General features: G+C 43.3%; 2 protein-coding genes across 10 annotated transcripts in view; both read left to right on the forward strand.

Moving 5' to 3' along the window:
- Nucleotides 1–1,707, forward strand: part of LOC308159418 (keratin, type I cytoskeletal 18-like) — a gene marked incomplete at its 5' end in the record, with an annotated part of 9,076 nt that extends 7,369 nt beyond the window's left edge. The window contains one exon of the mRNA XM_080533200.1: nt 1,506–1,707. Coding sequence (XP_080389326.1) covers nt 1,506–1,548 — 43 coding nt within the window. The 3' untranslated portion in view covers nt 1,549–1,707. The remainder of the gene's footprint in view (nt 1–1,505) is intronic.
- Nucleotides 1,708–12,186: 10,479 nt separating this feature from the next.
- Nucleotides 12,187–60,010, forward strand: eif4ba (eukaryotic translation initiation factor 4Ba). Of its 9 annotated transcripts, none has more exons than XM_080535113.1 (14): nt 12,187–12,213; nt 14,312–14,467; nt 15,829–16,034; nt 36,782–36,898; nt 37,320–37,374; nt 37,765–37,911; nt 48,114–48,272; nt 48,431–48,604; nt 52,009–52,318; nt 52,457–52,554; nt 52,911–53,172; nt 54,016–54,053; nt 58,552–58,624; nt 59,046–60,010. In XM_080535113.1, the coding sequence occupies exons 1-14, from the start codon at nt 12,201–12,203 to the stop codon at nt 59,080–59,082; spliced, it is 1,845 nt and encodes a 614-aa protein (XP_080391239.1). In that variant the 5' UTR covers nt 12,187–12,200; the 3' UTR covers nt 59,083–60,010. The 9 variants fall into 9 exon arrangements, with proteins under 9 accessions (XP_080391239.1, XP_080391241.1, XP_080391240.1 ...); XM_080535115.1 differs by having other exon boundaries at nt 52,457–52,545; XM_080535114.1 differs by having other exon boundaries at nt 48,431–48,598.
- The last annotated feature ends 9,927 nt before the right edge of the window (nt 60,011–69,937 follow it).

Consider the following 69,937-nt stretch of genomic DNA (forward strand, 5'->3'; position numbering starts at 1 on the left):
ATAAAACACTTAAACACTTTAATAACACAATAACACAACAGTGTTAATAATGCAAAGAATTTTTAAAAAAGTTCAGTGCATTCAGTTCTGTCTCTATTGCTCTCCTCTCCCGTTGTCTCTCTGTTGCTGTCCTGTTGTCTGTCTCTCTGTTGCTGTCCTGTTGTCCGTCTCTCTGTTGCTCCCCTCAGCTCTAAATGACAGAAATGAATTAGCTAATTAGTTGGCATGTAAACATATAGTTAGGGTTGGGTACAGTTTGGGTTTTATTCGATACCGGTGACAAATCGATACTTTAAAAACGGTACCGGTACCGAAACATCATCCTCATCCTCATCCTCCTCCTCAAATACCAACATATCCTGACGCTACAGCTGCAGGCTACTCATTTCACCACATCAACAGCCCCACATGAAACAACAGCTATAAAAGCGATAGTCACACATGTATCTCGGCCAATAATTGTGTTATTTTTGCTATACAGAAGGAGCGAAAAATACATGTACACTAGGTTAGTAAAAAGTAAAAGCCACCTTACCTTTACGGAGACAAGATAGACCTGTTTGGTCTGTTTTCAGTAGGCTGCGGTCGCGGTCCTGGAACCCATGATGCTGACGTCCGATGTTCTTTCTTTATCCAAGATTGGATGAACGGGAGAGGGTCAAAAAATTGCCTTTTTTTGGGCGGCATGGTAGCTACTGTATGTATATACTCCTGTATAGCTAATGAATGAATGTTTGCTTCTCAATAATAGGCTAGGTGCACGATCTCACTACTTCCTGAAAGGCAACTGGTATATGAACATATCCTGTCTCACTCTATTGGTTTAATTGATTAATCAGCTGTGCACTGTGTGTTCCAACGGTTTACCGCACAGCTGATTAATCAACCTTTTGCTGTTGCACAATATTCTACTGCGCCCCATGGTGTCTTGGTGGTGAAGTGCAGGCAGTCAAAGGCCTACTGTCATTCACAGGAGATTAATGGTGCGCGTAGCTCTTTTGGAAAACGTGTTTATTTTACAATATTTATAATATAAATTAAATAATATTCATTACATTGACATTTTGATCAAATAATAGTTGTGGTAATGTATTATTAGCGACCCCCACAGATTTTTGATTTTACTGCCTTCATGGGAGCTCAGAGTCTCAGACCATCTCTATGGGAGCTCAGCTCCCATTGGCTCCCACATAACTCGAACCCTGTTGATAAGTCTAAACTAAAGTGACTTCATCTTCTTTAACTGCAGACACAGGAAACAGCGTTCACATCATGTCCATTGGGAGTGTCAACCAAGAGAACATGACTCAGTAACTTCATATTTGTAAAAACTAAAAAAGTGACAAAGTGAGCATGAACATAAAACCATTCTGCGTCACCCACCGTACTGGATGGGAAGGATGTGACTTGCCTCTTAATGCCATCTACAGTATAAACAGGGTATTGCAATCATGTCCTAATGTATTTTATGGAAGCCTCATGTTTTGTTTTCTATGTGTGTTTAGGCTCATAGATGCCCTGGATGAACTGAAGGCTGCGAGGGAATGAGGGACATAGGTGATGACTAACTGTCAGCTTATGAAGAGAGCCTACCCACAACCGTCTAAAAGACAACAGTCAAACTGGTCCAATCTCCCATCGCTGGGTTTAACCATGACTTAAGAAATAATGACATAATGCCAAATATGCCAGAAATAACTCAATAAAAAATTATGATGCAATGAAGATGCATTGTTTGCCATTCACCATGTTGTCCTTTTTGATTCGTTCCATCACCATGAAACACTGAGTAAACCCTGTCAGTGTATATCATGAAAACAGTATTGCACTTTTAGGAAACATAAGCAATCGATGCATATTTACAATACAAAAGGCCACAAACAGCAATACAATATACAACATTATTGCTTTCATTGACACACAACTGAGGTTGATGGGATTTGTTTCCAGTATAGCATTGTGGGAAGATCTACATTCACCAACATATACAGTTGTACACAAAATTGTGCAGGTACAAAAATAAGTGAACCCCAAGTTGCCTTGGTTAAATCAAATAGGTTAGTAGAATCAGGTGGGTAAATAATTGGGTACCAAATGAACCAATCAAAGGAGAGATCTTTAGGAAAGAGTTTGGGTGGGACTCTGATCAATAGAGAAAAGAAACCTGGTCAGTTTTTCACCCATACAGGTGAATGCAAAACACACCATGCCAAGAGGAAAGGAGCTATTGAGAGCCTCTTCCTCAGTCTGTAAAATCATCTCAACAAGATTTGAGTTCCGTCAGTCCACTGTGAGGCAAATCATTTACAAATAGAGAGCATTTAACATGACAGCAACTCGGCCTAGAAGTGGACGCCCTTCCCCAATATCCCCAAAAGCTAACCCAAACATAACTTCTATAGATTTGCAGACCTCCCTTGCTGCATCTCAGGTAACTGCATGTGCATGCTTCACCAATAAGAAGAACACTGAATCGAAATGGCATTCATTGGAGGGTTGCTTGCAAGAAGCCTCTCCTGTCAAAAAATAACCAAACTGCCCAAACTGCCCAAACTTTGCCAGAGACCACCTGGACAAGCCTGAAGGTTTCTTGAAGTCCGTTCTCTGGACAGATGAGTCAGAAATGTACCTTTTTGGTCACAATCAAATCCACTATATTTGGTGAAAACCCAACACTGCCTACCACCAAAAGAACCTTATCCCAACAGTCAAGCCTGGTGGTGGAAATGTCAAGATCTGGGGCTGCTTTGCCTCCTCTGGACCTGGACAACTCTACATCATTAAGGGAACCATGAATTCTGAGATATACCAGGAGATTCTTGAACAGAATGTCAAGCCATCAGCCAAGGAGCTAAAGCTGGGCTGAAAACGGGTCTTCCAACAAGACAACGACCGAAAGCGTTCAAGCAAATCCACTAAAGAATGGCTCAGAAGAAAAGTGTGTTTTGAATTGGCCAAGTCAAAGTTCTGACCTAAATCCAATCGAGATGCTGTGGCAGGATATTAAGGTATTTTTGTCTGAGTGGTTCAGTCCCACTCATATTTGTCATTTTATTGGACATACAGTATATAGTGTAGACCAGACCTGGGCATTGTACTTGTATTGTACTTGTATTTGGCCCGCTGGCCGTACAACGATTCTGATTCTGGCCGACCCGCGAAAGATCGCATGATAATGAAACACATTTAAAAATAATAATAATATATTTTTAATAATTTTCTAATTATCTTATGGGTGGACTAAAACCGCATTGCTTTTATTTTGAAGCCCATTTATTCTCACAAATATTTTCAGTTGCTCATTTGGCCCCCTGGGAAAAAAAATATTGCCCACCCCTGGTGTAGACAGACAGGACAGTAAGGAGAAGAGAGGACATGTCAGCAGGGCATGGGCCAGATTCAAACCCATGCCAACACAGGCATATGTGTGCACTATAGGCTGCGGTGCTAGACCACTGGACCACCCCAGGACACTGTGGTAGGACATGAAGCTGGCAGTTCAAACACGACTTCATACGACTTCTGTAAGGAGGAGTGGGCAAAGATCCTTCAAAACAGATGGCTGTGGATAAGACATTTACTACTCTGATAGTGGCTATACAAGACATGTACTACTATGATAGTGGCTATACAAGAACACTACTATGATAGTGGCTATACAAGAACACTACTATGATAGTGGCTATACAAGAACACTAGTATGATAGTGGCTATACAAGAACACTACTATGATAGTGGCTATACAAGAACACTACTATGATAGTGGCTATACAAGAACACTACTATAATAGTGGCTATACAAGAACACTACTATGATAGTGGCTATACAAGAACACTACTATGATAGTGGCTATACAAGAACACTACTATGCTAGTGGCTATACAAGAACACTACTATGATAGTGGCTATACAACACTACTATGATAGTGGCTATACAAGAACACTACTATGATAGTGGCTATACAAGAACACAACTATGATAGTGGTATGCATATCTATACAAGATAGATGATGTTCACACATGAAATCTTTTTTTGTTAAATAAACCACTCATGTTAAATAAACAATGGAAATATATCTTTATTTTTTTGTGTGTCCTTTATTTGGAATGTGGAGTGGACACAAATCAGTACTTACATTATGTATCATACTGATCCTAGTGTTTCCCATTGAGCACATCAGTGTTCAATTGGTTCTTAGAAGTGTAACATTAAAAATGCAAAAGGCCTACTGATCATCTTATCATAGTAATGTTTTTTTCACTATGATACATTATGTATCATAGTACTATTTGTAGTGTTTTCCATTGAGCACATCAGTGTTCAATTGGTTATTAGAAGTGTCTATTCATTTGATGGTGTGTGTGTGTGTGTGTGTGTCCTTTGATGACCAAATTTCAGTTTATACAGTAGCTTGTTATAAACTGTTATGTTTTCACTCAAATATAAAACACACAAATACAAGAATAGAATGTTTTTATTCTGCAAAACTGTACACATCTCAGCAATGACAGTTGGATTTGTAAAGTGTTCCTCATACAGAACAAACAATACAAAATAAGAAAATAAGCCTTCTGCATATACTCTAAACACAAAGGCCACAGGACCTTGTCGACATCACAGGCAATGTTCTTCCTGGCCAAGCAGAGGGGAAAGTATCGCCTGGCATGACGAATCCAGCCCTGATGTACTTCAGATTATTTAAACACAGGAGAGCTCACCTTTGGCTCTTTTATTGCTAAAGCTATGATTGCGATTGTGTGATTGGTGGTTTGAGTTTAGCATTCTGAATGATAGTGTTTTCCATGTGAACCCAAGAGATTTTATCAATGAAGATTGTTCCAAATGTAGAGAATTTAAGTGTAGTGTTTTGCAGAAAGTGTGGTTTAGAACGGCAAAATTTGTGAAAAGCAGGAAATGTGTTTGTATTTGTGAAGAATTGGTGTGAGATAAGATAGACAAGTTTCAGGTTTTGGTCATTGTGTCTCAAGTTATCTACATCTTTCCTAGCAGGTGGACCTGGTTCAATCTCCTTAGAAACAAAACAAAACATTACAGATGTAGCTATACTCAACTCTAAAGTAACTGCACTGTTAAAAACATTAGTATTTTAAGACCTCACCTGTGTCCTGTATGTGTCTCTGCTGCCTTTATACCAAAAAAGGTCCTTATGTGGATTTTCCTTTTTCCCCCTGGCATATTTGTGTTACCAGGTCTGTAAAAGTGAGAAGATTGACAATATCATATAATATATATGTATATATATATATATATATATATATATATATATATATATATATATATATATATACATGCTTGCATGTATTAGTCACACACAAGTTCCATTTCCATTACATTCCATTACGCTTCGGCCTGCTTCTTTTCCCCTTTTCCATATGTCGTCCCAGGTCGGCTCGGCTCGCTTCTTTAGCTCCCCTTCGAGACCAGGGTCTACATTTTCAGATCCGGATCTTTTTGCCAGGCTGCGTGTGACGTGTGACGCTGCACACCGTTGATTGGTCAATGGAAATCGTCATCCCATGTCCATAGATTTCTTCACTAACCGCCATCTTGAAATACCACATTCACTCTTGGAAAATGTCACTACAGTTTCTGTAATAGCTTATTAATAAAGATTCGAAAAATTATGCTGACTATCGTATTATCTTAGTTTAATGTCATTTCAATGAATCATAGAACTTTTATTTACAACAAGCACAACACAAAAATCGCTATTATGCACCGTCTTTGCCCGTGAATAACACCGGCTGTGGAGGTGGTACAAACACAATACTCCTTTGCTAACTTCACCATCGGTCTACGGTCATTTTGAGCCCCTAACCACCGCGCTGACACCCCGAGAAGTTATGCTTTTAACCGTAAACTTGATGAACCGGGAGTTCACCCGCTGCTGCTGCTGTGCCGTCCAGCCATTTTCGCCGTTCACTCATGAGTCAAATGCCGGTAGATTCGCGTCTTGTCGGCGTTTCCCTGGTTGCGAGATCTAAACTACTAGAACTGAAATCGGCAGGTAACAGGCACGTAACATCCATATGCTGTATAAATACATATATTTGACTACCAGCAAGACAGCGCTGCACTCGTATCTATCAGCCTGTCTGTATAATGATGTCGTTGAATGCCGTATGCTGTGGTACTGTGCTGATGAACCATTCGCTGACTGTCTTAATAAATCAAGTACAGAGATTCCAACCCGTGTTGAACATCCTATTTCCTTGTCAAATCGTGTATGCTGTGCAGTGTGCACCTAATCTATCATGAGATGACACAACGCATTTAAGATCACAATCCTCAATAGATTGATTCCATCGTTTTACCGACAAGAAGATTCTACAATCTATCAGCCTTTCCGTAGAAATACATCGCTCCCTGTATAACGATATATATCTAACGTTACATGTTTTAAGGCTGATCTGTGCATGATGGTGCTGCATTTTGACATAATTCTTATCGCATTTCCCCCCGTTGTGTTGTGCTGCCGTTCCGTAGTCCAGAGCTTCATCATCCCCCTTCACCCCTTTCCATCCCTGGCAGGGACGCGGGAAGGGGGGTGCTGAGGGTGCTGCAGCACCCCCTAGCGGCAGGCAGAAGGAGCTCCTCCTGCCTGAATTAAAAAAATAAAAATATTATTCAAACAATAATTTAAAACAATATAATAACTATTGTTGCTTTTGGGAATAAAAATAAATGTGTTTTTTGTAATAAATGTAAAAATGTGATTGTTAGTTTTAATGTTAGTGATCACATGGTCATATCTTGCTAGGGACTTGACATCCGAGTTAGCTAACTATCAGGTGCAGGTGCAACTTGGAGCAAAAACGAATCTCTGAGTTCTTTAGCAAAAATGCTAAATCAGCCAGAACAATTGAAGTGGAGTTGGAAGAAGATGCTGATGCAGGGGCAGGGCCTTCTTCCACTTTGCCCACGGACCACCACCAGGCTGTTACCCCATCCAGTGTAGCAGCAGGACCTAGCAGGTCTGAGGCTTACGTTAGCCCTAGCCAACACAGACCAGGGGTCCCGCCACCCCCACCCCCACCCCCGTTTGACGAGCCGTGTCGACCAGACATACGTTTTCCTGGGAGGAAAATTGGAACAGAGACATTCGAGTTTCATTTCATTTAAAAAAAGCTGGTTTACCAGGTGGAAATGGTTGCATTATGTCACTGAAAGAGACCCTGTTCTTTGCTTATCTTGCAGTAAAGCTATATAGAGAAGGGGTTAAGGCACCACGACAGAAAGACAAGTGCATTTACAGTAGGAGGCTTTTGTAAGTTTAGCCAACACGAGATGTCTGACATACATTCAGAATTGGTGAGATTGCTTGCTTCGCTTAACAACACTCCCATTAATGCTCTACTGTCGGACGTTGTTGAGAAAGCGCAACAGACGGCCAGAAACTAGAACTGATATTCAGATCCATCCGATTCTTCGGCAGCGAAGGGCTTCCGTTAAGAGGCAATAACAATCGAGATGGAGTGCTGTCTGTAATAATGGTCAACATCATGTTTGTGGACATTGTGGGACACTGTGAGCTGAGTGGAAATTACTGTAAATTCCAACACATTGTTGGTAAAATATTTAACGTTACGTCTTTGTAGTGTGTGGGTGCGTGCGTGCTTAACTATTATTGCCCGTGCATTGGGGCCCGTCGTTATGCCACTGTGTGCGTGTGAGCGAACGAGCAATCAGCGAGAGGGAGGGAGGGAGAGAAATCGTTATAATTTTTTCCCTGGCAATTTTTTTCCCTGTAGCGTATATAGACAGCACCTCAGCACCCCCAGTCAAAACACCTTCCCGCGTGCCTGATCCCTGGCGTCATTTTATCAATGAACGTGGTATTATACATATTTACATATTACATATTTGTTGTTATTTATGGAAGTGTCCAGTTGCTGGAGGAACCAGGACGCCGGCTACACTGCACAGTTTAGCCCGAAATATATAGAGAGAGTGCAGCACCGCAACTCCCGTTAACAGAGAATCGTTCTAACAGGGAATTCGCTCCGCGCTGTGTCGACGGTGATAGGAGTGGAGGATCGACTCCATTCAAATAGTTTTGGATTCCCTGTCTTCTCCTCTATCCGGACACGTTTGAATTGTTATCCTAACCCCCGGTAAACCGAAGTTATTAACCCGCAAACGGCACCGTGTTTGTCCGTGAATAACACGGCACACAATGATACTACAGTTCATAAAGCAGACAAGTGAAGGCAGTGGTTTTAAGGGTTCAAAAACATGACTTTATTATGTGTAGAACAAAATCCAATAGAAATGATTCAAACATGCAGACAATCAGGCAGTAGCCATCTCCTGAACATAACAATGATGCTACAGTGAGGTACAGTACCCATCTCCTTACGATAGCCCACATAAGTTTCTTTCTCTTTTCAGCATTCATCTTTCGAGTATCCTTCCTTCTGTCTTCGCTCTTCTGTCTTCTCTCTTTTCTCTCCAAAAAACCACGGTTAATAATATACCACATGCCGAGGGAAAGGCATAGGATAGTTGCAAGTTCCTCCATTCTGCTATTGTTGCTGTGTTGTGTCTCGTGAAAATATACGTCACCACCATGGCGCGCTGTTATGACGCGTAACTCCGCCTACTATCGTCTACTCCTCCTACTAGTCCGGGTCGGTTGTGTATAATGGAAAACCAGAACTGTTCAAAAGCGGGCTAAAGTGACCCGACCCGACCTGGGCTGGGCTGCTGATGGAAAAACGCCATTAGTTGAACCAATGTACTACTACTACTAGCCAGAGTAGAAACCTCTATGACCCGCTCAACTACAGCGCCTATAGGCTGGCTGGTGGGGTGAGATGGAGGCGGGAGGATTTTGAGTTACTGTTACCTTACCTCTGTGGAGTGGATAAATCACGAACATTACAAAACGTGTTTCAGATAAAATTTTCTGGATTGGCCAGTATCATACCTTGCCATACCAAAATGACACCTATGGTTAATGGTGCTTTTAGTATAGAGACAATCAACAAAGACATGGCCAAGGCACTACAAAAGAACATTATTGGAGTCAAATTGTTTTGGGGTGAGAAAAAAACAAAAACTAATGTTGTTAACTGATACACCATTGCACATAAGGACTTGAATCTCCATGGGTTTTCTTGCAGTTGAAATAATAGGCTACAGTATAGTATGCAGCAAACATTGTGATGATTTGCAGCCTGTCTATCTGCTGGAAATTATAAGCCAGTTACAGTTTTTTACGGTCGCTATGTCACAGTGTTCAATACTGAAGTCACAGAGTCACAACTCTTCATACAGTCAGCAAAGCAGAAGCCCATGTGAACAAAACTGTGACTCTTACTCTGTGCTTTGTGCATTGCTTTCATCCAAAATGCATTCAATGACCACGTTCTCCAAAATCCATAACACTTCTCTCATTCAAACTCCCCCATCTGCAAAACCCTATGTAACACATTTTTTCATTGTTAACATACTGTGTTCAAAACTCTGAAGAACATGTTCAAAACAGAATGATTTGGTGCATTTGGTGCATTTTTGGTGCAATAGTGCATTTTTAATTTTGCACTTTTGATACTCTTCAGTTCCAGCACCTCAGCAAAGTCTGATAAAGGATGAGCGGTTTTCACTATTTGCAGTAATCATATTGAAATGTCTAGAAAATATTAGCAGAATATATACAATGAAATGAAATAGACTAGATGCATTGCCAGGGAAGACATAAAAAAGACAACTAAATTATTAATGATTAAATTATTATTAATTATTACATTAGATGTGACCAGATGCAGACCAGAGGGTGGACCAAAACCCTCAGGAGTGAGACATTTTTGGTGTGATTGCTATTGTATTGTAGCCCTGGAATTTCTGTTTTTCTTTTTTGTTTGAACTTTGCATCTTCCACTTTATTTTCCACTTTTCATTTTACACAAGTAAATGTAGTGTACTTTGAAGTAAATGTACCGTAACTTACTTTCTGCAAAGATACTGAAAAAGAAAAATACACTAAGGATAGAAGCAAATTGCGGCATTTCTGATTCATTCTTGTTGCCTAATACTTTACAGTTGTACAGTCAACTATTCTGTCTATGATTACTATAAATCAAACCATTTTTATAATGAAATATTCATACCAGGGTTTCCGTTAACCGGTAATTCCCGGACTTTGTCCGGTAAAAGTTGTTGAAGTCCGACAAATTGAAAACTCGTCGGACAAAATGTCCGGTGAAAATAATTCCCTCTAAGCACAATTTGAATACAATTCGCTAAAGTTCACATTTTGTATTCAAATTGGCTTCGGGCCACCATTATCAGCTGAGCACCAAACACACACACACAACACTGCCCGAGAGAGAAGGACCCGCCCCCTCCAGCCAGCCTATAGGCTAACCAAAGGGGGCGGGTCCTTCTCTCTCGGGCAGTGCCGCACGAGTGTGTGTGTGTCCGGTGCCCAGCTGAAAATGGTGGCCCGAAGCGGAAAGCCTTAACTTTATCGCACAATAACAAGGATAACAAACGAATCGGACAACATTTACACTAAGATGGAGACAAACTTCAGCGATATGATCTAACAGCCGGTCTTCAGGACGACATACAGACCCGTATGAGCTTACAGGGCTATCCCCTAAGTATGATTTGACAGGCAGCTAAACGAAATGCCTTCCCAACCAGCGAGACCTGGGGGGTGTTCCATCAACGTCGCCAAAGGAAAACCTAGGCCTACTTCGCCAAGTCCCGCGAGACTCTTAAAAAGATCCAGGCATATCTTGATAGATCTCGCGAGACTTGTCAAAACAAGCCCAGACTTTCCTCCAGCGACGTCGATGGAACACCCCCCTGGTTATAGAAATGACGTTGTTTTATTGATGAAAAAAAAAAAAGGGTAAAACTGGAAAGAGAAAATAGAAAACTCACATTAATCCCAAACAATTTAACAAACTTCAGTTAACGTAATGTGGAGTCCGTTCATTGATCGATGCTGTCTGTTCAGTTCCCAGTGAGGCGCCCATTCAGCGCTGGACCCGTTCAGCGCTGGATTTGACGCATGGCATAGCGCGCATGCGTCAAATCATGTTATATTATTATATAGCTCGCATCTAATCGTATCGGATGAGAAATAGACATTAAATGGCATATATAGGCCGCTACACAACAGTAATCACCGCGACAAACAGCTATATTAGATTTGAAAAAAGAAATATGATTTAGATTTTTTTTTTTTTTATTATATTTTAATATGATGACCGGAATATATCACGTTTGTCCGGTAAATCGAATTCTTCCCGGACACGATGTCCGACGGCACATTTTTCTAACGGAAACCCTGATTCATACATATATATATTCTTGTGAAAATCATTAAAACTATGTAATGCTCCCTGTTGTTAGTGTTTTGTAAGTCAGAATGTTATGAATGACTGTGTATGCTTCTGAGTGAACATTGTTGCCAGTGTATGGTTGAACGAGCTTCTTTTGAGACATGAATTAAGTCATTGGCCAACATGCGTGTTAGTAATGCAGACTGTATGAAGAGTTGTGACTCTGTGGCTTCAGTATTGAACACTGTGACGACCGTAAAAAACTGTAATATCGCTTGCCAAGACACAAGGGCTCTGCCCTGTGATGTAAGACACAGTGTCTGTGGAAAGAAACTCCAGGCCAGTTGGCCCTGCATGATGGAGTAGGATATGCTTAGATTGGATTATCGAAGCATTTGATGCCCGTTAGATTACATTATCATCATGCATGAACATATGCCATACAATGATATATTTATGAATTTGACACAATCATACATGTATTCACACATAGGGTGAAGTAGAACTAAATAAACACATACACAGTAAACAACTACACCAACATGTAAACGGTCAAAGGTGTTTTGGTGATAAGGCGACAATTGTAGCCTACTGAGAGGTCTCACACAAAAACAACAGATTGTATGGATACAATATACAAAAGAGACACAATTACATTGTCTTCTCTGTTTGTGAATCTGTTAGGACATTTGCTTCTTATGAGAACGCCATATTCAATCAAATAGGCTAGTTTACTGTACAGATGACCACATAGCACTAGAAAATAGGCTGCAAGGGCAAGACAGGAGGGAAGACAGGCTCGCGAGCAGAGATGCGCGTTCACGGTTATAAACTTCTGACGCCTTCATCCGGGACCCTGGTACGATCTCGCTCTCCAACATGGCGGCGTCAGGTGAGGTTTATGAGGGGGAAAGAGCTGGGTCGGTTGGGGGATTTCAGAGGGTATTAGCTCGCTTCAAATCAGTAAATATCGTGTGGGGAATGTCTATGTATTGTCGTGTCAATCGGTGCCGGTGTCCTATGTTTTTAAATGCATTACATTCATGTTTTCGAGATATAAAGACGCAGCGGCCGTGGGGAGGGATGCAGCTACGCGAGGCAGCGACTTACTCAATTGAATCATTTTCGCCCCGGTCTTGGCGTAATGGGTAGCACGTTGTCTTTAGAGGTCGTATTCAGGGATTATCATAAATGACAACGTGTGTTGTTTTGAGGCATGTTGTTACTGTGTTACTAACTGCGGGAAGAATTGGCACATTGTGTCCCTGTGTAGTTACAATTCACTGTGGCGCGCGGCTCAGACCCGCTAGCTAACGTTAGCAAGAGGCGCAAGCGCATTTCTTGGAGGAGGGGCTGGTTGAATGGTATGGGGTGCCCAAGGAATTCCCCACGTGCACATTTTGGGTCCCCATATTCGAGGTGTTCGGTAACCGATGGTGAAGCGAGACAGCTCGAGACTCGTCTTGACCATCAACTGGCATCTCCCCAACTTGAAACTGACTGGCTAGCCAACTCCGGGTCAAATGGCGCATTTGAGTCTGGCATCGCCACGAGCACTAGGCCCTAAACTCCAGCAGAGTCTTCCCCGTCAGCAGCCCTGTGCTGAGTAAGCCTATGGAATGACAATGGCTAGCTAAGTAGCTACCTGCTTCTACGTCTAAGAGAGTGACTGATTACTAGAAACTACCCCGGTTGTATGTCGAGCCGGGTAGCTAGCTAGTTAGCTAATCCGAGTTTGCTAGCGTCAATACATGACTCGCATTAAGAATGACCGGCTCCCCTTTTAGTTGAAGGTTCATGTTGAAGCAAGCCATCATTTAGGTTGTCCCATATGCTGCTAAGGCTAATCATAATGATGGCGGAACATTTAGCCAAGTATGTTTGTTATCAGCTACTACATGTTAAAGTCCATGAGTGCAACCCCCCACTCATTGTAAACAGGCTGTGTGCATGTGTGTGTGTGTGTGTGTGTGTGTGTGTGTGTGTGAAAAGAATGTCCTGACAGCTGAGGTTTTCACAATGAAGCTGCCAGCCCTCTTTGTTGTTCACTGCCCGCTTCAAACCAAAACAAACCAAACCTGCTCTATCAGAAGAGCTGGTCTCTGTTTGAAACCCTTGCGACCAGCATTAGCCGTTTTTGTGATATTGAGTCTTGCTTGCACATCAGACTTGGTGCTGTAGGTGTAGGTGCTGTTCTAGAAATGCCTCTGTTTCAACCAGATCTGCAGTAGAGTAACAGTTGTCTGTGATGCTCAATATGATTTTGGGGGGGTGAATAGCAGTATAGTGGCTGGTTATGCTGCACGACCACTCCCTTTTAGAGTGGGTCAGTGGGGGAAAGGCTCGACTGTCTTTTGCCACAAGCATTAGAAGACAGACACTGTTTCCTTATCAGGGCCTGCACATTGCAGGTCCCCTTATCTGACACACTGGACTGGGGGGGCACTCCACAACAGTGCAAATTGAGTATTTTGTTTGTGTGCAGCTGTCGACATAAAGGGTGGTGTGAGCCTGCCTTTTCATAACCATGCACTTGTGTTGTTTTTGTCAGAGAATAGGGCATGTTTTGGGGGGGGGGGGGGGGCGGGGTGGTGGTGTTTGTGGAAATGATGCACTGTCGTTTGTCAGGCAGATTCAAAGGCTTATTGTTTTATGTGTTTTATGTTATTCCTCTGTTTGAGTTATTAACTGTGTACATCAGTCAAAATGTGTCCCAAATGTCACCCTCTTTATCTCTTACTTAAGATTTCTCCATATCCACCTGCTTTCACTCCCAGGACCTTGATAAGCTCTCTTCCCTTAACCGAAAACAACTAGCAAGCTATTTTCCTGCTGTCCCACGGTATTCACCCCCCCAAAAAAACGGATACAATTTTGTATCGGGTAAGGGGCTAAGTGTTTCCGTGTCAGACAAGCCTAAGCTTCGCTCTGACTGCGTCCTCTAATACCGTTCTTCCCTTACTCTCTTCTGTTTGTTTTCGTTATCGCAGCTAAGAAGAAGAATAAGAAGGGCAAGACCCTGACTCTCACTGACTTCCTGGCCGAGGACAGCAGTGGCAGCGGGGGCAACGCGCCCCCCCCCAGAGACTACCCCCCCGCCAAGTCCACCAGCTGGGCGGACGAGACCGATGACCTGGATGGAGACGGTGAGTAACACAACCGTTTTACGCTTCCACTAAAATAACACCTCGCGTAAAGACTGTCCGAGTCTGGAGTTGCGGGTTTAAATAAATGTCTGAATCTGTGTATTGTACATGCCCCCTAAACCTAGATGTTTAAAGTATGAATCTGTGTATTATACATGCCCCCTAAACCTAGATGTTTAAAGTATGAATCTGTGTATTATACATGCCCCCTAAACCTAGATGTTTAAATAAATGTATGAATCTGTGTATTATACATGCCCCCTAAACCTAGATGTTTAAATAAATGTATGAATCTGTGTATTATACATGCCACCTAAACCTAGATGTTTAAAGCTGATGTTCATGGAATGGACAGTGTTACTGCAAATTGATTGTGATGTAGGAAGAAAAAGAAAACACTTCTGGAGCATCTTACTTTATTTTCATCCATAACTTCCCTCATGGAGATTTTGATTTGCTGTTCTGATCAGGGAATGCGTACATATCCATGTTGTGGCTGAAATGTTCCACTGTGAACGGAAGTAACATCAGAGGATTCACAGTGAATTCCTGTGATCGTAGGCAAGCTCTTAATCATGAGGGTTGGCCCAAGCAAGGAACTGCGCAGATCAAATTGTTTCAGTAAATCAATTATACTTCCTAACGGCCGGCAAGAGATCATTAGAATGAAAAGACTAGTGAATCTGCATGGTGCCTCGCTCAGGCCGACCTCTGATCAAGCAGATATGGGCAACACCTTTCTGCCAGAAGAATGGAACCCTTTTTCTGTGTATTTTTGAAGATGCAAGCTTCTCCCATATGTCAAACACTAACCCAGGGTTCCCACAGGTCTTTGAAATCCTTGAAAGTTTGTGAATTCGAGAAAAAGAAATCAAGGTCTTAAAAGTTTTTGAAAATAGACATGGGTCATTGAAAGTGCTTGAATTCCCCTCTCTCTCTCTCTCTCTCTCTCTCTCTCTCTCTCTCTCTCTCTCTCTCTCTCTCTCTCTCTCTCTCTCTCTCTCTCTCTCTCTCTCTCTCTCTCTTATTTAAGAAAATAAATAAAAATGTTTTACTTAGGTCGTCAACTAGTAAATAAGTCTCTGTATTGCACAATATATTGTTTTGCTGTTCTGTGGTAGAGAAAGCAAGAGACCATCTAGTGTTCAGACATTCAAGCCTCTCTTTTTAATTGTTGCCTGTGAGCGGATAGTTCCTATTATGAATTCTCATCTAGATCTGTCTCAAACTATTGGGTCCTTGAATTTGAGGGAATTAATTGAGTCTTGAAAGTCCTTGAAAGCTGCTTGAATGTGATGTTTCAGAAGGTGTGGGAACCCTGCTAACCGCGAGTCCTGACCATTCCTCTGTTGTCTCCACAGTGTCCACCTCCTGGCACACCAATGAGGATTCGTACCGGGAGCCGGCCATCGACCGCTCCATCCTGCCCACCGCGCCGCGGTCGGCCCGCGAGCCCAACGTGGACCGCTCACGCCTCCCCCGCAGCCCCCCCTACACCGCCTTTCTGGGCAACCTGCCCTACGAAGTCAGCGAGGAGTCAATCAAAGACTTCTTCAGGGGCCTAGCGGTATGTATCGATCCCCACCAATGGAAGTGGGGGGGGGGGAACGACGACTGTAAGCACATGTTGTCGCCTTAAGGCGCTCACATAGTCGGGTGTACTGTGAGCAGACCGGACTCTGCACGGCATGTCTGCAGTCGTTTGAGGTTTCATAGTCGAGCGTACCACCGCGTACTAATTTCCTACATTTCTCATGCCAGTTGACTACATTTCCCACAATCCTTGCACACTGTTGTCATTCCCTGCCTACTAAAGCCCAATTTATACTTCTGCGTAAAATCTACGGCGTAGCCTACGCCATAGGCTCACGCGCACCTCTCCAAAAATGTAACTACGCGGCAGTGCCTACGCAGACCGTAAGCACTGTGATTGGTCCGCTTGGTAACACATGATTCCGACTCTCTCGTAGGCCAAAATGCGGAAGCCATGACAGAAATGTCATTTACTTTTTCTGTAATTAGCCTACTATAATTAGATTTGAAAAATTATGATAACCATCTTATTATCTTAGTTTAATGTCATTTCAATGCATTATAGACATTTTCTTTACAACAAGCATAACAAAAAAACGCACACCGACCAACGCAGAAGTATAAATTGGGAGAGCCCTTGCGTAGGCTACAGTGTAGCCGCGCATAAATTCGATGCAGAAGTATAAATTGGGCTTTAGGGTACAAGTCGCTGCTTGCTAACCATCCTACCCGGTAGCTTAAGCAGGACATCCCCGGTTTGATTGTACACTTTTCTCATAAATGAAAAATAACAAACCGGCTAACCCTGGATTTAAACTGAAACAAAAACTTGACTTGATAAAACGTCAAACAATAGTCCCAACTTAAATAGCAAGATGGTAATGTGTATACGTCGTCGTTTAAACTTTGTCCACATGCTCTCCAAACACAGTCCCTCTGCCACAGGTGTCTGTGTTTTTTTTCCGCTGTCACATTATATGCATGTCAATGTGAAACAATTTCATGCCGAGCCATGTTTTGTGTGACACCGGTACGCGTCCGCCAGGTATGCACGGTCCCAAAATTTGAGCCTCTGCAGAGTCCGGTCCGTATATGCTACGTCTGACTGTTTAGGCCTTTAGGCTACAAGACTGTAGGCACACTTGGCTGTAGCCTTGAATAGTCCATTACAGACGATCTATAGACGCTTTTCTAACTAAGCAAAATCTGTCGTTTTCATGCATTCGTTTAGGGATTGACCAAAATCCAATCTATAATGAATCCAATTATTAAAATAGCATGGTTATTTCTGTTGAATGTCCGAGCCTGCAGGGGACAGGCCCAGTAATGTAGTAATGTAGTAATAATAATCCCACCTGAATATCTGGTGGATTCTCTTTCACTTCAAGCGAAAAACATTTGAGTCAACTTCACACTTCAACCAGTTCTCTTGCACATCAGAAGTAGGGACGTTAATGATAAGAGGTCAGATAGAGGCCATTTGCCTATATCTATACAAGGACATACGCCTATATCTATACAAGGAGCTTTCAGCATAGAACACCAACCTGCACTGCCTGTTTTGAGAGCTGAAGGGTTTTCCAGTTGATCCTCAGGCTGATCGTGTTTGTTAGTTTAGAGTTTTCCCACTGTTACTTTGTGCCTAGACTACATCAGTTGTATGGATATAGACAGTGTCAATATATGTATACTAGGGGTGGAACGGTTCACGTATTCGAAACCTAAAATCTGTATGGGTTGTTCCCGTGTGAACCGAACGAATGCAGCGTTGTACTGCACGTGCACAACTTTTTTGAAGTAATCTCAGGTGGTGTGTAAATTTGCTCAGAGTGCCGGAGCGCATACTGGGTTCAACGTCATAGAGCAAGTAATTTGATTGAACTAGAGACATTCCATGAGCGCTGATTTCCAGAGCGTATTTACGAACACACCCTCAACCACTACGCATGCACACACAGAGAGAGAGTCAGTAGTTTTACCAGTTAAGGCGAACACAGTCAAACTAGAGCTGGAAGCTCCTCCAGCATCCCTTAAATCTCCTGTTTGGGAACATTACGGTTTCTCAGCTACCTGCAATGACGATGGACAGACAGGTGGATCAGACCAAAGCTATATGCCGGCATCGTTCAACTGCCATCAGGTATGCGGCAATATGTCAAACTTGCTCACTCATTTCAGACGGCATCACCTGAATGTAAACATCACAGGTACAAAAAGAAAACAGTGTGAAATGCAAACCCAGCTCCCCATGGCACTTAAGCAACCACTACAGCAATTCAGACCGGGCCAAAGCCATAACAAATATATATAATATAGCAGTGGACCTACTCCGTTGTGGAGAACACAGGTTTTGAACACAGTAATTGAGCGTTGTTACGTAGTTCCCTCTCGTCCACATTTCTGCCAGAGAAAAGTCATACCAACCCGTTATAAACAAAAATATGATAATACAATGCAGTGTTTCCTCCAGGAATTTTGACATTGGTGGCGGGTAGCCCTGACCGCGCGCGTTTTTTTTTCCGCGTGCACGCGCGCTCAAAACAACGACGTAATTTCAGCCAAAACTAGAGGATGGCCAAAAAATAAATAATGGAAATACAGAATATAAACTTGTGACTGACAGTCACATACACACACACAAAGATCATCAGCTATAATATAATACGAATTACAATAATTACAGAAGTAAAATCACAGTCAGATGGAGCATTCGGTAAACAGCTGAGTATCAGCTGAGTTAAAGAAAACAAACTCTTACCTTTGATGACACCCACATCAGCCCTGTTTTCCCGTACTTCTCCCGTGTGTCTCTTATTGTCTGTGTCTGCATGTTTTTCCAGCATGTAATTCCGTTGTCAATAAAAAAATCGTCTCCCCTTCTTTTCCCCTTGACAATACTGTGTCGTTGCTAAAGTGACGGCACATAAGAATCGTTTTTTGACTTGCTAATGTCTGCTGATACACCACCACAGCTAGCCGATGCTGATGGCTCTCCCGCTGTAGCTTATTTGTGCACCTACAGTGTTTCCTCTATATGCATTTATTGGTGGCGGGCCGCCACGAATGAATTTCCTCCGCCACTAATTGATTCAGTCCACAAAAAATAATAATAATCCACCTCTGAACATTTTAGCTGATTAAAATATATCTGATCCTAGATCAGCGCTATAATGGATGTTGACTAAAAGTGCACCTAAATCCACGCCCATCTCTCTCTAACCGCTGATCCAAAATCAGATTAATGACATTCAGTTGACAACGTGACACAAGGGCTACTCCTGATTGGTCTAAATGTGAACCGGCATGAGAACCGTGCAGACTCAACCATCCCCGCTACCTTCCGAAATGAAATGAAATGAACCTTTATTTTACCAGGGAATTCCTTTGAGACGAGTCTCATTTTCGAAGGAGCCCTGGGAATGCTCACTCGCATTCACATTCACTCGCATTCTTACTCATTCATACTGCATGTTTCATTCATGTGGGAGGAATGCTCGGGCGCCTGTGTTTTCTCCTCGCAAATAACGGGCTAAAAGTCACCGGTAGTACCATCTAAAAGATACAAAAAGCTGATCTAGCTAGCTAGGTGCACAAATAAGATATCACGTTAAATAACTTCGAAAAATTAAACGAAAACAGCGACAGATGGATGGATTTTTCAAGAAAAAAGATGTCCCAGACACTTCAAACATTGCTGAAGCTAGCAGTGGCTATGAGCGATACAAAACTGCATGGCTGGGTGTCGTATTGCAGGATTTAAGTTTCTCTCTATATTTCGGGACGAGGAGCCGCATGGCATGGTCGGACCTTCCCAGCGGTGCCCTCGGGAACGAACGGTAAGCCTCGTTGATAGTAACGTAGCAGTGGTCTAGTATGTTAGCTCCTCCGCTGGGGCATGACACCTGTTGTTTGTAATTGGGAAGTTCTGTTGGTGTGATTAAAATCGCCGAGCACAATAACTGCTGCGTCGGGATTAGAGTTTTCCACAGAGGAGATGTAGGTAATACTTGGGACATTGCAATTGAAATTGCGTTCAAAGTAAAACACACACACACACACGCAAATATTGACAGTAGAGCTTGGCTTGATAGTGTATATCCCCACTGTGCTGGGTCGCCTCCACACCTGGCACCACAGGGGCCCGTTAATAAGACTGCTGTCTGTGGATTAGTTCGAAAAAAATGTGTCCAATACAACGTTGTAGTTGTTTAGTACAAATGGGTCTATAGCAGCTAGGTAACATTAGTCCTGTATCAGAGTTGTGTTGTTGGGTCTTGTAGCAGCGTTGGGTTAGCTATAGCAGCTAGGTAACATTTGTCCTGTATCAGAGTTGTGTTGTTGGGTCTTGTAGCAGGGTTAGCTATAGCAGCTAGGTAACATTTGTCCTGTATCAGAGTTGTGTTGTTGGGTCTTGTAGCAGGGTTAGCTATAGCAGCTAGGTAACATTAGTCCTGTATCAGAGGTGTGTTGTTGGGTCTTGTAGCAGGGTTGGGTTAGCTATAGCAGCTAGGTAACATTTGTCCTGTATCAGAGTTGTGTTGTTGGGTCTTGTAGCAGGGTTAGCTATAGCAGCTAGGTAACATTAGTCCTGTATCAGAGTTGTGTTGTTGGGTCTTGTAGCAGGGTTAGCTATAGCAGCTAGGTAACATTTGTCCTGTATCAGAGTTGTGTTGTTGGGTCTTGTAGCAGGGTTAGCTATAGCAGCTAGGCAACATTAGTCCTGTATCAGAGTTGTGTTGTGTTGTTGGGTCTTGTAGCAGGGTTGGGTTAGCTATAGCAGCTAGGTAACATTAGTCCTGTATCAGAGTTGTGTTGTTGGGTCTTGTAGCAGGGTTGGGTTAGCTATAGCAGCTAGGTAACATTAGTCCTGTATCAGAGTTGTGTTGTTGGGTCTTGTAGCAGGGTTGGGTTAGCTATAGCAGCTAGGTAACATTAGTCCTGTATCAGAGTTGTGTTGTTGGGTCTTGTACAGTTGCTCAAAATGCAGATAAGAGAAAGTATAGGCTAACAGTGTTTCCTCTACATGCATTTCATCGTGGCGCGCCGCCACGATGGAATTTCCTCCGCCACCATTCAGATTTCTCAACAAAAAAAAAAAAAAAAGATTTAGGCCGCTTTTCAGACCTTCACAGCGCTAGACACACCCACAAGCGCTGAAACTGGACCAGTCCGTGTGTGTCGCGAGTATTGAACTTGAGGCTGTGTTCGTAAATTCGCTCTGAGAGCCCCGGAGCGCACACTGGGTTCAACGTCATAAAGGGACCAAGTCATTTGATTGGACAAGAGGCATTCCGTGAGTGCTGATCAGATTTCCAGAGCGTATTTACGAACGCGCCCTGGCTGTCACCCGAACACCGCGAGCTAGCGTAGTGTAGTGTAGTGTAGTATGGAGAGAGAGAGGAGAAGCCTCTCTATGTGTTACCTATGTCCAGTGTACTAGAACCACTCTAACAGGAGTGTTTGTCCGTGAATAACACCGGCTATGCCCGGGGTAGAAACACAAGACTATAAGGTCATATAGGTTATATATAGGTCATAAGGTTATATATGACTATATAAGGTCTACAGGTCTACACGGTCATTTTAAGCCGTCGACCAGCCCTCTACGACCACGGGAAGTCATGTTAAAAGTGAAGATACTTCTGTTAAACTAAGCTAAGCTAAACATCGCTAATCGCTAACTCCCTCCTGGGCTTAAAGTGACAAGTAATAACGTTGTGAAAAAAACCGTCAGATCAGTGTTTTTGTTTTTATTGACAACGGAATTACATGCTGGAAAAACATGCAGACACAGACAATAAGAGACACACGGGAGAAGTACAGGAAAACATTTTATTTTTTTGGGCCATCCTCGAGTTTTGGCTGAAATTACGTCGTTGTTTTGAGCGCGCGTGCGCGTTTCATGCGCGTGCGCGCGGTCAGCACTACCCGCCACCATTGTAAAAATTCCTGGAGGAAACACTGGGCTAATATCAAACAACAATCCTAGAGATGACTAACTCAAACGTACGCATAACTAAATAAAAGCAGGCCAACTAACGACAGCTACACGCCCTCAACTGGGAACATAAAGGATAAATGAATTTTGCAATCGAACGTGTCCTACAGCGACAGCTGGTCGTGCAAATCAGGTTCTGGGAAGATTTTTGTAGCTTTTTTTTTTTTGCCATCCTCCCTCTAGTTTGAAATTAGGTCGTTGTTTTGAGCGCGCGTGCACGCGGAAAAAAAATCGCGCGCGCGCAAACCTACCCGCCACGAATGGAAATATTCCTGGAGGAAACACTGTACCTAGCTAGCTAGATCAGCTTTTTGTATCTTTTAGATGCTAGGCTGATCCGGAGGCTGGATGCTGAACGTAGCACTTGAAACTGGCGCCGCTCTCTGGGGGGTATTCCATCAACATCGCTAAAAGAAAATCCAGGTTTAGTCTGACAAGTCTCGCGAGAGTTCCTAAAAATATCCAGGCATATTCTGACAAGTCTCGCGAGAGTTATCCAAAATAAGCCAGGATTTTCCTTTAGCGAAGTTGATGGAATACCCCCCTGGACTGCAGCTGCTCCCGCGTTAGCATTAGCATCCATCTTTTCTTCTCCCTTCTCACCGTCACGAGCTCAAATTACACTTGTCGGCCGATCTAACTCTTAACACTCACTTACAGGACTTCTGACACCATGTCGTGTTATTCTATTAAACATACACGTGAGTCCTTCTGTATTTCAATGTAGTGTCTTTATTTTAACTCGCTCTGTAAGCTCTACAATACCGGTCTCTTGTTGTCTCGTCGTAACCTGCCCACCTGACCTGATGTCACTACGGTGGCCTGTACACAGAATACCACAGTTCACATTTAGACCAATCAGGAGCCCTTGTGCCACGTCGTCAACTGAATGTTTAATGTCATTAATCTGATTTTGGATCAGCGGTTAGAGAGAGATGGGCGTGGATTTAGGTGCACTTTTAGTCAACATCCATTATAGCGCTGATCTAGGATCATATATATTTTAATCAGCTAAAATGTTCAGATATATTTATTTATTTTTGAACTTTTTAAAATTATTTTTTGTGGACTGAATCAATTTGTGGCGGAGGAAATTCATTCGTGGCGGCCCGCCACCAATAAATGCATATAGAGGAAACACTGCACTGAATGTCAGTACAAGCTGGCAAGTCCTAATGAGAAGTTGAAAGCGGTGTATGTGAATACAAGTACACTTCAAGTACAGTTCATTTTCTAAATGCTGCACCTTAATGAATGTTTATTTTATTATATTTTGTATTTATTTGAGAGAATATTCATTTTGATTTACTTTTCAGTAAATGTAACTTTATTATAAGTAGGTTGCAGCTGGTTGCAGCAGTATTGACAGACTTTATTTTATTTAAGAAAGAAAGATCCACTGTTTGTTCAGTAAACCACTGTTTAATAATAATTAAAAACCAAAATGTATACCCTGCTATACCGAAAACGTACCGAACCGTAATGTGTCAACTGTTCCACCCCTAATGTAGATGCAGCCTACACTAAAGACAGGGCTCGACATTAAGGCTTGTCCGCTTGTCCGGGACAAGTACATTTTATGTTTGGACAAGTGGACTTCCTCCTGCAGTTGTCCGATGGACAAGTCAAAACAAAAAAACAAATCAATATGTATTAATATCTGCAAACATTAATTCCTCCTTCCGATCTGAATAGTAAAAAAAAATAGCAAGCAAAGCGATGCCGCGCCTCATTCTCGCTGTTTCAGTCTCTCGTAGTTCGTTATCATCATAGTTCGTAAATTCGCTCAGAGCGCACACTGCGTTCAACGTCATAAAGAGACCAAGTAATTTGATTGGACAAAAGGCATTCCATGAGTGCTGATCAGATTCCAGAGCGAGTTTACGAACGCAGCCATAGTGTTGTGGGTCTCCTGTCACTAGTGCCATTCACCTGAACATGCGCATATTCGCTTCTTCTCAATGCCGCTTATTTTCATGTAGTTCGATGCGATCGTATATTTTAGGTTTGAAGTTTTAAGACCAGCACATCGCAATACGAACTTCAGAATGACACTAATGATAGATTTCTCAATTTGAATATAGGATACTATCCAAAGGCTAGCAAATAAGATTGCTTCCATTGGGGAGGGACTGTAGTTACAAACATGTTTTGTAAATATTCCTAGATATTCATCCCTTTTGTGGCCAATCTTAATCTAAAAAGGGTTAGGGTTAGGGTAATCACTGATTACCCCTACGTTTTTAAATAATTACAAAATATTGTTTAATGAATACATTAGAAAATTAAGGATACATCATTATCAAATCAATAGTAGTCAAATGTGTTATTTGCATACACATACACTCACTGGCCACTTCATTAGGCACACCTTGGGGTTGGACCCCCTCTTTTGCCTTCAGAACTGCCTTAATTCTTCGTGGCATAGATTCAACAAGGTGCTGGAAACATTCCTCAGAGATTTTGGTCCATATTGACACTATAATATCACGCAACAGCCCGTCTGGCACCAACAACCATGCCAGGTTCAAAGTAACTTAAATCACCTTTATTTCCCATTCTGATGCTGGTTTGAACTTCAGCAGATCGTCTTGACCACAGTGGTGCAAACTTGTCACCTTTAGGTGAAATTCGCAGTTTTTACCTCAAAATAGGTGATCTACGTGAATTATGCAGATCTGCAAAAATTTTTTTATTTTTTGGGGGGGGGGTCTACATCTCATCTCATCCAAGTCACATGATGCCCAAGCTAACATCTTCCTGTCTGCTAAACTATGCTGCAGTTGAAATAAAACGTCTTAAAAAGGTCTTAAAATGGTAGTAGAAACATAAGAAGTAATAAAATAAAATAACAGAAGTTATTTCTATGTTGCGATAACTTCTCAACAGGATTTTACAGGGTTCGTTCAAACTATCGTAATTCTTGAATTATATGTGCAATCGGAAAAAATCCAACAGTTTCTGAAAGCACAGAAGTTGCACTCTCTAGCCATTTAGGGTTATTACGGTAGTTCACCAAAAAAACAAATGCACTGACCTCAAAGTGTCATGGAGTGATTTGAAGAGAAGCAGTATTTTAGCGGTGTTTTATACTTTAGTGAGTTTCTGTACATATATGTTTGTGATTGTGAAATGTCACAAAGACCATCTGTAGGCTAGGGTACCCAATCCACCTAAAAGTTTCATTGAGGACGACGATGTAAGTGACGAAGGACTGATTTCTTCTGAACCAGGGTATGGAGGTTAGTTCTAGCGAATTTACCTGACATGCTAGAAACACATAACTACACATAATTAGATGATCATTATAAGTATTTAGTGATCGTTAAACTGTTGTTTATTATATCGACTGGGTACTTTACAACTTCAAGTTTCGTGTTATGAAAAAAACGAGTCGGTGAGTGGTTTGCCCTAGGCTGCGTTCGTAAATTCGCTCTGGAAATCTGATCAGCAGTCATGGAATGCCTCTTGTCCAATCAAATTACTTGGTCCCTTTATGACGTTGAGCCCAGTGCGCAGAGCGAATTTACGAACGCTGCCCGAGACTGTCTCGCTTCCCCCTTTACCTCGCTTCTACCCTGCTGCGACGCTGCTTCTATAACATCAGGATCAGACACAGGGCGAGACTTTCAAAATAAACCTTTTTAATGGCTTCTGTGTGCTTTAGACTTGCGTAGAATCGATTTTATTTTTATTTAAAAAGTCAGTCCGGAAAATGTATTATTGTCGCCAGACCCACTGCGTGGGAATACGACGCGTGCGGATGAGAGACAACATATAAAACAAAACTTATCGCACACTTATTGCTCTTTTGACATTGGTTAAGCTGCGCCCAAAACCCAGATATTTTGCCACGTGAAATGATAAGACAAGAGGCCACGATACGATAATCGCCGTAGGAGGCGATTCGACTGTAGGCATGTGAAGTTAGAATTTCTTCAAACTTGCGGTGGTAGCAACGGTGTGTGTGGTTTAGTAAATATAGTGTGTGTGTGTGTGTGTGTGTGTGTGTGTGTGTGTGTGTGAACCTCCTGTGAGAGGTGTGTGTGTGTGCCATATCTCAGTATGTAGGCTATGCAGTGTAAGTGAGTGTAAGTAAGTGTGTGAGTTTATTCTGTTATGTACCGTATGTTATTATATCTAGTAATGTGTTGAGAAGCAATGGAGATAAATCAAGAAATTGATAGAGTAGGCTAACTTACATTATCATTGTTCTATATGTGTGGTGGCCTGGGAAAACCCTTCACATGGTGGCATTTTGACATTTTCATTTTTTAATATTTCCATAAATTAGAAGTTCTCAGCTATTCATAACTGGTTGAATGACTGAGATAGCCCTTTATTTTAAAAAGTTATGAGCATTTTAATGTATCATGTCCAAAAAAGTGAAAGGTCATTACTACCCCTTTCTCCTCCGGGTCGGGGGAGGAGCCTATGCAGATCGGCCGGTCTCGTTTGTCTGCTTGTGATGCGGTGTTAGTCTGCTCGCCTCGTCGGTATGCGAGGGACAGATCCATTTGTGTGTCTTCTAGTTAAGATGTTATTACTTTATGCTTATTGTGAGCATCAGTAAACTGGCAATAACACAGGTGGAAGTATCGTCTCTCCTTTCGCTCATGTGTGCGTGCGTTGCTTAACTGAGAATGAGACACGTTCAACATGACGTTGTTTCGCTAGCAAACTACCCACCACAAAAACACAAAAGTACTTTCTCTTTTGTTTTCTTAAAATGTTTATTCACCATAATGTAGTATGGAGTTCAAAGTACTAGAATACCACATAATATCAAAATCGCCAAAATCGCGATCTATTTTTGCTCTTTGCCACAAACGAACGCCAGCGACATCCGACGGGTTTTCCCAGGCCACCACACATATGCAACAGAACAGATCACCCAGCATTGCTAATGAAAAGAATCAACGAATGTGATTCTAATACCAATACTTGCTCAATAGGTCTTAAAATCTATTAAAAGTGGTCTTATATGTTAAATGTAACTTGTTGAAACCTGCAGGAACCCGCATAATTATTTTGAGAACAGGTTGCTTACATTAATTATTTGGGTGTTAAGGTCAGGGCCATCGCTACTTACACGCGCATCATTGTTAGACCACTGTTAATGCTAGAGCTAACCATCTACGGGCAACAAAATAAGTGTCACCTTTTTGGACCATCGCCAGTTTGCACCCCTGTGACCATGTCTACATGCCTAAATGCATTGAGTTGCTGCCACATGATTGGCTGATTAGGTATTTGCGTTAACAAGCAGTTGAAAAGGTGTACCTAATGAAGTGGCCGGTGAGAGTATAATATATTATTATTCATATTATTGCTTTTTCAAAATATTTGGATTTGGACAAGTAACTTGAGCTCTAGGACAAGTAAAAGATAAGTTCACTTGTCCGAAGGACAAGTACCTGAAAAAGCTTAATGTCAAGCCCTGCTAAAGACACCTTTGATGACTTTGCTTCAGATCAAATCCCACTTTATTTCCCCATGTCATACAGAGTAGATTGTGATGGTGTCCTATCATGGTCCTCTCCTCTCCCGCCTGGCCTCAGATCAGCGCTGCCCCCCTCAACACCCTGGCTGTGTTCGGAATAGCATACTAGCATACTACTCATACTAGATATGATGTAGATTTTGAGTATGTAGTGCTTTCACACTGTACAGTATGTGAGATTTGAGTATGCGAGAAATTTAGTATGCGAGCAATTTAGTATGCAAGCAATTATTTCCGGGATAATTTAAGTCTGTTACGATGGACACTTTTGGCATACTGCTTCCCCAAAATGCATTTCGCGTCCAGGGTTGCAGGGTTGCGTCCAGGGTTGCCAGATGGGGCGGGTTACCGCCGAATGGGCTACATGATTTTGAGGTTATAGAAAGTTTAGGCTGTAAATTGTCAATCCCATCTGGCAACCCTGTGCGCTTTCAGCTTCGTCAAACTGCGTCATACAAACTTGTCATACAGCAGTTGATTACATTGTCTGACAGCCTGGGAACCGAAAGCTTGCAATAAACATCGTTTTTTGCACATATTTGAGTGTGCAGATGCTGCTTTTTTGCACTCTATTTGCAGGGCTTAAAGTTCTCCGGCACGGTGCCGGATTTCCGGCGCGGGGGAATTTTGAGCAAACATTTAAGAAAAATCACATGCTATTTGTTTACATCGTAATTGAAAGTCATCTTCAGCAAAGAGACAGTTCCGCCTACCAATGGTATCACATTGCTCAAGCCAACCAACGACTTCTAGCCAATCGGAGGCAGAGTAGTGGGGCGGGCCTTAAGAAGTTTGAATGAGTGTAATTAGCGATGTTCCGATATTGATATCGTATATCGCCGCGATATCGGTCCTGAATGCTGGATCGCAGATCGCACCAGAAAAAAAATAGGCAGCGATCTGGGGCTCGCGATCCGGCGTGTCACTCACGTGATGACAACAGAGTTGGCTAGTAGCTACCTGTGTGTAATGAGTCTGACAATGTCATGATGCTAGCTGGTGAAATCATAAACCATTTGCTTACGTAATTTTCGTTTGTTTACATACCGTATTTTCCGCACTATGGCGCACTTAAAAGCCTTTAATTTTCAAAAAAACCGACAGTGCGCCTTATAATCCGGAGCGCCTTATATATGGATCAATTGGTTAATTGGTTGATCCATACTGGTTGTACACGGCGCTCAAGGCGCCCTGTCAAAATGTTTCAGTACGACTGGTAAACTACAAAGCCGCACCGCTTGCAGCATTACGGTAATCAGTAAACACCGGTACTGTGCTTACTCACAGTCCCACACCACTTGTGTGTGTATAAAGACCCCAAGTAAAGAAGACTAAACAGAGTTTCCGAGGGAACAAAGCGAGATGGCCACAGTTAGACACAGTTAGAGGACAAACTCGAACAGTGGGTTGTTGAACAGAGAGCAGCAAGTAGAAGCGTCTCTACAGTCACTATTCGAATGAAGGCAACAGCGCTAGCACGGGACATGAACATCGATGAATTTCGAGGCGGTCCTTCTCGGTGCTTTCAACTTGAAGTTTTAAAGTACCCACTTGATATAATAAACAACAGTTTAACGATCACTAAACACTTATCATTTGTGTATTGGATTCATTATTCTCGTTTGCCGGAGGCTGCCGGTAAGGGAGGGTTGACTTGTAAACATACTTTCGTTTTAGCTCGTGTTCAAAAGCAAGAACTGTGTGTTCATCTAGTTATGTGTAGTTATGTGTTTTTAGCATGTCGATGTTCTCCCAGCATGTTGTCATGTTATTAAAATACAGTTGAGACCTTCGTAGCGATGTGTTTTGTTAGCAGCGTTCGTAGCTGTCACTTTTCTCCCATTCAGTGTTTGAGGTGAACCAACATTCAAATACGCCTGTCGTGTTCAATCTTTCTCTGATTTGAATGTATGACACATCATTTGAAAGCTTACAATCTGTAGTTTAAGCATGTGTAAAAACAGAAAAATTACGTTGCACATTTCACCAGGAGCTGTCACATATTGGTTGTTGGTTATAATTGTATAGCCTATTGGCTGTTTTCTGGTGTTGTTTTCTTGTTTTGCTCTGTTTGACAACGCTCAGGTGGAGCTTGGACAACGGGAAGTTGACACAACACCGATGGAGAGGTGACGCAACGCAGTAGGTGGAGCTTGGGCGTAACGCAACCCCAGTCAAACGTTTGACTGCAGTATCTTCTATTCTATGCGCCTCATAATCCGGTGCGCCCTGTATATGAAAACAGTTCTAAAATAGGCCATTCATTGAAGGTGCGCCTTATAATCCGGTGCACCTTATAGTGCGGAAAATACGGTAGACTGAAACTACAGATGGTAAGCTTTCAAATGATGCGTCATACATTGAAATCGGAAAAAATTTCAAGACAACACGAGTATTTGAATATTTGTTTGTATCAATGTTTTGCTCAAGAATGGTGACTGCTAAAAACGCTGCTAGCGGCTAACGTTTCGTGCTAAAACGAAAGTATTGGAACGTCCCCACTTGGACAGTGGTTGAAATAATGACAGATAGCTTCTCTCATGTAATCTGTGCGTTTAATTGTAAACTATCTCATACACAACTTTCTTAGTTCACCGGAGCTCTCTCTCCCAACGGTCTCAACAACACACACAGCACCCGCCCCCCCCCCCGTGACCTCCACCAATCACAGGGGTGCATTGGCACACAACACAGTAACAGTGCGAACATGAACATGAACTCAAGCATTAATGAACATTAATGAACAGGGTTGCTACACTATGTTTACAAGCCAGGTATCACTTACCGGTAGCCTCTGGCAACAGTGAATCCAACCCATAGATTATAAGTATTTAGTGATCGTTAAACTGTTGTATATTATATCGAGTGGTACTTTAAAATTTCCAAGTTGCCTGTTATGAAAAAAACGAAAAGCAGATATTGTTGACACCCCTTTGATTCTGGGACTGGTTTCTGGTCTCACCAGCAGCGTCAGCTTTTAAAAAGGGTGCTATAATTGATTTGCCATTTGTAAGAGAAGATAAATAGAATAAAAACATGAAGGCACTAAAACTAGAAATCAGACAGTAACTCTTTTTTTTTTTTACAATGCTGAATGCAGTTTAAATTGTTTTAACTTTAAACTAGGGATGCACCGAACATTCGGCCACCGAATGTATTCGGCCGAATATCGCAAAATAAAGCACATTCGGTATTCGGCCGAATGTGTGAAAACACCAAATGTTTACCACCGAATAGTGGGCGTGTTTTGATGACGCAATCAAACAGTGTAAGCATCCCATGCTGCTCAGCGAATGAGACGAAGAGCCCAAATCGAACGTATAACGAGTTGTTTGTCCGTGAATAACACCGGCTATGCCCGGGGTAGAAACACAAGACTATGCTGGATAAGGTCCTTATGTCATCACGGTCATTTTAAGCCGTCAACCAGCCCTCTATGACCCCGGGAAGTGATGTTAAAAGTGAAGTTACTTCTGTTCAACTGGCTAAGCTAAACATCGCTAATCGCCATTACTTCTTAAAGTCACAAGCGCCCTTTTTTCATCTAGTATTCAATACTTTTTCCCTGTTTCATTCCACTTTATTACACATAACTTTATTTACATATGGACTTAAATATTTAGATTTTTTGTCTGGATTGTTTGAGTTAATACCAACATTAGATTTGCAGCCCGTTCCTTGGCCAGAGCCTTCAGCAGTTTGGGCATCGATGAACCTGCCACTTTTCCTGAATAAGTAGGCTTATATTGTTTTAAAGGGCAGCCAGTTATTCATTTGTTTTATTTATCCCTATGCACATTTTTGTTATATATTGTGTAACTGACATGCCATAGCTGACAAGCTACACATACATACGTTATACAGACAGATTTAATTTGAGCAGTCAGTCAAGTATAGGCATAATGTTGTTTGTTTGTTTTCTAATGTTTAAAACATTTTGTTAAAATGTTAAATATGGTCTTTTACGAAAAGAAGTAGCCTAGTAAAAAGTAGGCTCAAAGCACTTTTATCCCAATGCACTTTTTTGTTGTAGGCCTACAAAGATTTTCTTTCAGCAGCTATTCAGGGAAAACAAATACATTTAATTTGACTGATTTATTTTATTTATTGTGCTTTGTTGGTATAGACTGATGTCTGCTGGAATGTTCAATAAAAGTTATTTTTTTTAAATCTCAATTTCTTTCTTTGAGAAGCATGAATAAAAAGCTAAATGTATTTAGTTTATGCAATGCTAAAATTAAAAACTGCCGATACACATTCGGTATTCGGCCAAGTGTTTCCTTAAATTCGGCTTCGGCCTCGGCCAAGAATTTTCATTTCGGTGCATCCCTACTTTAAACCAGTTGGTCACTGAGTACTGCAGAGTACTGTTTTTGTTGCTTGAATAAAGGCTGGCAGTCTTTAATAGCCAACTGTTGTTGTGGACTATATACTGGGGAAGTATTTGTTATTATTCAGGAGTAAAACAATAAATACAAATATCGGATTGATATCGGTATCTCAGATACCTGAAGCCCAGGTATCGGTATCGGTAGTGAAAAAATGGGATCGGGACATCCCTAAGTGTAATGTTAGCTTGTAGAGACGTTCGCTTTTAGCAGCCCGCTATCTCGCTAACTTTAGTAAGAGTCTATTAAAATGGAAGCCAAGTTTCTTAAACCTGGCGAAGACACAGCTATACTAGAACGAGGAGTAAGGAATAAATGGCGCTGGGCATGGATAGAGGAGAGTAGCAGGGTTTTTCCTGCATAGAGAACTATGAGGCGGCCGCCTCCGTCATAGCTCCAGCTCTCGACAAAACTCTGACGGTCGTATTTTCTACAAGCGTTGCACTCGGTGGATTTCTGTCATTTCTAACTGCAATTGCGGCATTGCGCCGACGTGGTTGCGGGGGCGCTGTTTCACAAATAAGTTAGCTTTCGTGTTTGCTAGCGAAACAGCTGATGTTGACTGCTCAAGGAGAATACATATTTGAAAGTACAGAATGCCTGAGAGCCTTATATTGCATTATATTACATTATATTTTGAATGGTCATCTGGTGCCTGAATATTGTTTTTTCCTTTACATATATAATGAAATTTCCACCATAAATTGATGGAGAAAGGGCACAAATTGGTGCATATCAATTCACCAGAATGCAAGAAATTAAGTGTTTGATGCTCGTTTAAGGACCCCCAGACAGCCCTGCTTCATGGGTCCCCCCCGATGTCAAACACCACTGGTACCACCTCCGCCTCATTTTGAGCCAGGAAAAACCCTGAGTAGTGACGGGAAGCCTTATGGGACGTGGTGCCAAGAAGTAGAATATAAGTGATAGTGGCTTAATAAGTAATCAGTTTGTTCTTTTAAAGACATGTATATATTTTATTCTGTATTGTAATAGTGATAGTGGCTTAATAAGTGATGCAATCAGTTTGGCCTTTTTTTTCTTCTTTTTTTTCTTTTGGTATCCAATTGCACCCAACCTAGTATCCAATTATCCCCTGCCTATTGCGTAGGATCCGCCGCACGACCCCGTGGCCGGCAGCCCCAGAGGAGATAGCCAGGCAGACTAGCTGTCTGGCTCCTCGAGCCCAACACCGTTATTCCGGCACCCCGGGGGCGGTGTTGCGCGACGGATCCTTGTCCGGAAATAGTCCAATACCCCCCTTGGGAGCGGCCGCTCAATATGCCGCCCCCTGTGGGCCCCGGCCATATCCGGGTCTGGCTAAACCGGGATTCGATCCCAGTCCCCGGTGGGCAGCTTGCACCAGAGACTGATGCTTAGACCGCTGCGCCACCGCGGGGCTAGTTTGGCCTTTTAAAGACATCTAAATATATTATTTTATTTTGTATTGAGTATAAAACAGTATTATGAATGAATTAATGGTCTTTATTGTCATTAATACAGTACAGGTACCATACAACGAAATTTAGGAGGGGGGGGGCTCCCCTGGTGCTTGGAAAAAGTCTAAAAACACGAGGGCCAAGGGTAAAATGGGGGAAAAGAGCTGGTTTACATAAATAAAGGCTATGTACACTATCTACTATACTACTATACTATACAATAAAACACTGTGCTGTACTCTATGCTATGCTATAAATATCCTAACTTTTCCTATATCTGAACCTGATGTACACAAGGGTTGTCATATTGCACATAGTATTGTTGCACATTCATTTAAAGCAGGGGTCCCCAAACTTTTTCCTGTGAGGGCCACATCATTTTTCCTTTCTGTGATGGGGGGCCTGGGTCGGTCTCTAACATAAAATAATATGGAACGGAGTGAAATGGAGGCGGTTGCGCAAAGTAATTGCGCGCAGGAGAGCACTGGTGGATGCAAACAAAGTCTAAACAGTTGAATTTGGATGGAATTTATACCTATAGTGATATGTCAATGAAATATAATCAGTTTTACAGTCTGATACATGAGGGAGGACCCTCAGCATACACGGGGGGACCCATGAAGCAGGGCTGTCTGGGGGTCCTTAAACGAGCATCGAACACTTAATTTCTTGCATTCTGGTCAATTGATATGCACCAATTTGTGACCTTTCTGCATCAATTTATGGTGGAAATGTCATTATTTATGTAAAGGAAAACACTATTCAGTCACCAGATGATCAAAATATAATGCAATATAAGGCTCTCAGGCATTCTGTACTTTCAAATATGTATTCTCCTTGAGCAGTCAACATACTATCAGCTATTTCGCTAGCAAAAACGAAAGCTAACTTATTTGCGAAACAGCGCCCCCGCCACCACGTCGGCGCAATGCCGCAATTGCAGTTAGAAATGACAGAAATCCACCGTAGAAAATACGACCGTCAGAGTTTTGTTGAGAGCTGGAGGCGGCAAGAAATATGACGGAGGCGGCCGCCTCATAATTCTCTATGCAGGAAAAACCCTGCTTGACACAGATCATGAACAAATTATTTCGTTTTCTCCTGCAGCTGGGCATCTACGTTCTCTAATCCCCCATTGTTTCAATTCATCTGGTGCCTACTTGCGGACAGACTCACTGCGGGACACACCTCCTCCGCGATCACATTCATACATTTATTGACAAACTTCTTTGCATTTAACAATAATAATCACTTGTGCACTGTTGGTTAAAAACCCTGCATTCTGAATCAACTTTTCTCTTTACCAACCGTTTGGCCATTTTTCATCTCTCTGAATTTTCGTTCTAGCTCGCGTGCACCTGCTATAGATCCGCATTCTGTGGGCGGGTGAAACTAACTAATAATGTTATTAATGAAAATAGTTTATAACTAAGGGAAATTTTTATTTGAAAGCCAACCTTTAATATCAAATACAGATATGATATGATTAAAACATATATTTAAAGTTTAATTTTCAAAATATGTTTCTGGCATTGTTGAGAGTGTGTGGGGGCGACGTTGTTCAAAGGGCCGGTCCAAGTGTGGGCGTGGGCCGTGTCCGGCCCACGGGCCGGAGTTTGGGGACCCCTGATTTAAAGTATTAATGCATTTTAACATTGAGACAAGAAGCTGTCCCAATATCTCAAACTGTGACCCCCCTCCCCAAGAAAAAGTTTCAGGCACAGGATTTTTCCCCACTTTTTTAAGCCCTGTATTTGATACTCTTCAGTTGCAGCACCCCAGCTAAGTCTGATCACGGATGAGCGGTGGTATTTTCACTATACTGGGAATTAACATGGTGAAATGCATTCTTAGACCAGGCTACGTCGTCATGATTACAAATATGCCACTTGAAATGCATGAAATCCAAGTTTATTTGTGTCTTACACACATGTTCGCCTAGTATTTGACTGATTGTAACCCAATCACGAATGATCCCAGTATTGTCACTTCAGACAGACAAGTTGGTTGTATTGTGCTTGCTGCAACACAAATATGTTATTGCTCATATATATTTATTTTAATCATGTTCTTTTACCAACTGCTAAGACAACAATATAGTAAACTAGTTACTTGAGCTAGCTAAAGATATTGGCCCCCCAAATAATTTTACAACTTGTTGTAATTATGTTACGATGTTTCTGTCGAACTCCGTAAGTGAAGGTATGTAGGGTGCGTTCGTTAAATCGCTCAGAGCGCCGGAGCGCACACTGAGTGCAACGTCATAAAGGGACCAGGTAATTTGATTGGACAAGAGGCATTCCATGAGTGCTGATCAGATTTCCTGGGCGAATTTACGAACGCAACTAGCGAACAGAAGACACAAAAATCGTCAGATCAGATATATAAACGGGTTATTTTGGTAAACTGGACACATTTTGGGAATATGTGGTTACTTTCTGGCCTGAAAACATATTAAAACTTCATAAAATGACATGTTAACACTTTAACAAAATTTCAGCTTTTAGCTAATGGAGGTTTAAAATTGAGGTTTAAATTCGCCGCTCCCGGCGAAATGCATTCTGGGAGGCAGTATGCATACTGTGTAAACGGTCGGCTGGTTTTCGCATACTTATTATGAATTTAGTAGGCAGTATGCAGTATATACTCATTGAGTATGCTAGTATGCAGTATGCTAGTATACCATTCCGAACACAGCCACTGTCACCCTCACTCATCTTGGGCTCTCCTCTGTTTTCAGACCAGTGCTCCCCTTATTCTCCTCCCCAGACATTCCCTTACCGTAACCCTGGCCGTCACTAGGCCTAGAGGACCTTAACCCTGGCCTTCACTGGCCTAGAGGACCTTAACCCTGGCCTTCACTAGGCCTAGAGGACCTTAACCCTGGCCTTCGGGGTGTCGTAGTGGGTTAAGCGTCGACCACAAACCGCAGGATTCCCGGTTCGTCCTGCATGTCATCCCTCTCTCACCCATCCTTCCTGTCTAAATCTCTACTGTACCTGTCAATAAAAGGACAAATATGAGTGGGACTGCCCACTAAGTAAAAAAAACAAAAACAAAAAAACCTGGCCTTCATTAGGCCCGTAGAAAGAGTATTGTAAGCGGACAGCGCGTGGCCGTACCTCATCAATCTCCCGCTCCCACTTTACCAGTGCTTGCGTACCGGTACGTTTCTGATCCAGAGCTACGTCTCGCGGCCGTGTGATTTTAGCTGAAATCAAATAATTACACAAACAAACACTTACGAATACAAAATCCTTCACTCCCACTAAGGCCAGGTTTGACTGGTTGTTATTCCAGACTTCTATGCTCTGTGTGCGGTAGCCCCGGGGATGAGGTCAGGCCCCCCTGTCAGCCTGGTTCATCTGGGTCACTCCTCTATTCTCCCAGCGCAGCCCGTCACCTCCACAACCCGTCACCCTGACTCATCCTGTTCTCCACTTCTGTTCTCAGATCAGTGCCGTGCGCCTGCCCCGGGAGCCGAGCAACCCAGAGAGACTGAAGGGCTTTGGCTACGCCGAGTTTGACGACGTTGACTCCCTACTGAGGGCGCTGAGTCTCAACGAGGAGGTGAGGAGGACGCACAGCTTCCACCGTCCTGTCATCTGACCCATCTGCTTGTCTCACTGCTGTATCAGAGAAGAGATAGACTCTACACTGGCTTCCTGTTAAGTTCAGAATAGATTTCAAGATCCTTCTATCCTGCTTTGACATCAGTATGATGTTTGTGTTGCGTGCACTTTTCTCAAGTTGGTAATTCGGCCTCTAGTTCAAAAGGTGCACATTGAGAATCAAGTGACACACTTCAGGCGGTTTGAAAAGCTCAGTCACGTTTCCATAAATAAACGTACAAATGTGCTTAAGATGAACGCATGAAAATGTCATCAACATTACGTAAATGCCTTCCAACGACTGAACCACCCTGCCTCAGCATGCAGTTCTAGTGTATTAGAATGACTGAGTTTCTTGGGTTCTGCCTCTGTTCTCATAGAACCTGGGCAACCGGAGGATCCGTGTGGATATTGCAGACCAGTCCAATGACAAGGGTAAGTTACACCTAGTATTACATCAACCCAATCACCTACAACAGAGCCTTTTCCATAGGTGTTTTTTCCTTTTTCCGTGTGGTGGTGTTAACGTGTTTCTGGCAGAATAGCCTAAGACTTCACCCAAACTTATTGCTGAGAACCAATGGACGGCAAGCCTGGCGTTATTATCATGTTCTATAGTAATGATGGAGATATGCTGTGTCTCAAGAGTCACGTTCTACTGTATGAGCACCTGGCTGGAGTAAATGTGTCTGAGCTTCCGCCTATACATTGGCCAACCAACATCTTCACACTTTACTCCTGGAGAACAATTTCTCCCATAACCCCTTTAGGAAGCCTTTATCTGTTGGTAGACCTTCAGCTCTTGTCACCTTCTCTTTCCTGCAGAGAGAGACAACGGGCAGATGGGCGGGCGGGACAGGGGCATGCGGATGGGAGACGGCGGCCCTGACAAGACAGACACCGACTGGAGGGCCCGCTCCACCGTGGAGGCTGACGAAGCCCCCCCTAAGAGAGACGACGGCTTCGGGGAGAGTAAGTAACACTGCCCCCAACACTCTACCATACAGATGTACCCCAACACTCTACCATACAGATGTACCCCAACACTCTACCATACAGATGTACCCCCAACACTCCCTAACACGTTTCCCAACACTCTACCATACAGATGTACCCCAACACTCCCCAAACACTCTACCATACAGATGTACCCCCAACACTCCTCCCAACACTCTACCATACATATGTACCCCAACACTCTACCATACAGATGTACCCCAACACTCTACCATACAGATGTTCCCCAACACTCTACCATACAGATGTACCCAAACACTCCCTAACACTCCTCCCAACACTCTACCATACAGATGTACCCAAACACTCCCTAACACTCCTCCCAACACTCTACCATACAGATGTACCCCCAACACTCTACCATACAGATGTACCCCCAACACTCCTCCCAACACTCTACCATACAGATGTACCCCCAACACTCCTCCCAACACTCCCCCCAACACTCTACCATACAGATGTACCTCCCAAACGTCCCAACACTACCATACTGATGTACCCCCAACACTCTACCATACACCCCCCAACACTCCCCCCAACACTCTACCATACAGATGTACCCCCAACACTCTACCATACAGATGTACCCCCAACACTCTACAACAGTCTACCATACACCCCCAACACTCTACCATACAGATGTACCCCCCAACACTCCTCCCAACACTCCCCCCAACACTCTACAACAGTCTACCATACACCCCCCAACACTCTACCATACACCCCCCAACACTCCTCCCAACACTCCCCCCAACACTCTACCATACAGATGTACCCTCCAACACTCTACCTTACAGATGTACGCCCAACACTCTACTCTAGTGTTGGGGTGTGTAGGGTAGAGTGTTGGGGGGTGTATGGTAGAGTGTTGGGGTGTAGGGTAGAGTGTTGGGGAGAGTGTATGGTAGAGTGTTGGGGGGCGTATGGTAGAGTGTTGGGGGGTGTATGGTAGACTGTTGTAGAGTGTTGGGGGGTACATATGTATGGTAGAGTGTTGAGGAGTGTTGGGATGAGTGTTGGGGTTACATCTGTATGGTAGAGTGTTGGGAGGAGTGTTAGGGAGTGTTGGGGTACATCTGTATGGTAGAGTGTTGGAGGTACATCTGTATGGTAGAGTGAAGGGGGGTGTATGGTAGAGTGTTGGGGGTGTATGGTAGAGTTTTGGGGGTGTATGGTAGAGTGTTGGGGGGTGTAGGGTAGAGTGTTGGGGGTGTATGGTAGTGTTGGGGGGAGTGTATGGTAGAGTGTTAGGGGGTGTATGGTAGAGTGTTGGGGGATGTATGGTAGAGTGTTGGGGGGTGTATCATGGTAGAGTGTTGGGGGTGTATGGTAGAGTGTTGGGGGGTGTATGGTAGACTGTTGTAGAGTGTTGGGGGGAGTGTTGGGGGTACATCTGTATGGTAGAGTGTTGGGGGTACATCTGTATGGTAGAGTCAGTGTTTCCTCCAGGAATTTTTACATTAGTGGCGGATTTTATTTTTCGCGTGCACGCGCGTTCAAAACAACGACCTAATTTCAACCAAAACTAGAGGCAGGATGGCAAAAAAAATAAAAAACATATACAGAATATAAACTTGTGACTGACAGTCACATACACACACACAAAGATCATCAGCTATAATATAATACGAAGTAGGCCTACATGAGCACAAAAGCGGCTAATGTTACTGATTAACTGTTTACTGTAGTGCTGAGAGACGGGAGTCGTAGGCGGCGTATCAAATGACAAAGCTAAACGTTTAATGAAGGACATGAACGATTGTCAACAACACACTCAAGCAGTAAATAGAACAGACTAAACAACTTGGGTACTACGCACTCAACTGCGGACGGAACAATACTCCCAACCCATAGTTCCGTGCGTGAATTATGTCAACCCACCACATTACAGAAGTAAAATCACAGTCAGATGGAGCATTCGGTAAACAGCTGAGTATCAGCTGAGTTAAAGAAAACAAACTCTTACCTTTGATGACACCCACATGAGCCCTGTTTTCCCGTACTTCTCCCGTGTGTCTCTTATTGTCCAAATGTTCCCTGAATTTTAGCTGCATGTTTTTCCAGCATGTAATTCCGTTGTCAATAAAAAAATCGACTCCCCTTCTTTTCCCCTTGACAATACTGTGTCGTTGCTAAAGTGACAAGTGATAAGAATCGTTTTTTGACTTGCTAATGTCTGCTGATACACCAACACAGCTAGCCGATGCTGATGGCTCTCCCGCTGTAGTTGTAGCTGGTGGTGGTGGTACCCCGCCATAAACGTTGTTAGCTTGATCCACCACCTAGCTCCTTTGCCAGCCATGCAGTTTCGGATCACTCATAGCCACTGCTAGCTTCAGCAATGTTTGAACTGTCTGGGACATCTTTTTTCTTGAAAAATCCATCCATCTGTCGCTGTTTTCGTTTAATTTTTCTAAGTTATTTAACGTGATATCTTATTTGTGCACCTAGCTAGCTAGATCAGCTTTTTGTATCTTTTAGATGGTACTACCGGTGACTTTTAGCCCGTTATTTGCGAGGAGAAAACACAGGCGCCCGAGCATTTCGGCAGGTAAGACTGCTGAGCAGGGATGGTTGAGTCTGCACGGTTGTCATGCCGGTTCACATTTAGACCAATCAGGAGTAGCTCTTGTGTCACGTCGTCAACTGAATGTTTAATGTCATTAATCTGATTTTGGATCAGCGGTTAGAGAGAGATGGGCGTGGATTTAGGTGCACTTTTAGTCAACATCCATTATAGCGCTGATCTAGGATCAGATATATTTTAATCAGCTAAAATGTTCAGAGGTGGATATTTTGTATTTTTATTTTTTAGTGGACTGAATCAATTAGTGGCGGAGGAAATTCATTCGTGGCGGCCCGCCACCAATAAATGCATATAGAGGAAACACTGAGAGTGTTGGGGGGAGTGTTGGGGGGTACATCTGTATGGTAGAGTGTTGGGGGGTACATCTGTATGGTAGAGTGTTGGGAAGTGTTGGGAGGAGTGGTTGGGGGGTACTGTATGGTAGAGTGTTGGGGGTGTATGGTAGACTGTTGTAGAGTGTTGAGGGGGAGTGTTGGGGGTACATCTGTATGGTAGAGTGTTGGGGGTACATCTGTGTGGTAGAGTGTTGGGAGGAGTGTTGGGGGGTGTATGGTAGAGTGTTGGGGGTGTATGGTAGAGTGTTGGGGGGTGTAGGGACAAGTGTTGGGGGGTGTAGGGTAGAGTGTTGGGGGTGTAGGGTAGAGTGTTGGGGGGTGTAGGGTAGAGTGTTGGGGGTGTATGGTAGAGTGTTGGGGGGTGTATGGTAGAGTGTTGGGGGGTGTATGGTAGAGTGTTGGGGGGTGTATGGTAGAGTGTTGGGGGTTGTATCATGGTAGAGTGTTGGGGGTGTATGGTAGAGTGTTGGGGGCTGTATGGTAGACTGTTGTAGAGTGTTGGCAGGGTTTGACGCTTACCTTTTCCCCAGGTAGCACTGTGCTACCATGTCAAAAAATTTAGTAGCACACCAAGAATTTCAGTAGCACAATGAAAATTGCGCAATTTTCGTATGACGACAACAAATTATCATAACATATCAGAATTATCATAACCGGCTCTTGGCCGTAATAAAAATGGAGACTCACACAATGTAAAGGGGAAGTAAGAATATTCATTTATTAATAAATGATTCATGAATAAATAAATAATTAAGCCCAGGCTTTCATATAAAATTCATAAATTCTGAGCAATTAAATGCAAAGAATGTCTGTGGTCCAGCAGTCTTGATAATCTGGTCGCCTGGCCCGCTTAGAGCTATCAAGCCATCTTTCAACTAGGGGTGGAACGATACATCGATGCATCGATTCATTGACTAACGATCTGATTACATCGACGCAATGTAAAAACATCGATCTATATCGTCATCTTAAAGATACACCTTTATTTTGAAATGGCACATTCTGCGTGACTGTCACCATTTCCGTGCAGCGCGCGACTAGCAGACGTTTACACTCTCTGCTCGGTTGGGAAAACTCAACATGTTGACTGACGCTGGCTGCGTTCGTCAAACACGCTCTGGAAATCTGATCAGCACTCGCGGAACGCCTCTTGTCCAATCAAATGACTTGACGTTGAACCCAGTGTTGCGCTCCGGCGCTCTCAGAGCGAGTTGACGAACGCAGCCCACATGTTACTGACGCTGTCAGCCAGTCAAACAGTCAAACGCGGACTCCCAAACCCCACCTCTCCTCTCCTCTCTGCTCTGAGCTGTCCTTCCAAACCCACGTTGCGCTAGCCTGCCTAGCTTAGTTAGCTAACGTTAGCTACAATAACTTTGCGAATAAAACAAACAACAAGCACCGTGTGTTCCTCACAGCCCACCACAGGGACACACATCTACCTCCACATCCACTGGGCTGCTACAGGCCAACTAGCCGCACAGACACACATATTCACAACACTGCATGCTATCAGAAGTTAAGCTAAAGCAGCTAACGTGTGTTTTTTTTGGGGGGGGGCATAGTAGGGTCGGGGAGGGGATACAACTTATACACACAAACAGACACACACACACGCACACAACATGATATCGCGTCATATCGATCATATCGTCATATCGATCTTGAATCGAATCGAAATCGTATCGTGACTGACATTGTGATATCGTCAAACATTGTATCGTCATACAAACAAATCGATATAATATCGTATCGTGATGAAGCTGGTGATTTACACCCCTACTTTCAACCGCTGGACTTGGATCAAACTGCTCAAGCGGAGGCCCCTCCAAACTGATTCGCATTAGGTCTTCTGTGGTAGAAACGGCCAGCCTACTTCTGGTTGCACTTTTAATGCGGTTCTGGGCTGAAAACCCCCTCTCACATTGGGCAGCCGAGATTGGGAGCACCAACATCATTTGGACCAGTTCCAGTATGTTCTAAGGGGAGAACAATTTTCATTTTTAATAAATGTTTAACCCTCACCTCTCACTATTCAAAAACAACATACATACAATAAACATGAATGTGTTTAAGTGTAGGGCTATCTGGATCTACTTTGCCTTACTTGGTAGTCTTTCTTATAGGGGTCCTTTGTGAGGAGAACCTCCCACAGCTCAGCATAGCTTTTGTCGCTGAAGTTCTCGCTTACGAGTACTTTCAGCCCTTCCCATTCCTGTTGCAGGGCAGGAATATCACACCCCGCTCTGAAGGATAGAAGAGAGCAATTGGGTTGGCACATATGCAACTAGTGTCTCACGTCTGTCAATGCAATGTCTTAAAATGCATTCTTACCCTGTCAGAGGCTCATGGAAATGCCTTGCCAGATCTGCAACGCTCTCATTTCCATAAGTGAGTAGGCTGGCTTGGTCTTTTGGCCAGGCATCAGGGTTGAAGACTTTGAAAGAGTCCAGCGTAGACTTGACGCCCTCATCTGACACCAAACTACCAAACCTAAAAAAGAAGATTTTTTGCGATGTCAACACAATCGATTTGTGATTTACCTTGGTGTGATGCTTTTAAAAACAAAAGAGAGCCCAGAGCTCCTTTAGTGTTTGTTGCCCATACCTCGCTTTGATAGCATCCATGCTGATGTCAATGGCAGCATCCACATGTCGCTTCAGCTGTGGATGTGTGAGGCCGTTCATGTTCCCCTTCAGGGTCATTCCCTTCAAAAGACACACACACAAAATCTTGCTTGTGACCATAGCAGTATTACACAATCATGGTTGTGACCATAGCAGTATTTCATCCTCAAACTCTCTCAACCCTGCATAATCCTCAAGATGATCAATGTTAAACCCTGACATCACACTCACTGACTTATCCTAAACTAACCTGGAATCTCATCTCATTTCCCTGCTGCTGTGCGAATGTGGCCAGGATTCTCTCAAACAAGCCACCTTCCTTTGGCTGTGTCTTGAGTGCCTGAAGCTTGGTTAACGTTTTTCTTATTTTCTGAAGCTTGGTTAACGTTTTTCTTATTTTCTGAAGTGGCTCTGGGGAGGATTAAACTGTTCCTCTGCAGTGTGAGGCTGAGGCTGGCTAGCAGGCCAAACAGGTCACAGAGAAAGTGGCAGAATACACAGAAAAGTGTAGTCTCCATTTCCTTCTTTATCTGTTGAGTAGTTGAGTAAATGGATACGATAAAAAATGGTTAGCTGTTGAAAATAAACTTAACCATCTAACAACTTGATGACAGTAGTGTTTGTGTTTTTAACCTATTCTTTAAAGCCTAACTTTAGTGTATTTATTCATAGTGGTCAACACAAGAAAACTGACCTTTTTTGCCCGTCCTTGCACTTCCACAGAAGTGGACTGTGAGGCTGCCAGATGCTCCATATGTTGGAGAACCACAGAGTATTGATCAGGATCACTGGCAAGGTCCTTCCCCTCTCCATACTGCAGGAATACCTTCAGCGCCCGGTGAATGTGGGGGATCCACCGAGTTCCCTTAATAATAATAATTATTATTAAGTGTTTTACAGGGTAAAACATCTGAATCATGTCCATAACAAAACAACATTCCAGATAAGTATTAAATACAACACCATGACACTGCTGGGATTGTGGACATCCACTCCACCGCGTGGATAATGACCTTCCCCCTCCCCTGACACACTTTCTGACCGGGCGCTCTCCTCCTCGCTTTCCCCGTCTCTGTTTTCTTCGTCACTCTCGTCTCCAGCTGTAATGTCCCCACTACCCCCCTCTACCTCCTCTCTGTCTGGAACGGTGCTAACATTAGCCTTGCTAAAGTATGCCGTAATCGGATTCATTTTCACAGCGGTCTTTTTCTGACAGGATTTTCAAATGTAAATGCGCGCTTGTTGTGCTTGCGGGTCACGTGTCTGTTTTTTTTTCTTCTGTTTTCAAAGGATTGCATTGGTTTAGATGCGCTGTGATCTTATTAACGAACATAAGATTGACTGCGCATGACAGTAGTTACATTTTTTATTTATTTATTATTATTTTTTTGTCGCACTGGTGCGATTGAATGTATTTCCAAGTCGCACAGAAATATATTCACTCGCAAATGCGACCAAAACAGTCGCACTGTCGAACCCTGGTGTTGGGGGGAGTGTTGGGGGTACATCTGTGTGGTAGTGTTGGGGGGTACATCTGTATGGTAGAGTGTTGGGGGGAGTGTTGGGAAGTGTTGGGAGGAGTGTTTGGGGGTACAGCTGTATGGTAGAGTGTAGGGAGGAGTGTTGGGGGGTACTGTATGGTAGAGTGTTGGGGGCAGGGTTTCCGTTAGAAAAAATTGGCGCCGGTCAACGTGTCCGGGAAGATTTCAATTTCCCGGACAAACGTGAGATATTCCGGTCATCATATTAAAATATAATATAGCTGTTTGTCGCGGTGATTACTGTTGTGTAGCCTATATATGCCGTTTAATGTCTATTTCTCATCCGATACGATTAGATGCGAGCTATATAATAATATAGGTTTTCATGATTCGCATGCGCGCTATGCCATATGTCCAGCGCTGAACGCGCGCCACACTGGGAACTGAACAGACTGCATCGATCAATGAACGGACTCCACATTACGTTAACTGAAGTCTGTTAAATTGTTTGGGATTAATGTGAGTTTTCTATTTTCTCTTTCCAGTTTTACCCTTTTTTATCAATAAAACAACGTCATTTCTATAACCAGGTCTCGCTGATTGGGAAGGCATTTAGTTTAGCTGCCTGTCAAATCATACTTACTCGGACTCGGGAGTATGACAATGAGGAGAACATAACTGTTTATTGAGAAACAATTGATAGGCAGGCTGGGATACATACGTATATAAAGAAATACCACAATGTCTAGATTTATAACATTTTATTGAACAGTGCAACATTCTCATATTCGTTGCTCCTCTCGTGAATCCGTTATTCCTCCCCGATTTTTTGCACGGTGAGCAGAACATTTTTCCTTCCCCATCTAAACGCAGCTGTTTCGCGGAGTCATCATCATGCCGGCGTCAAATCATATAATAATAAAATAAATATATAGCCTGCCTGTAGTATATTGCTATGTTTAGCATAGATCTGGGATTGATTGCTATTGCCTCCGTAGCATTACATCTTGACAATGTTGTCATCGATCGACTAGTGTGGTCTAGTTGAACGTTGCTCCAGAGACCAGAGTATTTTATTATTTTTTTTGATTTTATCCCCTTTTTCACCCAATTTGGTATCCAATTGCACCCAACCTAGTATCCAATTATCCCCTGCCTATTGCGTAGGATCCGCCGCACGACCCCGTGGCCGGCAGCCTCAGAGGAGATAGCCAGGCAGACTAGCTGTCTGGCTCCTCGAGCCCAACACAGTTATTCCGGCACCCCGGGGGCGGTGTTGCGCGACGGATCCTTGTCCGGAAATAGTCCTATACCCCCCTTGGGAGCGGCCGCTCAATATGCCACTCCCTGTGGGCCCCGGCCATATCCGGATCTGGCGTGACCGGGATTCGATCCCAGTCCCCGGTGGGCAGCTTGCACTAGAGGCTAATGCTTAGACCGCTGCGCCACCGCGGGGCTGACCAGAGTATTATTAATATAAAGTGTATCTTGTAAGTCAGAGAGAACAACAAGACACAACAGCCTATATATTTGTCTTTTTTAATATAGAAGGAATCAGAATGTGACAATTAAACTTTAGCGAATTGTATTCAAATTGTGCTTAGAGGGAATTATTTTCACCGGACATTATGACCGAAGAGGTTTAAATTTGTCGGACTTCAACATATTTTACCGGACAAAGACCGGTAATTACCGGTTAACGGAAACCCAGGTTGGGGGTGTATGGTAGACTGTTGTTGAGTGTTGGGGGGGAGTGTTGGGGGTACATCTGTATGGTAGAGTGTTGGGGGTACATCTGTATGGTAGAGTGTTGGGGGGTACATCTGTATGGTAGAGTGTTGGGGGGTGTATGGTAGAGTGTTGGGGGTGTATGGTAAAGTGTTGGGGGGTGTATGGTAGAGTGTTGGGGGGTGTATGGTAGAGTGTTTGGGGTGTATGGTAGAGTTTTTGGGGGTGTAGGGACGAGTGTTGGGGGGTGTAGGGTAGAGTGTTGGGGGGTGTAGGTTAGAGTGTTGGGGGGTGTAGGGTAGAGTGTTGGGGGTGTAGGGTAGAGTGTTGGGGGTGTATGGTAGTGTTGGGGGGAGTGTATGGTAGTGTTGGGGGGTGTATGGTAGAGTGTTGGGGGGTGTATGGTAGAGTGTTGTAGAGTGTTGGGTACATCTGTATGGTAGAGTGTTGGGAGGAGTGTTGGGGAGTGTTGGGGTACATCTGTATGGTAGAGTGTTGGGGGTACATCTGTATGGTAGAGTATTTGGGGGTGTATGGTAGAGTGTTGGGGGTGTATGGTAGTGTTGGGGGAGTGTACACCCCCCAACACTCTACCCTACACCCCCCAACACTCTACCCTACACCCCCCAACACTCTACCATACACCCCCAACACTCTACCATACACCCCCAACACTCTACCATACACCCCCAACATTCTACCCTACACCCCCAACAGTCTACCATACAGATGTGTTCACCAGACAGGGTTTAGTCTAGTCATGATTTGTAGGAATGGAAGACAATGTGCCATGTTGTGAACTTGGCAGTGCCACTCTGTTAACATTTCAAGGCTAATTAAACTATATTTAGTCATGATAGAGTAACTCTTTGATTACCAACAACATCGTTGTTAAAAACGAAAGTGAAAGTGTTTTAGCTGTATTTTTGGGCGCTTTTTGACATGAATGCAAGTCGGGATATGATGATGCAATCCAGCTGCATGCTGTTTTTAAAAAAAATGACGATAAAACGTTATGTCAAGCACCACAGAAGAACATTACGAAATGTCACCTCTAAACGATATGGTAAACAAAGAATAAAAATGCCCCAAACTCTGTTTTACCTGTCAACACTGAAAACGGAGTTTCATCACACTTTGATTTGGACTTTCTTCACACAAAAGGCCAAAACCCACGTTTAAAAAAAAATATATACCCATGTATGTGTGGACAGGCCCTTAAACCTGTGAAAAGACTAGGTGGAGTCATCACCTGTTTGGGGATGGTTTCTTTTTTCCTAGTAGGCGATAGTGATTCCAGGCAAATGTTGACGACAGTAAACCTCTTATTTGAGCTTTCTGAATGTCAGTTTGCTCGCCATGGGCACTGAAGTTCCTCTCTTGTCGTTCCCCCCCCCAGGGTCACGAGATCGCTACGAATCTTCGAGCTTCCGCGACGGGCCGCGGCGCGACAACGACCGCTACGAAAGCAGCAGGGATGGCGGTGGCCGCGACCGCTACCGCGACCGCTACGACGACAGGGACCGTCGAGACTATGACAGGGGAGGTGAGACTGCAGGTGTGGTTTACTCTGGTCCCCCCCCCTCTACAACACCACTGATCCAACTAGTCACCGGCGGCCTCGTTAGTCCTCCGATTCAGACGACGGTTAGCCATCGTTATCAGAGACCCCCGGGCGTTAAATATTGTCCCTTTCCCCCACTGACTGTACCCCAGGCTTCGGCGGAGGTGGCGGAGGGCGTCGTGCCTTTGGCACTGGCTACCGCCGCGACTATGACGACAATAAGAGCGGTGGCGGCAGCGACCGCTACGGGGACCGGGACCGCTTCGGCGGGGACCGCGAGGACCGGTACGAGAGACGGGATGAAAGGCGCGAGGAGAGAGGTGAGGGTAAAATGAAGAGTATCAACATTTATAATACAGTTTAATTTATTTGTGTACTTATTTTACTCATGTTTATACTTTTTTTACTCTATTTTTTATTTTGTTGTTCTATTGTCACTTTATTGTGTTGGTTGTTTGTGATGTGACTCGCTGTAACACCTTCATTTCCCCTCAGGGATCAATGAAGCACCTCTCTGTTTTTAGACATGTGCCAGGGTTCCCTCTGGTCCTTGAAATCCTTGAAAATTTGTGAATTTGCGGGAAAAAAATCAAGGTCTTCAGTGTTTCCTCCAGGAATTTTTCCATTAGTGGCGGCTAGCTCTGTCCGATTTTTTTCCGCGTGCACGCGCGCTCAAAACAACGACCTAATTTCAAACTAGAGGGAGGATGGCAAAAAAAAAAAAAAGCTACAAAAATCTTCCCAGAACCTGATTTGCACGACCAGCTGTCGCTGTAGGACACGTTCGATTGCAAAATTCATTTATCCTTTATGTTCCCAGTTGAGGGCGTGTAGCTGTCGTTAGTTGGCCTGCTTTTATTTAGTTATGCGTACGTTTGAGTAATGCGGGGTACACACATACGGATTTTTTGGCCGGTTTTGGCCCGATTTTCGGATGTCTGAAAACGACAGAAAACGCCCGGTTATCAGATGGATCTTAACATTTTCCTATAACAAAATCCTGTGGTGTGAGGTGTGTTAAGAGTCAATTCTCTTCAATTGTGCAATCAACTCTCAACTCTCAACCTGCTCGGAAAATGGGCGTGGGGAACGACAGATTCCGGACTCTAGAGTCTCGTTCCCCAAGCCAGAAATCTCGCGTGAACCCATCCTTTTAATATTGCCTTTAAATTACAAAATAATTAAATTAAGATTATGTAATGATTAAAGCACTTTGAGCCGCAACGTTTGCAGGAAAAGCGCTATACAAATAAAGTTATTATTATTATTATTATTATTATCTAACGTAGTACCCTGACTGACCTGTACGAGACAACCGTGTGCGAGAGGGCAAATAAAGTGCTGAATAATGAAAAGAAGAAGTCAGCTCGCTTCTTGATTGGCGAGCAGGGTTGCCAGATGGGAATGACATTTTCCACCCTAACCACAGTCTAAAACCGCTAATTCCACCAAACAATCTGGCAACCCTATGATTTCTGGTCGGAAGTATTGAACGCATTTCACATTTACGATTGCCGGCCACGCCCATTTTCCGAGCAGGTTGTCGGGAGAGTTGATTGCACAATTGAAGAGAGTTGACTCTTAACACACCTCACACCCCAGGATTTTGTTATAGGAACATTTTAAGATCCATCTGATAACCGGGCGTTTTCTGTTGTTTTCAGACATCCGAAAATCACTGAAATCGCAGAAATTCCTTATGTGTGTACCCCGCTTTAGTCATCTCTAAGATTGTTGTTTGATATTAGCCTATACTTTCTCTTATCTGCATTTTGAGCAACTGTACAAGACCCAACAACACAACTCTGATGCAGGACTAATGTTACCTTGCTGCTATAGCTAACCCTGCTACAAGACCCAACAACACAACTCTGATACAGGACTAATGTTACCTAGCTGCTATAGCTAACCCAACCCTGCTACAAGACCCAACAACACAACTCTGATACAGGACTTATGTTACCTAGCTGCTATAGCTAACCCAACCCTGCTACAAGACCCAACAACACGACTCTGATACAGGACTAATGTTACCTAGCTGCTATAGACCCATTTGTACTAAACAACTACAACGTTGTATTGGACACATTTTTTTCAAACTAATCCACAGACAGCAGTCTTATTAACGGGCCCCTGTGGTGCCAGGTGTGGAGGCGACCCAGCACAGTGGGGATATACACTATCAAGCCAAGCTCTACTGTCAATATTTGCGTGTGTGTGTGTGTGTTTTACTTTGAACGCAATTTCAATTGCAATGTCCCAAGTATTACCTACATCTCCTCTGTGGAAAACTCTAATCCCGACGCAGCAGTTATTGTGCTCTGCGATTTTAATCACACCAACAGAACTTCCCAATTACAAACAACAGGTGTCCTGCCCCAGCAGAGGAGCTAACATACTAGACCACTGCTACGTTACTATCAACGAGGCTTACCGTTCGTTCCCGAGGGCACCGCTGGGAAGGTCCGACCATGCCATGCTGCTCCTCGTCCCGAAATATAGAGAGAAACTTAAAGCCTGCAATACGACACCCAGCCATGCAGTTTCGTATCGCTCATAGCCACTGCTAGCTTCAGCAATGTTTGAAGTGTCTGGGACATCTTTTTTCTTGAAAAATCCATCCATCTGTTGCTGTTTTCGTTTAATTTTTCGAAGTTATTTAACGTGATATCTTATTTGTGCACCTAGCTAGCTAGATCAGCTTTTTGTATCTTTTAGATGGTACTACCGGTGACTTTTAGCCCGTTATTTGCGAGGAGAAAACACAGGCGCCCGAGCATTTCGGAAGGTAAGACTGCTGAGCGGGGATGGTTGAGTCTGCACGGTTCTCATGTCGGTTCACATTTAGACCAATCAGGAGTAGCCCTTGTGTCACGTCGTCAACTGAATGTTTAATGTCATTAATCTGATTTTGGATCAGCGGTTAGAGTGAGATGGGCGTGGATTTAGGTGCACTTTTAGTCAACATCCATTATAGCGCTGATCTAGGATCAGATATATTTTAATCAGCTAAAATGTTCAGAGGTGGATTTTTATTTTTATTTTTTTTGTGGACTGAATCAATTAGTGGCGGAGGAAATTCATTCGTGGCGGCCCGCCACCAATAAATGCATATAGAGGAAACACTGGTCTTGAAAATAGACGAGTCATTGAAAGTACTTGAATTCCTCTCTCTCTCGCTCTCTAAAAAAAACATTATATATATATATATATATTTTTTTTTTTTTTTACTTAGCTCGTCAACTAGTAAATAAGTCTGTACTGCTTTACACATATTTCACAATATATTGTTTTGCTGTGCTGTGGTAGAGAAGGCAAGAGACCATCTTGTCACATTCAAGCCTCTCTTTTTAATTGTTGTCTGTGAGCGGATAGTACCTATTATATAAATTCTCATCTAGATCTGTCTCAAACTATGCCGTGTTGGGTCCTTGAATTTGATGGAATTGAGTCTTGAAAGTCCTTGAAAGGTGCTTGAATTTGATATTTCAACCCTGATGACACCAGTAGTTCTATGGCCTATGTGGTGGTATATAAATGAATCCTATTAGCACAGTGCACTCTGCTTAGAACCACCACAGAGACATCAAACGGCACAAAGTGGTCCAAATTATATTAGAGTTTAATCAGACAGGAACCAACAGAAGGCCCTGCGCTCCATCACAGCGTGTTCCCCCAGCGTGACTGAATCCCTATAGTCACGTATGCTCCTCTGTTCCCTCCGCCCCAGGTCCCACTCAGAGGCCCAAGCTGGTTCTGAAGCCACGCAGCATGCCCAAGGAGGAGGAGCAGGGCGGAGGAGCAGGCGGCGGTGGTGGAGGAGGAGGAGGAGGCGGCGGCGGCGGCGGCGGTGGGAGTGCTCCCGCGGCGGCCCCCAGCTCCGGCCGAGCCTCCATCTTCGGAGCGGCCAAGCCTGTGGACACGGCGGCCAAGGAGCGTGAGGTGGAGGAGAAGCTGAAGAAGGAGCAGGAGAGGCTCCTCAGGCAGCTGGATGACGACAAGTCCAGGGGCCTGGACAGGAAGCCCCGGGACAGAGACAGGTGAGAGGGGGGGGACGGAGGGTTATACCTGTACTTGATCTGTTTTGACAGGTGAATGTTTTTCCTAGTACATTGTGTTGTTGAAGCTCAGCGTCTCGCTGTGGCGTGTCGACGGGTAACTCTGCGCTGCCCCTTCAGGGACCCCAGCTGGAGGAGCGAGGAGCCGCCAGCTGAGCGCTCCCGTACAGGAAGTGAGTCATCACAGCCAGGAAGCACTTCTGGAAGAGGTGAGAGAGGTGAGCCCTTTTGTTTTTATTATATATAATATTCTTTTTTATTGCCCCTCCCAGGGTTCCCATGGATCCTTTGTGAAGTTTGTGAATTTGCGAAAAAGAAATCAAGGTCTTAAAAGTTTTTAAAAAAAATAGACATGGGTCACGGAAAGTGACTGAATTTCCCCCCCCCCCTCTCTCTCTCTCTCTCAAAAAATATCTATATTCCAAAATGTTTTACTTAGCTCGTCAACTAGTTCTGTCTCAAACTATGCCGTGTTGGGTCCTTGAATTTGAGGGAATTGAGTCTTGAAAAGTGCTTGAATTTGATGTTTCAGCATTTACAGCTGTGACCTCCCCTCCCCCCCCCCCCCCCCCAGGCTCACGGCGCAGAGAGAGCGAACGCTCGGTGGAGAACGAGGTGTTTAGCGGGAGGGAAGATGACCCTCCCTCCCCTGGGGCCCGCCTCCCGTCCTCCAACTCCTCCTCCTCCTCTGTCACCAAGGAGCCCCTGAAGGTCATGCCTGCGCCTCCTCCCAAGGAGAACGCCTGGGCCAAGCGCAGCGTGGTGAGCGGGGGGTCCAGCGAAGGGGAGGGACGGGCCCCCGTCTCCCCTAGTGGCACCACGCCACCCAAGCTGAGGTCAGACACAGTCTCGTTTGAATTAATATGCCTCTTCTCCATTGACGGTACAGGACGGCACGCATTTGTATCTTACCCGTACCGTACTTTCAGAAACGCTTCTCCGTTATACACAACAGACCCAGAGCGAGGCGGGACAGTCCCCACTTCGCTAGCTACATTACGTTGCTGCGGGGTTCGACAGAAACATAATTGCTAAACAAGTTGTAAAATGATTTGGGGGGGGGGCAATGTCTTTAGCTAGCTAAAGTAACTAGCTTAACTATATTGTGTATCAAGTATCAAATAGAGTGCAAAAAAGCAGCATTTGCACACTCAAATCGGTGCAAAAAACTATGTTTATTGCGAGCTTTCGGTCTCGAGGCTCTCGGATCATTGTAAACAACAGCTGTAAGACGCGTCACTTATCAATCAAACCAATCACGGTCTGCAGCGTCACATCGTAAGACGGATGGTACCTTTCGGAGTCAGGAAGGGTAGCTAACATCAGTACGGGTACTACGACCAGTTGGCAGTGGAGAAAGAAAAACAAACCGGGATCACGGGTTCTGGTACGGGACGGTAGTGGAGAAGCGCCAATAGAGGCTTTGGAACATACAATAAATCGGCATGCCCCCCCCCCCCCCCATAACTGAAGTCTTCATCATCAGCACCCATTTGCTTTGACAACCGACGAGGCATCTCGCTGTATTCATTATCTGTTCCATCCAGCACGCTCGAAAGCATGACTTAAGTCCAAACCAAAAGTGGTGGAACATTGTTGTATGGACGACCATATGGAAGATCCTAAGACGGTTTGACTTTCCCCGTTCCATGTCTTCATGTCCTGTCTTCTCTTTTCAGCTCTCCGAGTTCTGCGGATGAAAGAGGATCTGGAAAGGGTAAGGCTCCGGTCCTGGATGGTGGCGTGTTGTGCGGTGTGGTGGTTTTGCTTTTGAAGTGGTTCAAGTGGTTCAACCAGGAATGGTGTACTAATCTAATCCCAGAGTTGGTCCGTCGCCTACGCCTTTCGGCCTAACCGTCAGACTAACAGATTAACGCTCTGAAGTCAAGAGTGAGTGTGACTGGGCTATTCTGAAGTCAAGAGTGAGTGTGACTGGGCTGTTCTGAAGTCAAGAGTGAGTGTGACTGGGTTGTCTGAAGTCAAGAGTGAGTGTGACTGGGTTGTCTGAAGTCAAGAGTGAGTGTGACTGGGTTGTCTGGAGTCAAGAGTGAGTGTGACTGGGCTGTTCTGAAGTCAAGAGTGAGTGTGACTGGGTTGTTCTGAAGTCAAGAGTGAGTGTGACTGGGCTGTTCTGAAGTCAAGAGTGAGTGTGACTGGGTTGTTCTGAAAAGAGTGAGTGTGACTGGGCTGTTTTGGCTTTTCATTCAGCCCCTCCCCCTTCCATTACTACTTGCTCGTCACCGTTCCGATTCTAAATAATCGGTTGTTGATTGGATTCTTCCTAGTCGTCCTACCCATGTTGGGGGGGGGGGGGGGGGGCACTGTCCAATTCTGGTCCTTGACATCTCTCCTCTGTAATTCTCTTGCCCATTTCCCATTGGCTGTCCAGCCAAGGACATGTTTGGCACTGTTCTGGAAGGATTGGTTAAAAAATAATAATAATATGGAACCAAACCAACCTACCGTAGCCCCATCAGTATTGTTCTTTAGCGTTCACAGTTCGTTCAAATAAACGAGGGTCAATTGGAAGGAAGTATGAATAAAGTACTATGAGGCAGTGGGCAGAAACCCCCCAGGAGAGTGTTTGACAGGAGCAGGACTGGGCATCGCTGGTGTGGCATACCTGTGGGGAACCCCTGGTCCTCAAGGGGCGCAGTGTCTGCTCGTTCACAAGGGTTTGCCTGTAACACCAAAACAGGAGCAGCGGAGGGGCTAACTGAGCCTGTAGTCTGAAGACTCAGTTACATTTTCTCCCCTTTGCACCTCATAAAACCCTGATGTGAATTAGCTGTCTGCAGTTTTGGGAGTCGATTTTTCTTCTACATAACGTCTTGTGATTCCTTTGCTCAGTAAAAGCAGCAGACTCTGCATCCGTTGTGGTAAATGGTTCCCCCCCCCCCCCAAGCCTATATTGCATTCGAGATTCCATTTTTAGAAGTGTGCACCTCCCCATTCGACACTAGAATGCTTTGCAATAACCGCGCAAATTGTCATGCTCTTGAATATAAACCTGGGTTGTCTAATCAGGGAGTGGTGTGGCGTGAGTGCTGAGCATAGCCTTTAGTGAGTTCCTGACACCCTAAACCCCCCCCCCCCCCCCTCCTCATTCCTCACTGTTTGGGCTCTCCCTTGCAGATGAGTATAAGGTGGACGGTGTGCGACGGGACCGGGGCCCCCCGCGGGGCAGAGGGGGGGGCACGGGGCCTGCAGCGGGGCGGGGCCGAGGAGAGGGGGCCAACAGAGACCGACGGAGGGAGGCAGACAGGTCAGCCCACAAAACTAGTGGCACCAGCAGATCAGGCTAGGAGGCCCACAGGGGAACTTCTAAAGGCTGGTTTATAGTCCAACCCGTCAACGGACGCCAAGTTATTAGCAATGTGGATTGTTCATCCCTCATCCCACCCAATCTTTTGTGGTCGTGAGTTTTATCCCACAAGGGAGCGAACACTCAAGCACAGCAGGTGGTAGTTCACCAACATTTTATTTTACACCCGCGAAAGGCGTAGAAAATGAAGAATGTCGACTGCACGGCATTCGTCATATAACCATAGATAATGTAGGGGAGTGCTCCACTCTACGGATGTATAACCATGTTTGTGGTGTATGCAAGTTGACCTAGCATTAGTGTTCCCATTTTTCAATACAGTTGAAGTGTCCAAAAAGCATCAAAATGTCTTTTGACAGCAACTATATGTATTGGGAAGCCATACACGTTGTGCCCTGATTGGAAGTGTATGTTTTTTTTAATCAATATTGACCTAGATTGTGCTGTTCTTTTGGCTACTACTTGGGGTAGCAGTTTTTTAGACAACGACTCTCTTCAAAACAGTCCTCCCCGGTCGGAAAATGTGGGCATGTAGGGGGGCCGCTTCTTGGAATGTAACGTCCAATGAAATGTCGAGCACGTTCTCCCTTCGCTCCGTCCAGTTCAATCCAAGCCAGAATGGCTAATCTAACATTTAAAAGGGGTGTGAGAACAATGCGATACAATGTGAAACACTGACCCTTACATTTTTTAATGCTCGTACAGCAACTATATGTATTGAGAAGCCATACACGTGTGCCCTGATTGGAAGTGTATGTAAGGGGTGTGAGAACAATGCGATACAATGTGAAACACTGACCCTTAAATTTTTTAAATTGGGCCCAGCTACCGCCTCAATATTGCTGTGGCTTGGCTTTTTGTTTAACTGTTGTTGCAAATACCTCTTGCCATTAGGGGTGTAACGGTTCATGTATTTGTACTGAAAATCTTTGGTTCGGTTCGCGTGTACCGATCGGATACAGTTTGCACATGCAAAACTTTTTGGAAGTAATCTCTGGTGCTGCGTTCCTAAATCTGCTCACACTGGATTCAACGTCATAGAGCGACCAAGTGATTGATTGGACTAGAGGCTGCCTTGAGTGTTGATCAGATTACCTCAGCCAGTACGTATGCGCACGCACACAGAGTGGTTTTACCAGTCATTATGGCGAACACAGTCAAACTAGAGCTAGAAGCTCCTCCACTATCCCTTAAATGTCAGGTTTGGGAAGATTACGGTTTTGCAGTTACATACAAGGATGATGGACAAAGACAGGTGGATCAGACCAAAGCTACTTGCCGGCATTGTTCCACTACGATCGGTTATGCGGCAATACGTCAAACTAGCTAACTCATTTGAGACGGCATCACCCAAATGTAAATATCACCGGTACAAAAAGACAGAGTGAAGTGCAAACCCAGCTCATGGCATTTAAGCAACCACCACTCGCTAACAATACAGACCGGGCCAAGGCCATAACAAACGCCATAGGAGTTTTTATAGCAGCGGACATGAGACCATACTCATGTGAAGAACACAGGATTTAGACACATGTTGAAAGTATTGGAGCCTTGTTACATAGTTCCCTCTCGTCCGCATCTCAGCCAAGAAGTCGTACCAGCCCTTTATAACAAAGTACAAACTACAGTTGTCCATGGCATCTGCTATCGCTCTAACGACCAATGGGTGGACATCTAGGGCCACAGAGAGTTATTTAACAGTAACTGCGCACTACATCACACCCGACTGCCACTGGGACATGCAAAGCCCCGTCCTGCAAACTCGCCCCATTTATGAACAGCACACATCTGGCAGAGGTACTGAAGTTGGAGAGGCCAGGAAGCACAGTTCCAGTCACAACAGATAATGCTAGAAATATTGTCAATGTAATCAGTGAAGCTGGACTGGGCCCTGGTGCTTTGCACACACAATTAATTTAGCAGCACCAAAAGCAACAGGAGTCAACCAGGTGTCCAGGCTGCCAGGCAGTCAGAAGTGTCTTTCTTCCACCAGAGCAGCTGCACAGAGAAAATACAATGAATGTCAGTCCAAGCTGGCAAGTCCTAATGTGATGTTGAAAGCTGCTTATGTGAATACAAGTACAGTACACTTCAAGTACAGTTCATTTTCTAAATGCTGCACCTTAATGGATGTTTCTTTTATTATATTCTTTATTGAGAGAATATTCATTTGATTTAAGAAAGAAAGGCCCACTGTTTGTTTAGTAAACCACTGTTTAATAATAATAATAATAATAATAATAATACATCTAAAAATAAATAAATAAATGTTTGGTGATAATTTTTGCCCTGCTATACCGAAAACGTACCGAACCGTGACTTAAAAACCGAGGTATGTACTGAACCGAAATGTGTCAACCGTTACACCCCTACTTGCCATACATTGTGACTAGGGCCCTAAAGGCCCAGTATGTAACATTCAAGCTTTTGGTTCTAAATCTCCTTGTAGTTTTCAAAACCATTTGATTCAGAGTAAGATCTTCAAACTAGCGATACTTAGCTTTTGAACTACAGAACACATCTGGAAGCTGTTCACTTGCCCACACGTTCGTTAAGGTGATTTTCTCTGATTGGTAGTCGATGACTCGTAAACTATTTACCAGCCTTTAGAAGTTAATCGATAGATTACGAGGGTGTGAATATGATGAGTCCTCTGTGTAGGTCATTAGCTCAGTATTCAAATAGTGAGTGTCTAGAGGATTGATGAGAGGATGATTCACTGTTTCCAATTTAAATGACAAGAAGTTGATCAATGACCAGCTGTCCAGTGGAGTGAATTTGTGCTGCTCTGTCTAGCATTGTGCTAGTGCTTGTACGTGCACTCAAACAGGCTTTGACGCTCCACCTAGACGGCCAGTGAAGTGTAACTTAGTGTTTATTCTGATTGTAGAAAGGATAACAGAAGAGACCGAGACTCGAGACCAGCACCAGAGCCAAAGAGATACGAAGAGTCCCCCACCCCCGTGAGTCCTGCTGGAGTCAAGTGACTCATAGTGGATCTGGTCTGTCCTGAACCACTTCCCTTGCGCTACTCTCCCCTCATGTCAAGTTCAGTTGAACTGAACCCCCCACCACCCCCCTCCCCCCTCTGTACCATATTCAGTCTTTCACTGAAATTGACCCCACCCCCCCCCCCCCACCCGATTGTCCATTCATGTTGACTTCAGTCCTTCAATGAAAACTGCCTATCGTCCCATTCTCTTGGTCTTTTTTCGTACTGTCTCTTCATAGCATCTTCAGTTCCTTGAATCTCTCCCCATATTGTATGATCTTCAAAACCCCACTGGCTTTAATTGCAAAGTCACACAAAAATGACAACAGAACATATGAATATTGGAACCCCTACTGATCAACTTTCTTTTTTGCTATATTTTTTTCTTTCAGAAATTCAGCTCAGCCAGTAAGTACGCCGCTCTGCTAATGGACGGAGAGCAAGGCGACGACATGGAGGACAGCGTTGAATAGAGATGGAGAGAGACAAAAGACAGAGCGAAGAGGAGAAACGGAGAATGAAAGAATCTCACATTAAATATGAAAATCTCCTCCCCTGGAGTAGTGGCACCTGGGGAGGGCATCGCTCCCTCCCTCCCGCAAACCTATCCCAGAACCCCCCTTCCCCCTTCAGGACTTTTCAGTTTCTAAAAGAATAGTCACATACTGGACTTGTTTTAAATGGAAAAGGAAAGGAGTAGTAGACACATGACAAGATGGAAAATTGAAATAATTGTAATAAATAAATAAAAAAAGTGGGGTAAAAAAAAAAAGTGATTGCTTAAAATTTGTAATGGTTCTCATCTGGCACTCCAGGCTAAATCTGCTGTTTCTGCATCCAATCAACATCAGAGGAAGATTAATTAGCTGGTGGGTGGCTGGTTTCTGCTCCAAAACACTATGGGGCATGTGCACACACCTGTCCGTTGGCTGCTGTTAGAATGGCTTTGCTGGCAAGGCTGCTTTCAGCTGTGTTCAGCAGGGCACAACACTGGAATGTTCACATAGAAATGTGTTTTACAACAGCAGACACGCCTCTGACATGTAGAGAAAGGACGTCTACCTGGAACATTCAGCACTGTGCCCTCCAGAACACAACCTTGCTGACTACACCTCTGTGAAGTAAAACATTTGACTTTGTCTCCCTTGTTTATTTGACTCCCCTCCCCTCTTTTTTTTAGGCTTTATGCTTGCATGATCCCATTACCCTTGGGAGTGTGATGCAATATTGTTCTATGAGCAATGGAAATTCAATCTGAGGTTGAGCTTTAATTATTATGCTGGAGGACATTTGGTCATGATTGAGCTTTTTAGTTATTTCTGACATGAATTAGAAAATCCAGATCTTCTGACCTTATATGATGTACCTCTATTAAAGTATTGAAGTTGATCGGTGGTTTTGATTTCCAGCAAATCCATTACTAACCTTTAAATATCCTAATTTATTTTATAGTGGCATTTCTATAATGTAGACATTTGATCAGTTGTTTCATCTCAGGGATGAGCTTTGTTTTTTAAATTTTTTAATTATTTCCTATATCATTTCAGTTTAATCTTCAAACTCTGCCCACAACACTTCCACGAGGAATATACATAGGACATAAACTGCCAAGCTTTGAAATTAAAGTTGACAGCCAACTTTCATACCTCACCCATCAGAGCCAGATCAACTACTCAAACGAAAGATCTCATCTCAATTATGCACAATTACAGTACAGATGGTTACATTTGTTTTATTTTACGTATCTGTAGCAGTGATTCACACTTAAGAGAAATATAAACATTTGGTAGAACCATTCTGCTGCCCAACAGAGAGGATATGGGGATTACCCCTGCATTACATGTTCACATTGTTAAATAACTGATACATTGGGTTCATTACATAGAAGTTATGAGGTCATTGTTAGAGTATCTCACAGGTTGTACTATATATATACAGTGGGGACAATAAGTATTGTAAGTATGTAACACATCAGCAAAATAAAACCCCACCTGATCACTGAGAGATTAGGTTTTTCGTCTTGAAGCTGTCATTGGAAACAAAGCCTTAAATACCCTTAATAACCCTAACACTAAGTATTAAACACATTTCAGTATTAAACACATGTCAGTTAGTGTGTTCAGTACTTCTGTCCTGTGTCATTCCTCTTTATTGCACATGGCTTGTTTATGGATTGGAGTGTTACAACTCCTTTAGCTGTAGTTTTATTGAGTTAATACCAATGTCTGGTCTAAATTTAATGGAAATGGAATTATGTTGAATTTAAAAAAAAATGATGTGTTGAATACTTATTTCCCCCACTGTAGACAAAACCTTCGATTTACCGAAATCAACAGTTTGTAACATCATTTAAAAACAAGAAAGACAGCACTGTTGAGCTCAGCATCCACATATGGGCTGGTAGGAGAATGCTCACCATAATTAAGAGAAAACCTAAAACAACTCTTCCACAGATCTGGGAGGTATTCCATCAACAACGCTAAAGGAAAATCCAGGCTTATTCTGATAAGTCTTGTGAGAGTTGTCAAAAATAAACCCAGATTTTCCTTTAGCGACGTTGATGGAATACCTCCCAGCTTCACAACATGGTGCAAACCACTAGTTATCCTCAAAAAGGATGCTCGGGTTACAGTTTGCTAAAAAACACTAGCAGTGTGGGAAGCGCTATTGTACCAGAGTGATTACAAAAGGAAAGTTTGGAGAAAAAAAGGATCTGCCCAAGATCATACCACCTTGACTATGAAACATGGTGGGGGGGATGCTATGATTTGGGCATGTATAGCTGCCACAACAACTGGGTAGCTTGTCTTAATTGATGATATTACTATCTGACAGCAGCAGCAGAATGTATTCCTAAGTGTACAGAAACATCTTGTCTGCTCAAGTAAAAGCAAATGCCTCAAAATGCTTTGGCGCTTCATCATACAATAAGAGATTAACCTCAAACATACCGCCGAAGCTTTCAGGGTCAAAAAACGTCAAGTTCTTGACTGGCCAAGTCAATCTTCAGATGTAAATACAATTGAACATGCATTTCATTTCCTGATGATGAAGATTTTAGGCAAAAGACCTCAGTACTTTATTTGGACGTTATATTATTTTATTGTGTAAAAAAAAAAAAAAATCTGAATGGTGAACCAAATCTGGAAATAAAACATTGAATTAAAGCTGGAAATCTCTACATTCGTCACATAGTATTTGTTTGATTTCAAATCCAAACTGTAGGAATACAGAGCTGAAAGAATGGAGGGCACTGTAAATCCATTGATTCTTGAAGAATATAACTGACACATGCCTCATTTATAGTTCAACTGTCTTACTCCATCACAACCCAAAATATACGCTTATCATTTTAAACACACACTGTATAGTATATCCATCATCATCATCATCTACCTGCTACACAGAGCTCACTCCCATTTAGATCCTGTTCTTTGACTCCTCCAGAGCACAGGGTTCCCACGGGTCCTTGAAATCCTTGAGGTTTGTGAATTTCTGAGAAAAAAAATCAAGGCCTTAAAAGTTTTTGAAAATAGACATGGGTCATTGAAAAAACTTGAATTCCCCTCTCTCAACATTTTTTTTATATATACGTTCAAAAGTTTGGGGTCACCCAGACAATTTCATGTTTTCCATGACAACTCACACTTTTATTTATCAAATGAGTTGCAAAATGAATAGAAAATATAGTCAAGACATTGACACGGTTAGAAATAATGATTTTTATTTGAAATAATAATTTTGTCCTTCAAACTTTGCTTTCGTCAAAGAATGCTCCCTTTGCAGCAAATTACAGCATTGCAGACCTTTGGCATTCTAGCTGTTAATTTGTTGAGGTAATCTGAAGAAATTTCACCCCACGCTTCCTGAAGCACCTCCCACAAGTTGGATTGGCTTGATGGACACTTCTTGCGTACCATACGGTCAAGCTGCTCCCACAACAGCTCAATGGGGTTGAGATCTGGTGACTCCGCTGGCCACTCCATTACAGACAGAATACTAGCTGCCGACTTCTTCCCTAAATAGTTCTTGCATAATTTGGAGGTGTGCTTTGGGTCATTGTCCTGTTGTAGGAGGAAATTGGCTCCAATCAAGCGCTGTCCACAGGGTATGGCATGGCGTTGCAAAATTGAGTGATAGCCTTCCTTATTCAAAATCCATTTTACCTTGTACAAATCTCCCACGTTACCAGCACCAAAGCAGCCCCAGACCATCACGTTACCTCCACCATGCTTGACAGATGGCGTCAGGCACTCTTCCAGCATCTTTTCACTTGTTTTGCGTCTCACAAATGTTCTTCTGTGTAATCCAAACACCTCAAACTTTGATTTGTCTGTCTATAACACTTTTTTCCAATCTTCCTCTGTCCAATGTCTGTGTTCTTTTGCCCATATTAATTTCCTTTTATTGGCCAGTCTCAGATATGGCTTTTTCTTGGCCACTCTGCCTAGAAGGCCAGCATCCCGGAGTCGCCTCTTCATTGTAGACGTTGACACTGGCGTTTTGTGGGTACCATTTAATGAAGCTGCCAGTTCAGGACCTGTGAGGCGTCTATTTCTCAAACTAGAGACTCTACAAGTGCTGGTCATATAATTAGAATATCATAAAAAAGTTGATTTATTTCAGTAATTCCATTCAATAATGTATACATTCATTCCACACAGACTGATATATTTCAAGTGTTTATTGCTTTTACTTTTGATGATTATTACTGACAACTAATGAAAACCCCAAATTCAGTATCTCAGAAAATTTGAATATTACTTAAGACCAATACAAAACAAGTTTTTTTTAAAAATGTTGGCCAACTGAAAAGTATGAACATGGAAAGTATAAGCATGTACAGCACTCAATACTTAGTTGGGGCTCCTTATGCCTGAATTACTGCAGCAATGCGACGTGGCATGGAGTCCATCAGTCTGTGGCACTGCTCAGGTGTTATGAGAGCCCTGGTTGCTCTGATAGTGGCCTTCGGCTCTTCTGCATTGTTGGGTCTGGCGCATCGCATCTTCCTCTTCACAATACCCCATAGATTTTCTATGGGGCTAAGGTCAGGCGAGTTTGCTGGCCAATTAAGAACAGGGATACCATGGTCCTTAAACCAGGTACTGGTAGCTTTGGCACTGTGTGCAGGTGCTAAGTCCTGTTGGAAAATGAAATCTGCATCTCCATAAAGTTGGTCAGCAGCAGGAAGCATGAAGTGCTCTAAAACTTCCTGGTAGACGCCTGCGTTGACCCTGGACCTCAGAAAACACAGTGGACCAACACCAGAAGATGACATGGCACCCCAAACCATCACTGACGGTGGAAATTTTACACTGGACTTCAAGCAACGTGGATTATGTGCCTCTCCTCTCTTCCTCCAGACTCTGGGACCTTGATTTCCAAAGGAAATGCAAAATGTACTTTTATCAGAGAACATAACTTTGGACCACTCAGCAGCAGTCCAGGGGGCTATTCCACGAAGCTCGATAATCTTCTAAGCCTCGATAAAGTTCTAAGCCTCGATAATGTTAGCTTGCGTTCGGTTCCATCAATGTGGCTCAAATAATTCGCTGCTTGGTTGAGCTCCTTCTGAGTCAGATATAATTAGCCTGGTCGCGACCAGGCTAAAACACTGGCTATAGTAATACGTACGTCAAAAAAGGCTCACAGGCGGAAACTAAACCCCGAACGACAGTTCCTCATGTGTCTTTTAGGAAATATTAGTTCCCACTTCACACGAGATAGATAGATTAGATAGTTTGACTGTGTGATAGATAGATAATTTGATAATTTGAAAGTGTGATCGATCGATAGATAGATAGATCGATGGATACATAAATTAAAAAGTGTAAAAAATAAAATAAAATAAATAGGTATGTCTATCAACTTGCATTGCTATCATCACAGCTGTCTGGCTGGCGCAGTGGTTAAGGCAGCCGGTTGGAGTTCCAAAGGTTGCGAGTTCGAGACTTGACTAAGTTATTTTTTTAAATTATTTTTTTACATTTAACCGAAGATTTCATGCAAAGGCTTCAAACACCATTGTAATCGTGTCAGTTCTTGTAAATTACCCTGCACCATAATTTTATAGCCTACATACTTTTTTAGATGAGATTTTAGATTAGATTCAGACAACGAAATGCAGTAAAAAGTGTGTCCGAAGAGGGATTCGAACCACGTCTAAAAATTATGAATAAATCCTGTGGCAGCGGTCGATACCACGGTCGATAGGCCATTGTGGCGATATGACGGTTTGTAGCTTGCTGCTCATATCACCACAGTAGTAATATTCATTTATTAAAATATGAACATATAACAATAACTGGGGCTAGTATGACCTACGCATTTAATCGGTCAGCAATTTCTTGCCAAACCATTTCCCTCGCCTTAATTGCGGCAGTATTGCACTATTTTACATCTTATTTTTCTGTCTCCATAAAGATCAATAATTCGGGAATGCTGCGCAAATGTAGTACCCCTGCAGAGTGGAGTATCTTCATTTCGACAGATCGACTCTTCGGGGCTCTTTATGCCTGCGTGCACGCGCCCATATCGAAGATTTGTAAGCCTGTCTTCTGTGAACACTGATGACACAAGGCTGATCCTCGTTCGAGGAATCACCTGAGGCTTGAATTCCAATCCTGAGTTGCCTGATCGCCTGATTTCTTTCAATCGCCGATATACTAAGCCACCTTTAGTGGAATGGCCCCCAGTCCTTTTTGTCTTTAGCCCAGGAGAGACGCTTCTGACGCTGTCTCTTGTTCAAGAGTGGCTTGACACAAGGAATGCGACAGCTGAAACCCATGTCTTGCATACATCTGTGTGTGGTGGTTCTTGAAGCACTGACTCCAGCTGCAGTCCACTCTTTGTGAATCTCCCCCACATTTTTGAATCGGCTTTGTTTCACAATCCTCTCCAGGGTGCGGTTATCCCTATTGCTTGTACACTGTTTTCTACCACATCTTTTCCTTCCCTTCGCCTCTCTATTAATTTGCTTGGACACAGAGCTCTGTGAACAGCCAGCCTCTTTAGCAATGACCTTTTGTGTCTTGCCCTCCTTGTGCAAGGTGTCAATGGTCGTCTTTTGGACAACTGTCAGGTCAGCAGTCTTCCCCATGATTGTGTAGCCTACAGAACTGGACTGAGGGACCATTTAAAGGCGTTTGCAGGTGTTTTTAGTTAATTAGCTGATTAGAGTGTGGCACCAGGGGTCTTCAATATTGAACCTTTTCACAATATTCTAATTTTCTGAGATACTAAATTTGGGGTTTTCATTAGTTGTCAGTAATAATCATCAAAACCTAAAAGCAATAAACACTTGAAATATATCAGTATATGTGGAATGAATGTATACATTATACAAGTTTCACTTTTTGAATGGAATTACTGAAATAAATCAACTTTTTTGATGATATTCAAATTATATGACCAGCACCTGTAATGTACATGTCTTCTTGCTCAGTTGTGCACCAGGGCCTCCCACTTCTCTTTCTACTCTGGTTAGAGCCTGTTTGTGCTGTTCTTTGAAGGGAGTAGTACACACCGTTGTAGGAAATGTTCTGTTTCTTGGCAATTTCTCACATGGAATAGCCTTCATTTCTAAGAATAAGAATAGACTGTTGAGTTTCATATGAAAGTTCTCTTTTTCTGGCCATTTTGAGAGTATAATCGAACCCACAAATGTGATGCTCCAGATACTCAACTAGCTCAAAGGAAGGCCATTTGTATAGCTTCTCTAACCAGCAAAACCATTTTCAGCTGTGCTAACGTAATTGCACAAGGGTTTTCTAATAATCCATTAGCTTTTTAACGCGATTAGCAAACACAATGTAACATTAGAACTAGTGTTGTTCCGATACCGATACTAGTATCGGCATGGCCACCGATACGCACAAAAATGCTGGTATCGGTATCGGCGAGTACTAACAAATAATAACACCCGATACCAAACTTTCACTATCGCGGAAAAACAAACACGCATGCTGTAGAGGTGTAGTGAGGAGAACATGTCGGCGGTTTGGAGATATTTCAAGGTGGATAGTCCGGTGTGTACAACAGCTAAATGCACAATTTGCAGTCTCAATGTGTCGAGGGGTGGCACTAAAGCTGCCAGTTTCAATACTAGCAACTTAATTAAGCATTTAAAGGCAAAACATATTAAAGAGCACGAAGAGTTTCTGTCATCTACTGCAGCTGCGACAGCGAGCAAGAGAACGGATGGACCAAAACAACAAACGCTGAGTAGCTCATTCCATAAAAAGGACCAGTGGGACGCGACGAGTGAAATGGCAAGAAAGATGACTGAGAAAATGTCTGAAATGATTGTGCTCTGTGACCTGCCCCTCTCCTTTGTTGACAATGTGGGATTCCACCTTTTTATGGCTCACGCTGTACCCAAATACAAAATACCAGGTCGCAAATACATCACGGAGACGGCAGTCCCTGCCCTCAATAAGAAGGTGACTGAGCATGTTTCAGATAAGCTAGGAAAGGTGCAGGCCATCAGCTTCACTACGGATATTTGGACCAGCGACGTCTCCCCACTGTCCCTGCTTAGTTTAACTGCTCACTGGGTGGACTCCGAATCATACAACCGGGAAAGCGTTGTGCTGCATGCAAACGAGTTCAAGGGGTCCCACACTGGTGAAGCAATTGCAGAAGCAATTGAGAGTATGCTGCTTAACTGGAACATCCCAAAGTCCAAGGTAACATTAGCCTACTTCTTTGTTCATTGTCTTACTCTAAAATGTTGTATTTTCTCTTGTGTTATTATTTTCACTTGTCGTTTATATTTACTTAATAATGTATTATTACTTATTATTGAAGGTCCACGCCATTCTCTGTGATAACGCCAGCAACATGAAGAAGGCGATGAGGGACTTGGGTGTTTCGAGAATGGGATGCTTTGCCCACTTGATCCAGCTAGTGGTGCAGGAAGGCCTACTGTCACAGCGGAGTGTGTGCGACGCGCTGGCCAATGGGAGAAAGATCATCGGCCACTTCAAGCATTCCCCACTGGCCACTTCACGTCTGCAAACTGTACAGACTGAACTTGGAATGCCAATCAAACGGCTGAAACAAGATGTGCCCACCCGGTGGAATAGCACCTTCTACATGACAGAGAGTCTGCTGGAGCAGAAGAGATCTCTCTCAGCCTACGCGGCTGACTACGACCTCCCAGCCACCCTGAGTACCAACCAGTGGGCTTTACTTGAAAAAGTAAACATCGTCCTGGCTCCATTCGAGGAGATTACGAAACAAATCAGCTTTAGCACCTCCATCGCGTCTGAAGTCGTCCCCACGGTGGTGGTACTGAAGCGACTGTTGACCCGAGAGACCGAGGAGGACAGCGGGATAAAAACAATGAAAGCAACCCTACTAGCGGCTGTCGACAAAAGGTTCCAGACCGTCGAGGAGGAGCCCCAGTATGCTGTTGCAACCCTCTTGGACCCGCGTTACAAAGACAGGTGTGTATAATAATGTGCTGATTAAGTATAAACGTTAAGTGTAAATATTTACTTTATTCAACACGTGTATTTTGTTTACTATGTTACTGCAGATACTTCACAAGTGTGGAAAGCAGCAAGCTTGCAAAGAGTGCACTGATCCAAGAGGTGGAGAAGACTGAGGAGTCTCGATTACTGGCAGCAGAGCCAGCCAACAAGGCCTCACGGATGGAAGCAGTGCCCCACACAAGCAGCAGGACCAGCAAGAGCTGCTTTAAGGGGCTGTATGAGGAAATCCTGCAAGAGCATGATGAGGAACAAGGCGGGGCCAGCAGCACAGCTACACAGGTACAGATAGAGACATATCTGGCTGAGAAAACCATCCACCGCTTAGAGAGCCCATTTGAGTACTGGGGAAAGAATAAGGAATGGTTCCCCACCCTGGCTGCTACTGCTGCAGTGTTTCTCTGTGCTCCCTCTACTAGTGTAGATAGTGAGAGACTGTTCAGCACAGCTTCCAACATACTGGATGAAAAGAGGAACAGGCTGCTAGGAGAGAGAGTAGAAATGCTCATCTTCTTAAAGAAGAACCTGCCTATGTATTTGAACTTGAAGCCTAAGGATTTTAATTTGGAGGACTGAGTGCTGCTATGTGACATGTCTGCACTAATGTGCAGTGCACTTTATTTTGCTCCAGCTCTTTTGTTTTTGTTTTTTAAAGTGGAGTTTGTTTACATTTGTGTTAACATTTCCTAACATTTAAAATATCCTTTTATTTATTTTACCAAATTCAGGCTGCACTTCTAAAATATTATTATTCCCTCAGGTAGGCCTACATCTTATGTTAGTCTCAAATGGGCCTTATTTTGTTTGTAAATGTTTACTTGCTGTTGCACTACTTGTACGGTTTTATATCTTAAAGTTATTTTGTTTGGAAATGTTTACTTGCTGTTGCACTACTACTACGACTGTTTTATATCTTAAAGTTATTTTGTTTGTAAATGTTCACTTGCTGTTGCACTACTACTACGACTGTTTTATATCTTAAATGGATATTGCACTGATTGGCATCTGTGAGAGCCACATTTCAGGTTTTATAAGGGGTTGATTTTCTTGTCACCATACCAGGTAGACAATAAAAAAAAGTTCTATAGCATTCACTCTCTGTTGGTATTTTTTCCTGTTTTACAAAGGTTTTGAGCAGTGCCAGACTAAGTGTTAGCAATAATTTTACATCGAGGTGAGTATGCGGCTCAAAAAACATGTTTTTTTGTTTTGTTTTTTTCAAACGCCGTGGTATCGGATCGGTACTCGGTATCGGCAAGTACTGCACGGTCAGGTATCGGTATCGGTATCGGGATCAAAAAATGGTATCGGAACAACACTAATTAGAACCCTGGAGTGACGGTTGCTGGAAATGGGCCTCTATACACCTATGTAGATATTCCATTAAAAACTAGATGTTTGCAGCTAGAATAGTAATTTTCCACATTAACAATGTATAGAGTGTATTTCTGATTAATTTAATGTTATCTTCATTGAAAAAAACTGTGCTTTTCTTTCAAAAATAAGAAAATTTCTAAGTGACCCCAAACTTTTGAACGGTAGTGTATATATATATATTTTTAAAAATGGTTTACGTAATTATAGTAGATAAGTCACATTGCTTAACTTAACACAGTAACTTTACACAAATTTCACAATATATTGTTTTGCTGTGCTGTGGTAGAGAAGGCAAGAGACCATCTAGTGTTCGAGCCTCTACATTCAAAAGCCTGTTATTGTCTGTGAGCGGAGAGTTTCTATTATATAAATTCTCATCTAGATCTGTCTCAAACTATGCTGTGTTGGGT

This window comes from Nansenia antarctica, assembly GCF_963989245.1.
Source record: "Nansenia antarctica genome assembly, chromosome: 6".
NCBI classification, from domain to species: domain Eukaryota; kingdom Metazoa; phylum Chordata; class Actinopteri; order Argentiniformes; family Microstomatidae; genus Nansenia; species Nansenia antarctica.

Coding starts and splice junctions, on each gene's coding strand:
- eif4ba (XM_080535113.1), top strand. Junction 52,319..52,456: donor AAGCCCCGGGACAGAGACAG/GTGAGAGGGGGG, acceptor CTGCCCCTTCAG/GGACCCCAGCTGGAGGAGCG. Junction 52,555..52,910: donor TTCTGGAAGAGGTGAGAGAG/GTGAGCCCTTTT, acceptor CCCCCCCCCCAG/GCTCACGGCGCAGAGAGAGC.